The sequence below is a fragment of the Oryx dammah genome, unplaced genomic scaffold (assembly GCF_014754425.2).
Source record: "Oryx dammah isolate SB20612 unplaced genomic scaffold, SCBI_Odam_1.1 HiC_scaffold_1, whole genome shotgun sequence".
Lineage (NCBI taxonomy): Eukaryota > Metazoa > Chordata > Mammalia > Artiodactyla > Bovidae > Oryx > Oryx dammah.
The window spans coordinates 108872919-108942158 of NW_024070185.1; the positions used below are offsets into that span (position 1 = coordinate 108872919).

At 43.9% G+C, this 69240-nt stretch overlaps 1 protein-coding gene and 1 long non-coding RNA gene across 2 annotated transcripts in view; one reads left to right on the forward strand and one right to left on the reverse strand.

Annotated features, from left to right (window-relative positions):
- STOM (stomatin) overlaps positions 1-6770 on the reverse strand; it is a 31933-nt gene extending 25163 nt beyond the window's left edge. The window contains exon 1 of the mRNA XM_040241293.1: positions 6605-6770. Coding sequence (XP_040097227.1) covers positions 6605-6665 — 61 coding nt within the window. The 5' untranslated portion in view covers positions 6666-6770. The remainder of the gene's footprint in view (positions 1-6604) is intronic.
- A 7176-nt stretch (positions 6771-13946) lies between these two features.
- Positions 13947-38275, forward strand: LOC120864319. The gene is made up of 3 exons (XR_005721167.1): positions 13947-14042; positions 15046-15080; positions 37758-38275. It is a non-coding gene; the product is annotated as an uncharacterized LOC120864319 (long non-coding RNA).
- The last annotated feature ends 30965 nt before the right edge of the window (positions 38276-69240 follow it).

Sequence of the window (69240 nt, forward strand, 5' to 3'; positions counted from 1 at the left end):
AACCATGGCCAAAGACTAACTTCCCTCCCTGTTATAAACCTGCACATCCTAGACTCAAACAGCTAGTACTGATGAAGCGTTACGCGACCCAAACTATAAAACTTAAAATGTGTTTACCGTGAGAAGGAGATAGACTAGTCCTTTTAAGGAACATTTTCAATTAAAAAAAAAAAAAAGAAATAAAGGGAATGCTGTGCTTAGCTCAAAAAGAAATACAGAAATTAAGTAAGTGTAAGTATTTTATTTCCCAAGCATCTTGAGGATTTTCTGCAGCTTTCCTTCATTTGAATATTTCTGGCCATAAAAGAGGAGAAAGAATAGGTGCGAGTATCATCAGTAACTTCAAATTTGAACACCTGCGTCTTTAAAAGGACTCCCTCTGCTAGTCGATAGCACTTCACCATCTCTAAATACCATTTGTCGTATCTCTAACTACCTTACTCAAAGTCTGTCTTCTCCGGACTTGTGGCCTTGTTAAAACAGTGCAGCACCGCGGCTTCAGAGTTGGCTCCGCTACTTATTAGCTGTGTGTTCTCTGCAAGTGTCTAACTCTGTGCTTTCGTCTAATCATCTAAAGAGAGGGCTAAAAAGAGCACCTCCTCAGAGGGTCAGTGTGAAGAGTAAGTGAGCTGTCACGCAGGATACCTAGTATACAGCAAGTGCTCAAGCATTTATTAATTAAATAGCTGTTGAATGAGTTGAGTGATTCTACTGTTTTGGGGTTTGTTTTTTTTTTTCAGCTGTGCCATGCAGCTTGTGGGATCTTAGTTTCCTGACCAGGAACTGAACCTGGGCCCTTGAACACTTAAGAGCAAGGAGTCCTAATGACTGGACCTCCAGGGAATTCCCAGATTCTGCTGTTCTGCGGGGAAGAGAAGAAAAGGCTGACTATTACAGAAGATAAATGGAAGTTACATGTCCATATATAGGATCCCAGAATACAGTTCATCAATTTTTGGTGGTGAGCAGGTAATAGGAAAGGTAGTTAGAAGTAGAAATACAATGTTGTTTTACTCATGAAACTTAGATGTTATAAACCAGTGTTATTTAAAAAACAACCACCACCACCACACACACACACAATTCAGAATCATCCTCTGTCCCAAAGCGGTAGTCACACTGCTTTCTCCAAATGTTTTCTTTCGTCTTTTTAAAATCAGCCCTTTACACCCACGAGGTTAGAGAATTCAGGGAAAGTATGGACTGAATATGACCCATGTCTGGAAAGACTGATGTTCTTTATTAAATTTAGACTGACCCTGAAACATATTAAATAGAACAAAACCCTTATACTTCTTCACTTTTTTCCCCCTAGCACTTTCACTTGTATGTCTTAAGCGTTAGTTTCTCAGTTGTGTTCGACTCTGTGACCCCATGGACTGCAGCCCGCCACGTTTCTCTGTCCATGGGATTCTCCAGGCAAGAATCCTGGAGTGGATAGCCATTCTCTTTTCCAGGAGATCTTCCCGGCCCAGGGATCGATCCCGAGTCTCCTGCATTGCAGGCAGATTCTTTACTGTCTGAGCCACGAGGGAAGAAGCCCTAGACATCTTAAGTGAACGTGAAAAGTGAAAGTCGCTCAGACTCTGCGATCCCATGGACTATACAGCCCATGGAATGCTCTAGGCCAGAATACTGGAGTGGGTAGCCTTTACCTTCCCCAGGGGGTCTTCTCAACCCAGGTCTCCCGCATTGCAGGCAGATTCTTTACCAGCTGAGCCACAAGGGAAGCCCTTTAAAGTACCTATAATTGAGTTTTCTCGTAAAAGTCTTTGGAGGGCAACATCATTTTAATTAAAAAAATAGAAACGTAAGGGAACTAGCTCTTAAGGTTCCCAATTCTTCAGCTGAGATTGAGTAGCTAAGCAGTGGCTAAAAGCTTGGAGTTTTGCTGTTAAGAGTTCCATTCTACTGCTAAATTTTATTAGTAAAGTGAGGGAAAGTGAAGTCACTCAGTCGTGTCTGACTCTTTGTGACACCATGGACTGTAGCCTACCAGGCTCCTCCGTCCATGGGATTTTCCAGGCAAGAGTACTGGAGTGGGTTGCCATTGCCTTCTCCAGGGGACCTTCCCGATCCAGGGGTTGAACCCGCACTGTAGGCAGATGCTTTACCATCTGAGCCACCAGGGAAGTGAAATGAAGGAAGAGAACAGTTATTATCTCAAATGAGAATATATGTAGAGTGCCTGACACTTAGGAAAGTGAAAAGTTTTAAACGAGTCTGGTGACTCAGACAGTTAAGTGTCTGCCCGCAATGTGGGAGACCTGGGTTCAATCCCTGAGTCAGGAAGATCCCCTGGAGAAGGAAATGGCAACCCACTCCAGTACTCTTGCCTGGAAAATTCCATGGGTGGAGGAGCCTGGTAGGCTACAGTCCATGGGGTTGCAAAGAGTCAGACACGACTGAGCAACTTCACTTCACTAAACGAGGGAAGAGAATAGTTATTATCTCATATGCAAAAATATGTAGAGTGCCTGACACTTAGGAAGTGTTCAGTAAATAGTAGCCATTATTATGATCAGAACTGTAAGGTAATTATTGACAGTACATAGGAATAAACTTTATATTAAGTGAACTACCTTCTGGGACCTGCACACCACAGAGAAACATCAAGACTAACAACCTGCTTGGGGATTCTGTCCCTGGAGGAGAAACAGACCACATTTGGGGAGATAAGTCAGAGTCCTAAACATTCTTGGACTTTCACATTTTTTGTCCGTAAATTTTAATTTCCTGCATAATTACTAAGCTGTTGTTAATGTTTTTATTGTGTTGTCCCCAATAAATAATATCTTAATAATTGACATTTTAAAGTTTCAAAAGTACATTCACAAAAATGTTCTCATTTGATACTCAAAACTTTGGAAGCTAGATAGTACGGTAAGATGATGCTCAATATCTAGATAAGGAATTGACTCTGGAGATTGAGAGACTTCCCCAGGTGACCCAGGTGGTAAGTGATGCTACTGAGGTCTCAATTCAGATCTTTGAATTTTAGATTCCACCCTCATTTTGCTATCTATACAATCTTACCATCCATGCATATTTACAACTAGGCAAGGCTAGTATCTAATTTACATTGTCTGATATTTTAGGACAGACTTGTTATTGCCAGTAACTTCAAGGCTAATCTATTGAAATGTCAGGGCAAATGTTTGGGGCTCAGGTGTCTTTACAAGTCTCAGAGTATAGACAAAGGTCCAAAAATAATGGAAGAATTGATGTGTGTTAACAGAGATCTGATGCACACTTCCTTCTTTCTACTGTGACCTCTAACTGCTCTTTCCACACTTTCATAAACAAAGGAGATTCCTTATTAAGTACAATATATTACTTTGACAATTATAATCCCTTTATCGATAACATAAACCCAGATAGTCTATCTGTAACGAGGACATGTATGAGGAACAAGTCCACACCCTAAAATCAATCATTTGAGTTGTAACAAACTTAATAAAACAAACTGTAAACAGAAAAATGTCTCCATTAATGTAAACTTTATCTCACTCCTTCCTTTTTCTTTCAACAAATATTTTTGCAGACCTACTAGGCACTTGATTCTGAACTTACTACCGTGATCAAGGACACAATCCTCTGCTTTCAGAAGCTCTCCTGGTCTAACAAAGGTGATTATAATTTATATTTATAGTACTGTGTAATAAACATTATGATGGAGGCCGGCACAAATTGTCAGGCAGAAACAGAGAAGAGGGGCTCACTTTTTCTGGTTATAATAGTTTTCAGGAAAGTTATTTCTGACATCTTACAAAACAGACTTTGAATCCAATCTTTATCATATTTATCAACATTAAAAAAATTTTTTTCTTCAAAGTTGACCAGGTGATCAATGACTTTGTCTTTTACAGTGTGCAAGTTATACCATGAGGTGTGTCCAATAACCTATTTAATTATAAAAAGTGACAGAAATGCCAACTTCTGCAGACTTGTCATCGCTTGAGTTAATCTATGACCACTGATGGATTTAACTCAGATTAATCATTAAATAAGTTACAAAGTATTCCCCATCTGATCGACTGTAACAACTGAAATAAACAAAGCAGTCCCCTGATTCTGCTTATTTTCAGGCATTCTCCCAAAGGGATTTATTCTGTTGACATGACTCTTAATTATAATCACGCGTGTCTTTGTAACCCACCTGCATTATCTCATTACAGAGTGAACGCACTGGCTTTAAAGAAAGACTAGTCTTGCCTGAGGGTATGGTCATATTTACGTTCCTAAGACTAATTATCAGCAAAATCATAACAGGACAGTTTGGGCTTTTATATTCCACTGCTCCTCTTGGAAGCAGCCCTCTGGAGTTGTCTTATCCAGGAGTTCTTGACTGAAGCTAGGTTCCTTTGCGGTCTCTCAGCTTCTGCTTGACAAGTTCCTCCTTTTGGGTTTGCATTCCAGAGAGCCCGAGGGCTTCCCTGATGGCTCAGACAGTAAACAATCTGCCTGAAATGCAGGAAACCTGGGTTCAACCTCTGGTTCTGGAAGCTCAATTCCCGGGTTGGGAAGATCTCCAGTATTCTTGCCTGGAGAGTTCCATGGACAGAGAAGCCTAGTAGGCTACAGCCCCATAGGGTTGCAAAGAGTACCACACGAACTGCGACTAACACCTCCACTTTCTAGAAACGGCTCTAGGATGGGGGAAATGATTTGCAAAGTCAGTTCAAGGCTGAACCTAGTTCACAGGTGTGGGTGATTTTTTCCACTCTGAGCTTCAGTTTCCTGGCTGTAAAGGGATAGAGAATGAGATTCTCCTTGTGGAGCTGTTAGAGGATTGCACTGGATAATGCTTTTAAAGTATTTGGGCTGTGTTTGGCATATGGCAAGCACTTGGTAAATTCTATTTAATAAATTCTCATATTGGCTTTCCTATCAGTGTCACATCTCTAAGTCTTACATTTTTTAAAAAAAGGTGACAGAGCCCAGGCAAAATTTTGTTTAGATGTATGATTTTCAGAGGAATAGGTGCACAGTTTTCATTAGATTCTTTAAAAGACTTCTGTCTAAAAAGTAGTGAAGTGCAGAATCAAGAAAAAGAACTTAAAGAGTGAATGCTGTTCTGTGAGCACGAAAAACAACTCACATTAAGTCCAAAGATCATGTTTATTCCCAAAGAACTTCCACAGATTTCCTACCAGAGTGTCACCAAACTTAAGGTACAGAAAAGTGACAATTTAAGATTTCTGTAATTCTTTTGATGTTCCTGGAATGGAACTAAAGACAAAGATTGCTGGAAAAGGAAATGGGGACATGTTGGATCGGTGGACAAGGCTGTCATCACAAATAATCAGAACTGCTGAGGCCAGTGCAGCGGTCCTCAACCTCTTTAGCACCAAGGACCAGTTTCCTGGAAGACAATGATTCCACGCATGGAGGCGGGGGTAGCGGTGGACAGGATGACTCATGTGCATTACCTTGACTGTACACTTTATTTCTAGTATTATTACATCAGCTCCACCTCAGATCATCAGGCATTAAATCCCAGAGTCTGGGGACTCCCGCAGTACAGTGTTCTTTGTGGGGGGCTGGAAAAGCCCATCCAGCCCCCTAACTTTTTCACTATGTCATTCTGTCTGAAATTCTGTCCTTAGAAAGAATTCCTTTGGATCACTAAGAACCCCTGGGAGGGAACCAGTACTCCTGAGAGGTTTACAGCCCTCTCTTTATGAACCACCCCCATCTCCCCCAAGGAGTTAGCCAGTAACGGTTCGGGGAGATAGCCCTCTCAAGGGTGCTAGTCCCTTCATAGGGGAACGAATTGAGCCACACAATTTCTGTCTTCAAGCCTGGGAAGGCCCTGGTAGGGTGGGGAACTCACAATTCCTAGGGAGGGCCAAAAGCCAGGATGCTGATGTTCCTAGAACAAAGGAAAGTGGAGGGGCCAGAGCGAGGCGGAAAGTGAAGCTGGAAAGAGATACAGGAAGGATGCCAGAAAGAGCCTTCTTCCGCAACTGTGTAGGGAACCTGTGGCGAAACCGCACCGGTCTGTTGCGGGGTTTAGTAGGACAAACTGGCCAGGGTGGGGAGCAGGAGGAGTTCTTTCTAGCTCGGGAGGACCCGGGCTTACTCTGAGGGTGGGCGAGGGCGGGGTGGCGGAGCTGTCCTCGGATGGGGCTGGAAGGGAGCGGGGCGAAGACGCCAACTTCCCCCGCGCCCCGGGCGTGGCGGGCAGGTTTGGGCCCCGATTCCACCAGCCGCTGCCGCCAGTCACTCGTGCACGCCACGAGATAACGAGCGGAAAGCGCTGGCACAGGGCCTGGCATCTGGCAGCCGCTGGATAACGCGAGTCCCTGCTCTGGCTGTGGGCACCGCAGACACGCCCTCGATGCCGCGTCCCGGCCGTGCAGGGCACTGGGCGTGCATTCTGCACCCTAACTAACATCCCTAAAACTTTCCCCCCCAGCCTGGGAAGTAGGGTTCATCATTCTCCGCGTACAACGGGCAGAGACGTCGGTTGTGAGCCACAGTCACTCGGCTATGGAACCTCGGAGACATTCCTGGGGCCTTTGGGCTGGGGCTCTTCCCGAAAGGAGGTGAAGGGGGCGGCGGGGGACCCCACGGGCCTCGCCAGGGGCACGGGGCTCACCCTTGAAGGAATCGGGAAGCCGCCGAGCTTGGGTGTCCACTGCTGGCCGCTTGTCAGACATGCTGCCCGAACCAGAGCCGCTACGCTCGCGTCGAAGTCGCCGGAGCCTGAGGTGGAGCTGCGAAGAATGCCCGGAGGCGACCCAGGAGCCCCGAGACGCAGGCAGCAGTCCCGCCCCTTCTCCGCGGCCCAGCCAATCGCCGCCCAGGACCGAGGAGGACACGCCCCCCCCAGCCACCGCCCCTCCCGCGGGGCCTCTTCTCCCGCCCTCCCAGCTATCCAAGGGCTGAGGGGCGTGGCCGGAGGGGCGAGGCGCCCCTGGGGCCGGGGTCCGGGCGGGGGTCCGGGCCGGGGGCAGCGCCGGAAGCGGGGGCGTCGCCGGAAAGGAAGGGCGGAGGCCCCCGGGGTGGGAGCGGCGGCTGAGAAGGTACGGGAAGGGGCTGAGAGGATGGCCTGAGGGAGGATGCCTTCCTGCTGGGCGAACGAACTGGAAGAAGATGGTGCCCTCCTTGGGCGGGTAGGGTCCAGGTGAAGGGAGGCGGCCGAGGGGCCCGCGTCCAGGGTGAGGGCGCCAAAGTCCGCCCTAGACCGGGAGCCCCCGCGGTGCGAGGGGAAGAGAGCGGTGCGGCCAGCCTCGAGCCCAAAGCAGTGAACTCGAATGAGGGGCCCCTTATTGAAATAAAGTCGGGCAGGGCACTCGTTGCTGGGGAGCCAGCGCGCCGGGGGGAGACGCGGGGCCCGCCCTCCTGCAGTTGATAGAGGTGACCGGCGAGTGAACAAAGCAAGCGCGTGGCCGCGGGCGCCCGCAGTGAAGGGCTCGGGGAGCTCCGGCAGCCCCGGGAGGAGCCCCTCTAGATGCCGGGCCAAGGGAAAGCCTGGCTAAGGAGGCGGCGTTGACTGAGAGGTGAGAAGCAGCCACCCTTGGGAAGGACAGGCGCGGAGGGAGGTCGGTGAGGGAATCCCAGGCAGAGAGAAAAGCACTAGCGAGAGCATTCCCCACCTCCCGCTTTCTGCTGGGTGGTGGCTGAAACCTCACGGTGGAAAACCAGGCTGTGTTTTATCCTCGATGACTTGTCCGGATGCAAGCAATTCAAAGTATGGCGAGGTGCACGAGCAGATGCTCTTTAAGAAAAACATTTCATCTGGAAATACAGATTCTCCGCAAGTTGTAAAGACAGTAGCTAGAGCTTATGTGTCCACTCTATTTAGTTCCCTCTCATAGTTGAATCTTATGTGTAGTATCAAAGCTAGGAAATTGACGGTGGCTCGCGAAGTATGTATCCTTCTGTGCCGTTTTACCTCATGCCTAGTTTTGTATAACTACCGTTACAGTTACCGAACAGCAGGGCTGTTCCATCGGCCTGGCCTTAGAATATCCAACACTGTGGTGTTCGGGCAGTTGATACGGTAGACTTTTTAGTTTTAGCTCTGGAGCCCTGTGGTTGTCAGGGTAGACAGTGGAGCACACACAATTGTAAGGGTGTTGGGTGGCAGATCATGGTTGCTTTGGGGTGCAGGCACTAGCGTATGGTACAAGCCTAAGGCGGAACTCTCAAGTTTATCTCCAGTCACATCAGGAAAGAACTGTTTATATTCGTGGAAGTGGAGTACTGCTTGTGAAGTGGCTTGGTTTATAAGCCTTCTGGAGAAGATAAGGAGGGGAGTATGGCAATTTAAGGCTCCTTTCCCTCTAAATCATCCTTGAGAAAGTCCACAGCTTCATATTTTCCATTCCACAACAAATAAGCCCCAGAGGCATGAACTTCCTGTTTATGCCGTGGTTCCCAGGAATAAGGAGTGAAGGCACAAGCAGCTAATTAAAACCTTTAATAAAGGAGGGCTTGATTACAAATTGGAAATGGTGGGAAAGTAGCTTTCATTTTTGCTGGAAAGGAAAATATTTCAGAATGAATTTCACGTTTGTACTACTACTCCTGCTGCCTTGATTCAAATTTCAAGGCAATCCCAGCAGCCTCACTTCTGGAGGCTTAGAAAAGCGGCTTCTCCCTTTGGGACGAAGACTTTGGTAAACACTTGTTGGCCCTGGCTTCAGATTGCATCAGTATGGGAGCTAATTCCAGGCCCCAAACTGAGAACAAGCTTTGACTTGATTTTTAAATTACTTTCAAAGTAGATGGGAATTTCCAGATTTAAGAGTTTAAAATGCTGAGTTTTATTTGTCCATGAAGCTATTGTATTCTGGCTTTCTCATGCATATTCTATATAAATTTATTGATTAAACATACTTTGGGACATTCTGGTGGTCCGGTGGTTAGCAATCCATCTGTCAATGCAGGGGATGAGGGTTTGATCCCTAATCTGGAAAGATTCCACATGGCATGGAGCAACTGAACCCGTGGGCCACAACTGCTGAAGTCACGTTCTAGAGCCCAAACACTTCAGTGAAGAGTAGCTCGCACTTACTGCAGCTAGAGAAAGCCTGGGTGCAGCAACAAAGACCCAGTGCAGTCAAAAATTAATAAATAAAATGTAAAACATACTTTGAAAATAAATACTGTTGTGTTGGGAGCCAGCGTGAGGAACTCTGCCCATGGCAAAGGTCATGAGGAAGGAAGCTTGGCATGCAAAGGCGTGATCAAGCCTCAGGAAACCCCGTTCCCGAGCATCTACCTCCAAAACCAGAGTACTTTATGGGGAGCTCTCCCCCATAACCATTTCTCTCAGAGGAGTTAACTTACAGCTCCAGTTAATAAAAATTCCTGGGCATGACAAGAGTGTTTCAACTTAAGAACTCTGAAGTTTCTCTGGCCTGCCTGATCAGGCTCGTCTGGCCGCATGTGATTGTTTACAGCCTCCCAACTGTGAGAGGCACGGGATGTTTTAAAACTTTCTAAATACAGACTCTTTGAGAAGTTAGAAGATCATTAGTATAGTATAGTGGGTTGATTAGAAATTATATTGGTGAAGGGTTTTTTCATTTGTGTGCCAATAATTACTGCTAATTCCCTGCCCTGGGTGTGACAAGGATGTCTCAGGTCAAACCTCTCTGCTGACAGACTAGCTTGTGTGACAACCTCTCAACCATAAACAGCACAGAGAGTTTGGAGTATTAGCATAGGGCTTTTTTCATTGATGAGTCAATGATTACCATCAGGCCTCCATATCCTTAGGCACCTGAGAATATATTAATCAATGTATTTGGAATATAGAAAAGGAAATATAGTGGTTTTTGATGTTAGCAATACTAGACTTTTGAGTTAATGAATCTTCTCTTTTGTTATAAATCACTGTACTTTGTTATAAATCACTATGCTATGTAAAAATGTAACTATCACTATCTTAGGACAAAATAGATCTTAAGGGGAACATTGGTGAACGGTTTACATTTGTTGAGCCAATATTTGCTGCTAAATCTCCATATTCCTGCCCTTATAATGAATATAACTAACATATAGGAGAAATAAGTATTGACCTTTAAGATTAATCATGTTAAACCTTAGGTTAAGTAAATTCCTTTCTTGATTGTAACTCACTACACCCTCACCCTATAGGAATGCAACTTTATTTGGAGGGTGGCGCCTGATTTAAGAAAAAAAATCACCCCTGGAAAAATAAGTTTTCTGGTCAACTGACCTGCCGGGGTCCAGCCCCGGTGGATCCAGGAAATTCGAAGGTGGGGACGGTGTCAGCGTCTTCGGAAAAATACATATTTAATTACAGATATAGAGAGAGATTAGAAACGGATAGTGTAGTAGGAGAATTAGTGGAGAAAAGAGGCTGAATTCAGATGGGAATTCAGCCAGAGAACCAGGAGCAAGAAAGAAGCGACATGTGGAATCAGTCTTTCTGGAAACTGATCCGATTTCTTTATTTTTGGGTTTGCTTATATACCTTTTGTTACACATAGGGATGAATACAGAGTCACGCGGGGGTCATTAGCCCTGACCTTTATCAAAATCAGGTGCTTCACATAAATGTATAAAAAAAAAGGTCTTAGGGATATTACATCATCTTCTGGCCATGAGTGAGACCTGCTGACATTCTATGATCTTCTCTTTCTGATAACCAAAAACCTTATTTCTTCCAAGGGTGTTTTTTCTTAAACCAGGCACCACCCTCCAGATAAAAAGTTGCATTCCTATAGGGTGAGGGTGTAGTGAGTTACAATCAAGAAAGGAATTTATTTTACCCAAGGTTAACAGGATTAATCTTAAAGGTTAATACTTATTTCTCCTATATGCTTAAAGGTTAATACTTATTTCTCCTATATGTTAGTTATATTCATTATACGGGCAGGGAATATGGAGATTTAGCAGCAAACATCAGCCCAACAAGTGAAAATCCTTTCACCAATGTTCCCCTTAAGATCTATTTAGTCTTAAGATAGTGATAAAGTTACATTTTTACATAACAAGGACACAGTGATTTATTACAAAAGAGAAAATCCATTAACTCAAAAAGTCTAGTATTGCTAACATCAAAAACTACTATATTTCCTTTTCTATATTCCAATATGTTGATTAATATATTCCCAGGTGCCTAAGGATATGGAGGCCTGATGGCAATCATTGACTCAACAATGAGAAAAGCCCTATGCTAATTAAGACTCTCAAAATACTCCAGACTCTGTGCTGTTTATGGTTGAGAGGTAGTAAACAATCATATGGCAGGAGTATGGATAATCCTGTCACACGAGCTAGTCTGTCAGCAGAGAGGTTTGACCTGAGACATCCTTGTCCCACCCAGAGCCGGGAATTAGCAGCAATTATTGACACAACAAATGAAAAACCTTTCACCAATATAATTCCTAACCAACCCACTATACTAATAATTTCTAACTCCCCAAAAGAATTTGCCTTTAGTAAGTCTAAAACATCTCGTGCCTCTCAGATTGGGAGGCTGTAAACAATCACATGTGGCCGGGCGAACCTATACAGGTGGGCTAGATAACCTTCAGAGGAGTTCGTAAGCTGAAACACTCTTGTCACGCCCAGGAAAGAGAAATGGTTATGGGGGAGAGCATAAAACAGACTCTGGTTTGGGGGTTAGATGCTTGGGAACAGGGGGTTTCCTGAGGCTTGATCACGTCTTTGCGTATGCCAAGCCTCCTTCCTCGTGACCTTTGCCATGGGCGGAGTTCCTCACGCTGGCCCCCAACACTGACCGGTATCAGAAAGGGCCATAAAATGTCAACAGACCTCATAGCCAGAAGATGATGAAACTCATAAGACCTTTGTATAATTTTATATGAAGCACCTGATTGTGACACGGGTCAGGTCTGCTGACCCCCACATGACTCTGTATTCATCCCTATGTATAACAAAAAGGTATATAAACAAACCTGAAAAATAAAGACATTGGATCAGTTTCTGGAGAGACTGACTCCCCCGTGTTGTTTCTTTCTCGCTCCCCGCTTTCCTGGCTGAATTCCCATCTGAAATGTGGGGACTCACCAAGCCTGCTAACTCTGCCTGGGCTTCTGAGATCTGACCGGCGAGGCCTACAGCACCTCCTCTCCTTCGGGAGAATGGAAAGACACCTGTGGCCTACGTAGGTGGTGATTGGTATTCCATGTAAACCTCTTTTCGCCACTAATTCTCCTACTACACTATCCGTTTCTAATCTCTCTCTGTATCTGTAATCAAATAAGTTTTTTCCAGGACGCGGACTCCGTCCCCACCTTCGAATTACCCTGGATCCACCGGGGCTGGACCCCGGCACTGTTGTATCATCCTCTCTTTGAGGGAATTTCAGTAATGATTTTCCCTAGTGGTTCAGATGGTAAAGAATCCACCTGCAATTCGGGAGACCTGAGTTCTGTCCCTGGGTTGGGACGATCCTCTGGAGAAGGGCTTTGCAACCCATTCCAGTATTCTTGCCTGGAGAATCCACATGGACAGAGGAGCCTGGCAGGCTACCGTCCATGGGGTCGCAGAGTTGGACACAACTAAGTGACTTTAACTTCAGTAATGATTAGAAGTTAAAATGTTTTTTTGAGAACTTTATGCTTTAAAAACTGAGACTTATTATATAAAATTACAAATTGAAGAGAGAAAGAATTATTTATAGTATTATTGCCTCTAACAGAACTATTATCATTTTGGTGAATTTTTCCTCTAGCTGTTATTTAAAGGATATGCTGTGCTGTGCTTAGTTGCTGTGTTTTCTGACTCTGCAAATTCACGGACTGTAGCCCGCCAGGCACCTCTGTCTATGGGGACTCTCAAGGCAAGAATACTGGAGTGGGTTGCCGTTTGCATAGAATTTAAAATCAGAGTATTCATTCCATATTTCTTTTGTTTTATTTTGCTGTTATTTTCCTAGCATCTTCAGGGTACCAAATTAAGTATTGATTGATGGTAATAGTGATGACATTAAGACGTGGATATGTGTTTAAGACAGACATGCACCGTGACTTTGTAACTGAATATATAAGAAGGCAATTTAATTAGTGTTTTTTCTGTGTCCACCTAAAAAGCACCCAAAGAACGGCAGAGAAAAGTCCTTATTTATTTTTCCTTTAAATTATGATTCCAGGCTGTTCACAATGCCTGTGGTGAAATCAACTAACCAAATGCTTATGTGAGAACAGCATTACCAGCAAGCTGTATCTGTTTGTGTAATTTTCCCCAGGAGTGGTCTAACAAGGTTGATCTGTTTCTCTCTGTAGACTAATCCACATTTATTATATTACAGTAGTATTTTTGTCTTCTTGACTCCTCTGTTCTTCAGGAAATTACTCCCGGAACTAAATCATAACAGGGGTTTCACCAGAGGACTCACTGTATATGGGCTGTGGCCACAGACCAGTTACACCACAGTACTTGGCGAGAGCACTGGCTGTTCATGTTCTCGGATCCTGTGAAAATAGAAAGCATCATTGGTACTTAGTAGAGTCGTCTACGGCAAGAATTTTATTAATCTGCTTTATTAGTTCACAAAGCGGATATTTATCAAACACCTATTATGTGCCAGGCACTGTTCTAGGTGCTTGGAATATAACAATGAACAAAAAAGACAAAACTTCTTGCCTGCATGGAGCTGACTTTCTAGGATTCCTCTCCACATGTATTAGTTTGCTCTGTGCGTGTACTCAGTCGGATCCTACTGTTTGCAGCCCCCTTGACTACACCCTGGCAGGTTCCCCTCTCCCTGGGATTCTCCAGGCAAGAATCCTGGAGTGGGTTGCCATTTCCTCCTCCAGGGGATCTTCCCGATCCAGGGACTGAACCCAAGTCCCTTGCGTCTCCTGCATTAGCAGGCAGACTCCTTACCACTAGTGCCACCGGGGAAGCTTGTATTAGTTTGCTGGGGTTTACATAGTAAAGTGCAATGGACTGGATGGCTGAAACATCAGAATTGTATTTTTCTTACAGTTCTGGAAGTGAGAAGTCCAAGATCAAGGTTCAGCAGAGTTGGTTTCTTCTGAGGAGCCTGAAGGAAGCGTCTGTCCCAGGTATCTCTTCTTGACTTGTAAGTCAGTTTCTTTTTCTTGTATTTTCGTGTTGCTTCTCTCTGTATACTTCTGTGTCCAAACCCCCTCTTTCCTATAAGGACACCAGTCATACTGGATTAGAGCCTAGCCTAATGACCTCATTTTAACTTAATTACCTCTTTAAAGACCCTACCTCCAAATACAGTCACATTCTAAGGTGCTGGGGGTTAGAATTTCAACATACGACTTTTGGGGGAACCCAGTTCAGCTTCTAATACTGTATATGACTATGGTGTATCCAAATATTTCTCTTGTTTTCTCATATCCATATCTCTGAGGTATTTAAAACCATTTATGTTCAAATGTACCAGGCAACACACTTATGAGTGATTTTTTTCTAGACATGATTTATTTTTATTAAATACTAAATGGAAAGTCCTTGGTTAGGAGGGATTACTCTGCTAGGAATGTTGCTCCATCTAGTGACTGCTATATTCAACTACTTTTGTCAAAGTTATAAAAATGAAAAATGAAGAATTATGTTGGAGAAAGGGTTCTCTTTTCAGTAGGTTATTATTCACAGGGCACTATGGAGTCATGGTAAAAAAAATATTTCTTTCCACCGCTGTATGTGGAAGGAAAGAGAGGTGTATATATGACACTATTTTTAGTTAGTAACTCTAGCAATATTAGTATCATCATTTACGATCACTACTAATTACTATTTATTTTCTTATCCCCCGAGGAAACCAAGACTGGGTTTACTCCCTTGGCTGAGATCTCACAAATTATAAGTAGTGTTTCCCTCAAGTCTGTATGACTCCAGAGTTTAAGCTCTTAATCGTTCAGAATAAATAAGCGAAACAGAAGGACTCAAACATTTCATAATACAGCCTTGATAAATGACAAATCTAAGCATGCATCCAAATGGGTACTCGTGTGTCTTCAGTCTTGATACATGCTTAATCTTTATCTTGGAAGGCTGCTTTACTGCTCAGTGTTTGCACTGTCGTTGATATGTTGTGTCAAAATGTGTCTGTTTTAGGTAATGAATTTATAAAGGACACAATCTACAACCAGGTCAGTATCATATAGCTTATTGTATACCTTGAATTACATGGGACATTTAAAATAACTATTTAAAAGCTTGGAATTTTTGGTAGTTTTAAAGAATAGTTTTTGTTTCTCTATTATACAAGTTGAATGGGGCAGCTAAACTGCCTGGAGACATCAAGAACAGCTTCTGCAGAAAGCTGAGTGTAGTAAGACAAATACAAGTTAGAAAAGGATGCCTTTGGAATACAGAGGATGCCTCTGTAAATGCATGTGGGTATGTCAGGGCTTGATATTTTAGGGGGAAATGTATGTAATCAGATATGCAGGGATTGAAAATGATAAGAAATGACAATGGACTAAAAAGCATATGCCAAACTTAGAAGATAATTATGAAGCTGTAACTTATGAATGATCTTGACAAGAGGGATGGAATGAACCCCTCTTATCAAGATCATGTAACAGAGAATCTGAATAGGCCTTCATCTATTAAAGAAATTAAATAAGTAATAACCTTCTGAAACAGACAGTACTGGGCCCAGATGTGGTCCCTGGTGGTTTCTACCAAACATTTAAGAAAGAAATTATACCAGTTCTCTACAATCTCTTCTATAAAATAGAAACAGAAGGAGTACTTCCTAACTCATTCTATGAGACCAGCATTACTCTGATACCAAAATCAGACAAACACATTACATAAAAGAGAACTATAGACCAATGTTGCTCACGAAGATAGGTACAAAAGTTCTCAACAAAATGTAAGCAAATGTAATCCAACAACATATAAAAAGAATTATATGAAGTTACATATGAAATGGTTCAGCATTTGAAAATCAGTCAGTATAATCTATTACATCAACAGGATAAGAAAAGTCACATGATCCTATCAACAGATGCAGAAAAAGCATTTGACAGAATCCAATACTCATAAGAACTGAGTAAATAGAAAGGAATAGAGAAAGCTTCCTCAACTTGATAAAGAACATGTACAGAAAAGTTACAGTGAACGTCATACTTAGCAGTGAGACAGTAGGAGCTTTCCCACTAAGATCAGGAGCAAGGCAACTCCTTTCCAACATCATACTGAAGTCCTGAAAGTGAAAGTGATAGTCGCTCAGTTGTGTCCGACTCTGCAACTCCTTGGACTGTAGCCCGCCAGGCTCCTCTGTCCGTGGGATTCTCCAGGCAAGAGCACTGGAGTGGGTTGCCATGCCCTTCTCCAGGGGATCTTCCCGACCCAGGCGTCAAATGCAGGTCTCCCTCATTGCAGGCAGATTCTTCACCACTTGAGCCACCCAGGAAGCTCCCAGCTAATGAAAAAGAGGAAGTAAAAAGTAAACAGATTTGGAAGGGAGAAAATAAAACTGTCTTTGCAGAAGACACGATTGTCTGTGTAGAAAGTATATACTCTTACAACATTACATAAGGAAGCAAAAGAAACGAGGAAGTTAAAGGGCCCAGAACAAATAGCTCCACATTTAATAATGGTGTTTTCTTATGTAGTCAACAATTAATATGTGAACATAAGGTTATTGAATGATCCCAGCTTATCATTTGTGGCTAGCTGAGCATAAAATATCTTCTCACTAATCTTGAAATCTTTTTCCTTGGACTTTAAAGCATAATGGCTTGGGATTTACCTGGTGGTCCCGTGGCTAAGATTCCATGCTCCCAATGCAAGGGGCCTAAGTCTAATTCCTGCTCAGGGAACTGGATCCCACATGCTACAACTAGGACTTGGCACAACCAAAGAAAATAAATATTTAAAAATAATAATAATGGTTTGAAGTTACTGGATATATCATTGGAAATTTTATGGGTGCTATATGTACAATGCATCTTTATTTAAAAAAACCTTTATTTAAGGAAGTTAGCAATAATCATTTCCATATCAGCCATTAAGGAATGCAAGCATAGTAATGTAGGATTTGATTCTTGTGCCTATGCTACCTATCTTTTTACAGAACAGTATTTCCATAGGTCACAACAAGTATTCACTAATGTTACCTTTTTCTTGCATACTGATTAATCTCCATTTATAGAATAGGCACAAATGAGTGACATTTTAGATACTGAAAAATACTAGCTGCTGCTGCTGCTGCTAAGTCGCTTCAGTCGTGTCTGACTCTGTGCGGCTCCATAGACGGCAGCCCACCAGGCTCCCCCATCTCTGGGAGTCTCCAGGCAAGAAGACTGGAGTGGGTTGCCATTTCCTTCTCCAATGCAGGAAAGTGAAAAGTGAAAGTGAAGTCGCTCAGTCGTGTCTGACTCTGCTGCTGCTGCTAAGTCGCTTCAGTCGTGTCCGACTCTGTGCGACCCCAGAGACGGCAACCTACCAGGCTCCCCCATCCCTGGGATTCTCCAGGCAAGAACACTGAAGTGGGTTGCCATTTCCTTCTCCAATGCAGGAAAGTGAAAAGTGAAAGTGAAGTCGCTCAGTCGTGTCTGACTCTACCATGTCTTAAATGCTTACTGTATGCCAGGAATGATAATATCTCCTGTAACCCTCATAACACCTTGCCTGGTAGTTTTTCAACCCCATCCTAAATTGAGGAAGCTGAGATGGAAAATAATTTGGTCAGAGTTGCTTTGGGAGACAGCATAGAGGAGTCGTGAAAACCACGGGCGCTGTGGCCCCCCTGCCTGGGTTAGAATCCTCGTCCCACCATCTCATAGCTCTCTGACCTTGGGCAAGTTATTTAACACCCTTAAGCTTCTTTTTCCTCATCTTCAAAATGGAAGAGTAAGTGAGATAACCCATGTAAAGTGCTCAGCACAATGCCTGGCACATAGTAAGCAACTTCACATGTGTTAGTGGTTGCTAAAAGTAATTGTATATTATATAGACTTTATATACTAATTTTTATTATTACAATAAGCAAGCAACACCACAGATTTAAACTTAGGTCACTCTGATGCTAAAGCTCCCCCATTTCCCTCTAATCAGCACCATCTCTGTAAGTTTTTAGTCACTGTTGAAGACAGAACCAATTCTCTTTAAATTGCTTAGACTCTGTGAAAGAAGGTGTGCCAGTCTATCGGTTAGGACAGAGTAGATTCTGTTGCATTAACGAGGATTGGAAGAGACCCTGATGCTGGGAAAGACTGAAGGCAAGGGGAGAAGGTGATGACAGAGGACGAGATGGCTGGGTGGCATCACTGTCTCAGTTTTGAGCAAGCTCTGCGAGGTGGACAGGGAGGGACAGGGGAGCCTGGCATGCTGCAGTCTGTGGGGTCTCAGAGTCAGACGTGACTGAGGGACTGAACAACAGCAGCCATGAACAGCTTTCGTATTTCCATGGTTTTTCACAAAAGCCTGTATTTCTTACTCCTGGGATGACAGAGGCTTTTTCATCACGGTCAGCCAGGGATCTCAGCGGATGGAAGCTCCATCTTGACGTGTGCTTCCACCATCACAAGGGAAGGGAAAGGGGGTGCAGTGACTTGTGCACTGTCTCTTGAAGCTTCTGCTGAAAGGGACACGGGCACTGCTGTCTGTGTTTCTGGACAGAAGCCAGTAACTTAGCTGGGTCCAACTTTAGAGAAGCAGGGAAAAGTGTGGTTCTCTGGGTTTAGGAAAGAGAGAATTAGGTAGACAGCAGTGAGCAGCATTAAATGACTAATGATACCAATAACTTGAATTTTTTTTTTAGTTTCCTAAGTTGATATTTATATTTTCAATTTCTAAATCTGCCCCCACCCTTTCTTATGTATATAGGTCTTCCTTGACTTGTGATGGAGTTATGTTGCAATGAACCTAAGTTGAAATCATAAGTTGAAAATATTATAAGTCAAAAATGTATTTAGTGCACCTAACCCACAGAACATTAGAGCACAGCCTCGCCTACCTTAAGCGTGCTCAGAACACTTACATTAGCCTACTGTTGGGCTAAGTCATGCCACGCAAAGCCTATTTTATAATAAAGTGTTGACTCTTTCATGCAGTTTACTGACTTCTGTATTGACAGTGAAAAACAGTACAGTTGTGTGGGTACAGAATGATTGTATCTGTTGTTTCCCCTTGTGATTGTGTGGCTTACTAGGAACTGTGGCCGCCCAACATCAAGAGAGAATGCCATTGTTAGCCTAGTTCAGTTCAGTTGTGATTGTGTGGCTTACTAAGAACTGTGGCTGCCCAGCATCAAGAGAGAATGCCATTGCTAGCCTAGGAAAAGGTCAAAATTCACAATTCAAAGTACAGTTTCTTCTGAAGGCGTATCTCTTTCACACCATTCTAAAGTCAAAGTCCTAAGTCGAACCATTGTAAGTCAGGGATCATTTGTATGTTCTTCAGGAAAAAAGCCTAAATATGGTTTCAGAGAAACACTTATCTTTCAGAGAGATTATATCAGAATTGTCTGGAGACTTTTTCAAGATCATGTGCCCAGACCCTAGCCAAGAAATGGAAATTTCTTAAGGTCAAGCTCTACGTGTGTATCTTTTGTAAAAGCTCCCCAGATGGTTCTAGTTTTCTCTCTGTTGTGACTATGCAATTGTAAACTCATTTGTTTTCAAGGATTACGCATAAGACAGATGGGAAGAAACAGCTGAAAGGGTCAGAAAGAGGAAGGTATCTCTGCAGAAATTACAACCTGGGTGTAACAGAGTTCTTGGCTCAAGCTGAAGCCTTGCTTACCTCACAAGTCAGTGTATCTGACTTGTGGCATGCCTAGGTGACTTCAGGGTTCCATTTATAAAAGGGATCACCAATCCTCATGAGAAAAACCTCATTTTAAGTTTAGGAGTGGCTGTGCAGCACAGGAGCAGCCAAGAGGAGCTACCCCACGTCCAAGGTCAGGGGCGGTGGCCGAGAGAAGCTACCTAACGTCCAAGGCCAGGGGCGACAGCCAAGAGGAGCTACCCCACGTCCAAGATAAGGAGCAGCGGCTGCACTTCACTGGAGCAGCTGTGAAGAGCTACCCCAAGTCCAAGGTAAGAGAAACCCAAGTAAGACAGTAGGCACTGAGAGAGGGCATCAGAGGGCAGACAGACTGAAACCACATTCACAGAAAACTAGCCAATCTAATCACACTAGGACCACAGCCTTGTCTAACTCAATGAAACTAAGCCATGCCATGTGGGGCCACCCAAGACAGATGGGTCATGGTGGAGAGGTCTGACAGAATGTGGTCCACTGGAGAAGGGAATGGCAAGCCACTTCAGTATTCTTGCCTTGAGAACCCCATGAACAGTATGAAAAGGCAAAGAGATAGGACACTGAAAGATGAACTCCCCAGGTCGGTAGGTGCCCAGTATGCTACTGGAGATCAGTGGAGAAATAACTCCAGAAAGAATGAAGGGATGAAGCCAAAGCAAAAACAATACCCAGTTGTAGATGTGACTGGTGATAGAAGCAAGGTCCGATGCTATAAAGAGCAATATTGCATCGGAAACTGGAATGTTAGGTCCATGAATCAGGCAAACTGGAAGTGGTCAAACAGGAGATGGCAAGAGTGAACGTCTACATTATAGGCAGCAATCTAAGATGGACTGGAATGGGTGAATTTAACTTAGATGACCATTATATCTACTACTGTGGGCAGGAATCCCTCAGAAGAAATGGAGTAGCCATCATAGTCAACAAGAGTCCAAAATGCAGTACTTGGATGCAATCTCAAAAACAACAGAATGATCTCTGTTCGTCTCCAAGGCAAACCATTCAGTATCACGGTAATCCAAGCCTATGCCTCAACCAGTAACGCTGAAGAAGCTGAAGTTGAATGGTTCTATGAAGACCAACAAGACCTTCTAGAACTAACACCCAAAAAGACATTCATTTCATTATAGGGGACTGGAATGCAAAAGTAGGAAGTCAAGAAACACCTAGAGTAACAGGCAAATCTGGCCTTGGAGTACAGAATAAAGCAGGGCAAAGGCTAATAAGAGTTTTGCTAGGAGAACCCAATGGTCATAGCAAACACCCTCTTCCAACAACACAAAAGAAGACTCTACACATGGACATCACCAGATGGTCAACACCTAAATCAGATTGATTATATTCCTAGCAGCCAAAGATGGAGAAGCTCTATACAGTCAACAAAAACAAGACCGGGAGCTGACTGTGGCTCAGATCAAGAACTCCTTATTGCCAAATTCAGACTTAAATTGAAGAAAGAGGGGAAAACCACTAGGCCATTCAGATATGACCTAAAGCAGATCCCTTATGATTATACAGTGGAAGTGAGAAATAGATTTAAGGGACTAGATCTGATAGACAGAGTGCCCGATGAACTATGGACCGAGGTTTGTCACATTGTACAGGAGACAGGAATCAAGACCATCCCCAAGAAAAAGAAATACTAAAAAGCAAAATAGCTGTCTGAGGAGGCCTTACAAATACCTGTGAAAAGAAGAGAAGCCAAAAGCAAAGGAAAAAAGGAAAGATATACCCATTGGAATGCAGAATTCCAAAGAATAGCAAGGAGAGATAAGAAAGCCTTCCTCAGGGATCAATGCAAAGAAACAGAGGAAAACAATAGAATGGGAAAGACTAGAGAGCTCTTCAAGAAAATTAGAGATACCAAGGGAACATTTCATGCAAAGATGGACTCAATCAAGGACAGAAATGGTATGGACCTAACAGAAGCAGAAGATATTAAGAAACGGTGGCAAGAATACACAGAAGAACTGTACAAAAAAGATCTTCACGACACAGATAATCACGGTGGTGTGATCACTCATGTAGAGCCAGACCTCCTGGAAATGCAAAGTCAAGTGGGCCTTAGGAAGCATCAGTACGAACAAAGCTAGTGGAGGTGATGGAATTCCAGTTGAGCTATTTCAAATACTGAAAGCTGATGCTGTGAAAGTGCTGCACTCAATATGCCAGCAAATTTGGAAAACTCAGCAGTGGCCACAGGACTGGAAAAGGTCAGTTTTCATTCCAATCCCAAAGAAAGGCAATGCCAAAGAATGCTCAAACTACTGCACAATTGCACTCATCTCACACGCTAGTAAAGTAATGCTCAAAATTCTCCAAGCCAGGCTTCAGCAATACGTGAACCATAAACTTCCAGATGTTCAAGCTGGTTTTAGAAAAGGCAGAGGAACCAGAGATCAAATTACCAACATCTAATGGATCATTGAAATAGCAAGAAAGTTCCAGAAAAGCATCTATTTTTGCTTTATTGACTATGCCAAAGCCTTTGACTGTGTGGATCACAATAAACTGTGGAAAATTCTGAAAGAGATGGAAATACCAGACAATCTGACCTGCCTCTTGAGAAATCTGTATGCAGGTCAGGAAGCAACAGTCAGAACCGGACATGGAATAACAGACTGGTTCAAAATAGGAAAAGGAGTATGTCAAGGCTGTATATTGTCACCCTGCTTATTTAACTTATATGCAGAGTACATCATGAGAAATGCTTGGCTGGAAGAAGCACAAGCTGGAATCAAGATTGCCTGGAGAAATATTGATAACCTCAGATATGCAGATGACACCACCGTTATGGCAGAAGGTGAAGAAGAACTAAAGAGCCTCTTGATAAAAGTGAAAGAGGAGAGTGAAAAAATTGGCTTAAAGCTGAACACTCAGAAAATGAATATCATGGCATCCGGTCCCATCACTTCATGGCAAATAGATGGAGGAACAGCACAAACAGTGTCAGACTTTATTTTTCTGGGCTCCAAACTCACTGCAGATGGTGACTGCAGCCATGAAATTAAAAGACGCTTATCCTTGGAAGGAATGTTATGACCATCCTAGATAGTATATTCAAAAGCAGAGACATTATTTTGTCAACAAAGGTCTGTCTAGTCAAGGCTATGGTTTTTCCAGTGGTCATGTATGGATGTGCGAGTTGGACTGTGAAGAAAGCTGAGCGCCGAAGAATTGATGCTTTTGAACTGTGGTGTTGGAGAAGACTCTTGAGAGTCCCTTGGACTGCAAGGAGATCCAACCAGTCCATCCTAAAGGAGATCAGTCCTGGGATTTCTTTAGAAGGAATGATGCCGAAGCTCAAACTCCAGTACTTTGCCCAACTGATGCAAAGAGCTGACTCATTTGAAAAGACCCTGATGCTGGGAAAGATTGAGGGCAGGAGGAGAAGGGGACGACAGAGTATGAGATGGTTGGATGGCATCACCGACTCAATGGACATGAGTTTGGGTGAACTCTGGGATTTGGTGATGGACTGGAAGCCCGACGTGCTGCACTTCATGGAGTCGCAAAGAGTTGTACACGACTGAGCGACTGAACTGAACTAAACTAAGTTTAGAGGCTTCTCCCTGCCCCAACTTTTTATTGAAGAAAAATTTAATCATAGAGAAGATTACAAGTATTTCAGTTCATTTGAATACAGTCACTCAGTTGTGTCTGACTTCACAACCCCATGGATGCCAGCACACCAGGCTTCCCTGTCTATCACCAACTCCTGCAGCCTGCTCAAACTCATGTCCATTGAGTCAGTGATGCCATCTAACATTCGCATCCTCTGTTCTCCCCTTTTACTCTCGCCTTCAATCTTTCCCAGCATCAGGGTCTTTTCAAATGAGTCAGTTCTTCGCATCAGGTGGCCCAGGTATTGGAGTTTCAGCTTCAACCTCAGTCCTTCCAATGAACACCCAGGACTGATCTCCTTTAGGATGGACTGCTTGGATCTCCTTGCAGTCCAAGGGACCCTCAAGAGTCTTCTTCAACACCACACTTCAAAAGCATCAATTCTTCGGTGCTCAGCTTTCTTTATAGTCCAACTCTCACATGCCATACATGACCACAGGAAAAACCATAGCCTTGACTAGATGGACCTTTGTTGGCAAAGTAATGTCTCTGCTGTTTAATATGATGTTTAGGTTGGTCATAGCTTTTCTTCCAAGGAGCAAGCATCTTTTAATTTCATGGCTGCAGTTACCATCAGCAGTGGAGCACCCCCCCCCCAAAATAAAGTCTGTCACTGTTTCCATTGTTTCGCAGTCTATTTGCCATGAAGTGATAGGACCAGATGCCATGATCTTAGTTTTATGAATGGTGAGTTTTAAGCCAACTTTTTCACTTTCATCAAGAGGCTCTTTACTTCTTCACTTTCTGCCGTAAGTGTGGTGTCATCTGCATATCTGAGGTTATTGATATTTCTCCCGGCAGTCTTGATTCCAGGTTGTGCTTCTTCCAGCCTGGCATTTCACGTGATGTACTCTGCATATAGTTAAATAAGCATGGTGACAATATACAGCCTCGACATACTCCATTCCCAATTTGGAACCAGTCTCCTGTTCCCTGTCCAGTTCTAACCATTTGGAAATAACTTTCTGACATACTTTTGCTTTCATTGTTATTCCTTACACACACTGCTCAGACTATCTTTTTTTAATGTAAAAGTTACCATGTTTTTATAGAGTGGCAATGCAGTGATTAGTAAAAGTGTTTGGTTGTGTCAGTGATTTATTTTTCCCCTTCAGTGAAATTACTCAGTTTTGTACTCAGTTAGCAGTCATTGAATCCTTCTTAGCTCTATGTCAGATACTTTATTCAGGTGATGAAATCATCAAAAGTCTTTTTTTGAGACCTTCTAGACCTTCCAAAGGGGTAGAAAGTTAATTGTTCCCTCAGCAGTACTACCGGGAGCATTGGGCATGCACCAGTCTGTGACTGCAAGGAAAGTGAGCGGCACCGTGGTGGCATTTAGTGGACTTCATGTTCAGAAGACGCCTCTTCTCAGGATCCGTCATGGAATCCCTAATTTAGAAGCAGGTGAACCACAGCACTAACCAGAGAGCAAGTGAAGCACAGAAATAGGAGCAGAAGATGCTCCCGAAGTCTTGAGGCGACCTTAGGCAAGTCGCTGGTGTGTCCCCGGCACCCTCTCGCTTCTCTTATCTGCCCTCCTGCGCTTCGCGGGGCTTGGTGCTCATTTCCACGGTGCTCCAGCCCATCTGTGCTTGTCTTCTTCTGTCAAAACTCTCTTCATCTTCTGGAGAGTCTCTGATGTTAGAAAAAAAAAAGTGACTCCATTGTATTGATTTGTCCTAATGAATACACGGGTTTCCCTGGTGGCTCAGATGGTGAGGGATCTGCCTGCAGGGCAAGGGCCTAGGCTCGATCCCTGGGTTGGAAGAGCCCTTGGAGAAGGGAAAGGCTACCCACTCCAGTGTTTTTGCCAGGAGAACTCCATGGACAGAAGAACCAGGTGGGCTGCAGTTCATGGTATCACAAACAGTCAGACACGACTGAGCGACTCTGAGAGAAAGAGAGAATGAATATATGGATTATTAGTAGCCAGCCTCTTAATGTGTTCAGATATAATTGATACTTTAAAGAGGAATGCCTATTCAAATGAACTTAAATTTGAAAGAATTTCTTTCATTATTAGAATGTAAAAAAAAAAATTTCAGGCTGTTTTAAGAGGGCACTCTTAGGGGGTAGAGGTGAAAGCAGTTTGGTTATCTTTTGGAGACCAGTTCTGTGGGTACTTAGAAGCGTAAGCTGTTAGGCCTTTTCAGGTTTACTTCCCTGTGTGAAGAGCCTCTTATTTCTTAAGCTCTCAGTTCTTTCACAGTTTCTTTTGACGATGGTAGTAGGGATGTTGACTTTATCATAGGAGTTGTTTGAAAGGTCTTACTTGTATCTTGGTTACTAGGTATCTTTGTTATTAGATCTCTGCCTCCAGAGACTTAGTTGAGGAGGGAAAACAGATGAAGAAAAATATGTAATAAGTACTATAATAAAGTTTCTTAGAGGAATTGACATTTGACTTAATTCAGCAAATATTAACTAGGTGCTTGCTGTGTGCCCAGCACAGCCTGGGTGCTGAGGATATGGTGATAAATAGGACAGGCTTAGTCCCTGCCTCCATGGAGCTTACTGTCTAGTGTTTCCGGACATGGGCTGCAGGCAACGTGTTGTCAGGGAAATGTTTACTACATAGAGGTCAGGCAGAATGCAGACTTGCTTTCATATTCTATCATGGTAAAGTGGCATTTCATATGAAATGGAAAAGTAGCTGATCAAGTTATCTTGTATGATTATATGGGAATATGTACTCACTGAGCAGGAAGTTCTGGGGAATCAGATAGCTGTTGCCATAGGTCAGTTTAAAGAGGAACAGGCATGGTTGAACCATGATGGCTGCCTTTAATGGCATGGGGTAATTTGAAGCAAGCAGGTGACACATTCAGATTGCAGAAGTATTGCTTTAATGGAGTACAGCTGAGAGCCTTTATGGGATAGTGTTGTAAAAAAAATCTCTTACAGCTTATAGTCATAGGGCTGAGATAAGTGAAAGCCATATTCAGAGATTGATTCTGTGATTTGGTAAATTATGTTAGTACATGAATTCACATACTTTGCAAGCATTTTATATGAATGTCAGGTTAAGCTAGATTAGTGAATAGTGGGGTCTTAACAAATGGAATAGCAGCATATGAAAACATCAAGGCTTAGAGAACCCCGAACTCCTAGATTTATCCAAAATAGAATTCTCTGGTGTGGTGCTGCTAACATTTTGGAATGGGTTATTTTGTTGTGGGGGCTGCCCTGGGCATTGTGAGATGCTTAGCAGCATCCCTGCCTCCAGCTCTGTCCCTGGCCAGTAGCACCCCATCCCTGAGACACAGCAATCAAAAATGTCTCCAGATATTGCCAAACGGCCACCCCCACCCCAGGTGAGGCAAGGGAGGAAATTGCCTCTGGTTTGAGAAGCATTGGATAAATGTTACCTGTTGTGTAAACCTCGCTTGATGAAACCATGACTCAGAGAGAAAACCGAGAAGTCGTCTCATGTTCCATCTCCCATCATCATTTATCTAGTAATTCACACTTAACACTTTGTTAAAATCATATTAAACACTTTATAAAAGTAAAACAAATTGCAGTTCTAGAGTAAGTATCCATTTGTCAGGGTAAAATGCATAGCTCACTTCACACTTGTTACATCTGAACATAAATACACACATGGAATTAGTAATATGAATTTTTAATTACTAATTATTACTAATGCGCTGCCGTGCATCCTGGCGTTGAGTAGTATGCTAATTAGTGAATATCACACTGGATACCGCAACTAGAATTTGAAGTGAAATTAAACAGATGGACACGCAGCACGCTGAGACTTTAATATACAAGTATCTACTTCGTCCATGCTCAGAGAGGATTTGCCCAGCTGTTTAATGTGCATTTTCTCTTACCAAAGTGCTTGTGCCGTCCCTGTTCCTTCCATAGCGAAGTCTGTCTGATTGCAGAAGCACAGCCCACACGCCTACACTGGCCTCAGGGACAGTCGCCTTTTATTTAGAGGGGAACGGAGGACAAGAACAAGAGATGCAGAAAAACATCTCCCTGGAGCCCAAATTAACTCAGTGTCACACCGGGGACCTGTTCCAGGTCACAGACTGCCCTGTGCCGGCACTGAGTGCTGGGCCCTGACTGATAGCGATGTCCATGTGTTCTTTTACGAATTTATTCTCTCTCTCACACGTAGGGGGCTCTCTAACCAGTGGGGCCCAGGTGGCCAGTTCGAAGGCTGGTTGTTGGGTCTTAGCATTCAGTGTGCACTGCTTAGGTCACGCCCTTTGTTCCCTGTAGGGCACCTCCTCCACAGCTGTTCAGTGATTTTTGCGCTTACCAGTTTAGTCTTTGCAGAAAGAGTTCATGCCACGAGGGAGGGGAACTAGGGCTCTCGCGCCTTTCTTTTTATATTTTAAACCTTTCTATTTGTGAATACTTTTATTTTTTTAATAATTGTATTGATTTCTTTTGGCTGTGCTGGGTCTTTGTTGCTCCGCAGGCTTGTCTCTGGTTGCAGGAGTTGGGGGCTGCTCTCCAGTTGTGGTGGGTGGGTTCTCACTGTGCTGGCTTTTCTTGTGTGGAGCACGGACTCCAGGGAGCACGAGCCTCAGCAGTTGCAGCTCCCAGGATCTGGAGCACAGGCTCAGGAGCTGTGGTGCTGAGTTACTCCTCGGCACATCCTGGACCAGGGATCGAACCTGTGTCTCCTGCACTGGCAGGCAGGTTCTTTACCACTGAGCCACCAGGGAAGCTGTTGAAATTATAAAACAAACTTGCAAAGATAGTACAGGTTTCCTGTACACTCTTCCCCAGGCTTCCCTGAAAGGTAACATCTTCCATAATCAAGCTGCATTTACCGGAACTAAGACATTAACATGAGTACAATACTGTTAACAAAACCACAGACTTTATTTGGCTTTCCCCAGTTTATTTTTGCTGATGCCCTTTCTCTGTTTCAGAATGTTACAGTGCATTCAATAATCATGATCCTTTAGTCTCCAAGCTGTGATAGTTTTTTCTTGGCCTTTCCTTGTCTTTAGGGCCCTTGGCAGTTTTGACGAGTTCAGTTCAGTTGCTCAGTCATATCCAACTATTTGCAACCCTATGGACTGTAGCACGCCAGGCCTCCCTGTCCATCACCAAATTCCGGAGTTTACCCAAACTCATGTCCATTGAGTCAGTGATGCTATACAACCGTCTCATCCTCTGTTGTCCCCTTCTCCTCCTGCCCTCAATCTTTCCCAGCATCAGGGTCTTTTCAGATGAGTCAGCTCTTCACATCAGGTGGCCAAAGTATTGGAGTTTCAGCTTCAACATCAGTCCTTTCAGTGAACACCCAGGACTGATCTCCTTTAGGATGGACTGCTTGGATCTCCTTGAAGTCCAAGGGACCCTCAAGAGTCTTCTCCAACACCACAGTTCAAAAGCATGAATTCTTTGGTGCTCAGCTTTCTTTATATTCCAACTCTCACATCCATACATGACCATTGGAAAAACCATAGCCTTGACTAGACGGACCTTTGTTGGCAAAGTAACGCCTCTGCTTTTTAACATGCCATCTAAGTTGGTCATAACTTTCCTTCCAAGGAGCAAGCGTCTTTTAATTTCATAGCTGCAATCACCATCTGTACTGATTTTAGGGCCCCCCAAAATAAAGTCAATCACTGTTTCCACTGCTCCCCCATCTATTTACCATGAAGTGGTGGGACCAGATGCCATGATCTTAGTTTTCTGAATGTTGAGCTTTAAGCCAATTTTTTCTCTCTCCTCTTTCACCAAGAGGCTCTATAGTTCTTCACTTTCTGCCATAAGGGTGGTGTCATCTGCATATCTGAGGTGATTGATATTTCTCCCAGAAATCTTGATTCCAGCTTGTGCTTCTTCCAGCCCAGTGTTTCTCATGATGTACTCTGCATAGAAGTTAAATAAGCAGGGGGACAATATACAGCCTTGACGTACTCCTTTTCCTATTTGGAACCGGTCTGTTCTATATCCAGTTCTAACTGTTGCTTCCTGACCTGCATACAGATTTCTCAAGAGGCAGGACAGGTGGTCTGGTATTCCCATCTCTTTAAGAATTTTCCACAGTTTACTGTGATCCACACAGTCCGAGGCTTTGGCACAGTCAATAAAGCAGAAATAGATGTTTTTCTGGAACTCTCTTGCTTTTTTGATGATCCAGCAGATGTTTGCAATTTGATCTCTGGTTCCTCTGCCTTTTCTAAAACCAGCTTGAACATCTGAAAGTTCACAGTTCACGTACAGTTGAAGCCTGGCTTGGAGACTTTTGAGCATTACTTTACTAGTGTGTGAGATGAGTGCAATTGTGCGGTAATTTGAGCATTCTTTGGCATTGCCTTTCTTTGGGATTGGAATGAAAACTGACCTTTTCCAGTCCTGTGGCCACTGCTGAGTTTTCCAATATTGCTGGCATGTTGACTGCAACATTTTCACAGCATCATCTTTTAGAATTTGAAATAACTCAACTGGAATTCCATCTCCTCCACTAGCTTTGTTCGTAGTGATGCTTCCTAAGGCCCACTTGACTTCACATTCCAAGATGTCTGGCTCTACATTAGTGATCACACCATCGTGATTATCTGGGTCATGAAGATCTTTTTTGTACAGTTCTTCTGTGTATTCTTGCCACCTCTTCTTAATATCTTCTGCTTCTGTTAGGTCCAGACCATTTCTGTCCTTTATCGAGCCCATCTTTGCATGAAAAGTTCCCTTGGTAGCTCTAATTTTCTTGAAGAGCTCTCTAGTCTTTCCCATTCTATTGTTTTCCTCTATTTCTTTGCATTGATCCCTGAGGAAGGCTTTCTTATCTCTCCTTGCTATTCTTTGGAACTCTGCATTCAGATGCTTGTGTCTTGCCTTTTCTCCTTTGCTTTTGGCTTCTCTTCTTTTCACAGCTATTTGTAAGGCCTCCCCGGACAGCCATTTTGCTTTTTTGCATTTCTTTTTCTTGAGGATGGTCTTGATCCCTGTCTCCTGTACAATGTCACGTACCTCCATCCATAATTCATCAGGCACTCTATCAGATCTAGTCCCTTAAATCTGTTTCTCACTTCCACTGTATAATCATAAGGGATTTGATTTAGGTCATACTTGAATGGTCTAGTGCTTCCCCACTTTCTTCAATTTCAGTCTGAATTTGGCAATAAGGAGTTCTTGATCTGAGCCACAGTCAGCTCCTTGTCCTGTTTTTGCTGACTGTATAGAGCTTCTCCATCTTTGGCTGCAAAGAATATAATCAATCTGATTTTGGTGTTGACCATCTGGTGATGTCTGTGTACAGAGTCTTCTCTTGTGTTGTTGGAAGAGGGTTTTTGCTATGACCAGTGGGTTCTCTTGGCAAAACTCTATTAGTCTTTGCCCTGCTTCATTCCGCATTCCAAGGCCAAATTCGCCTGTTACTCCAGGTGTTTCTTGACTTCCTACTTTTGCATTCCAGTCCCCTATAATGAAAAGACATCTTTTGGGGGGTGTTAGTTCTAGAAGGTCTTGTAGGTCTTTATAGAACCGTTCAACTTCAGCTTCTTCAGCGTTACTGGTTGGGGCATAGGCTTGGATTACCGTGATATTGAATGGTTTGCTTTGGAAACGAAGAGAGATCATTCTGTCATTTTTGAGATTGCATCCAAGTACTGCATTTCGGACTCTTTTGTTGACCATGATGGCTACTCCATTTCTTCTGAGGGATTCCTGCCTGCAGTAGTAGATATAATGGTCATCTGAGTTAAATTCACCCATTCCAGTCCAGTTTAGTTTGCTGATTCCTAGAATGTTGACGTTCACCCTTGTCATCTCCTGTTTGACCACTTCCAATTTGCCTTGATTCATGGACCTGACATTCCAGCTTCCTATGCAATATTGCTCTTTACAGCATCGGACCTTGCTTCTATCACCAATCACATCCACAGCTGAGTGTTGTTTTTGCTTTGGCTCCATCCCTTCATTCTTTCTGGAGTTATTTCTCCCCTGATCTCCAGAAGCGTGTTGGGCACCTACTGACCTGGGGAGTTCCTCTCTCAGTGTCCTGTCTCTTTGCCATTTCATACTGTTCGTGGGGTTGTCCAGGCAGGGATACTGAAGGGGTTTGCTGTTCCCTTCAGTGGACGACACTCTGTCGGACCTCTCCAGCATGACCCGTCTGTCTTAGGTGGCCCCACACAACTGGCTTAGTTTCACTGAGTTAGACAAGGCTGTGGTCCGTGTGATCAGATTGGCTAGTTTTCTGTGATTGTGGTTTCCATCTGTCTGCTCTCTGATGCTCTCTCTCACTGCCTACCATCTTACTTGGGTTCTCTACCTTGGACGTGGGGTATCTCTTCATGGCTGCTCCAGTGAAGTGCATCCACTGCTCCTGACCTTGGATGTTGGGTATCTCCTCTTGGCCACCACTCCTGACCTTGGACATGGGTATCTCCTCTCAGCCACTGCTCCTGACCTTGGATGTAGGGTATCTCTTCATGGCTGCCACTCCTGACCTTGGACATGGGGTATCTCCTCTTGGCCACCGCTCCTGACCTTGGACGTGGGGTATTTCCTCTCAGCTGTTCCTGCGCTGTGCAGCTGCTGCCAGAATACTAGAGTGGGTAGCCTATCCTTTCTCCAGGGGATCTTCCTGACCCAGGAGTTGAACTGGGGTCTCCTGCACTGCAGGCGGATTCTTTACCAACTGAGCCATCAGGGAAGCTGATTTTGAAGAGTGCAGGTCAGGTTTTGTAAGCTGTTCCTCTATTTATGTTTGCCTGGTGTTTGGATCTATCATGATTACACTGAGGGTATGGGTTTGGGGGAGGAATGCCACAGAGAGGAACTGCTCTTTTCACTGTATCATATCAGAATGGACAGCATGGCTTACAACTTAGCCTTGGAGTGCTCACTGGCTAAGGTGGTGTGTCTTGTTTCTCTAGTTACTTGTGTCTCTCCATACTGTATAGTTTTTTAATATCTATTTGGCTGCACCAAGTCTTTTTTTGCAGCATGCAAACTCATAACTGGCATGTAGGGTCTAGTTCCCTGACCAGGGATTGAACTTGGGCCCCCTGCATTGAGAGCCTGGAGTCTTAACCATTGGACCACTGGTAAGTCCTTCTGTATCCTAGTCTTTAGAAGAAAGTTGCTAAGCCCAGACCACACTCTAGGGATAGGGAATGTACTTAAAAAACAAAGCATTCTAGCAATCCTTATCTAATATCCTTTCTTACCCCCACCTCCAACTGTCCATTCAGTTCCTGAGCCTTTGGAAGATTCTGTGATACACGACAGTTTCATTCTTGGCTTTCCCTACTATATTCTAAGTCACTTTCCTGCATTCTAGCCTTAATGTTTTATTGCTATTGTCTCCTCTTCTTTTCTCTTTGGATTTATAGGAGTATGAGTTTTTTAAAAATCCCTTTAAAGTAGTTTTAGTGAAGTTTCAGAGGAAGTGAAATTGAAAATTATTGTATTCAGTCTGGCATCTTTATCTGGAAGCCTCAGAGGAAACATTTTTTAATCATCAAAATTGACATGTAATCTGCATTAAACATTGCGATCAGTCAAGAAACTTGGTTCACAGCTAGAGAAGCAAGGCTTCTAGTGTTGGTTGGTATGCTTGGCCCTGATCATCAAGGGTAAATTAGGGTTACGGTTATAAAGCTAGCAGAGTCTGGATACTTCCTCTTACATGCCTAGTTAATCAGTTTAACAAAAAATAAAATAGGCTTAGATACATCAGGAATCAAAATTGGGGTCAGCTGACCAGGCAGAGAACTTTGACTGACTGCTAGCCAAAGGCAACCAAAGCTTGAATTTATAGGGGAAGGAAGTGTGGATCATGACTTTTAAATCATAACTAGGCTCAAACACATCTTTGTTAATCAATACAGTAACCATTGCAATCAACACATTTTTGCCAACAAGAAATAAGCTTGTTTATTCCTATAGCGTAATTTGCTGTATGATTCAGAGAGTTCAAACCAGGGTTCTGTAACAACCTAGAAGAGTGGGATGGGGAGGGAGGTGGGAGTGAGGCTTAAGAGAGAGGGCACATAGAAATACTTATGGCTGATTCATGTTGATGTTTGGCAGAAACCAACACAATACTGTAAGGCCATTATCTTTCCATTAAAAATGAATTTTAAAAAAGGTAGATTATGGATCATTATAGGCATTAATATAGTCATGGTAATTAAATATAAACTCCCTGGGTTGGGAAGATCTCCTGGAGAAGGCAGTGGCAGCCCACTCCAGTACTCTTGCCTGGAAAATCACATGGATGGAGGAGTGTGGTAGGCTACAGTCCATGGGGTCGCGAAGAGTCAGACACGACTGATTGACTTCACTTTAACTTCATGATAAAAAAAAAAGTCTGTGTTTCAGGATTTGACAGACTCTTGGAAAACATATCCTGCCTCCTGCTAGTTACAGAAGTATTTTCCCTGGGAAGTCACTGATATGCTTGAAGAAATGGTAGTCGGTTGGCGAGAGGCCTGGTGACTATGGCGGATGAGGCAGAACTTCGTAACCCAATTCATCCAATGTTTGAAGCACTGGTTGTGTGACGTGTGGCTGGGCACTGGGCGTTGTCATGGAGAAGAACCGGGCCCTTTCTGGTGACCAGGGCCACCAACTGCAGCCACTGCAGTTTGCAGTGATCTCATCAATTTGCTGCGCAGACGTCTCAGCAAATGGTCTCGCTGGGGCTGAGAAAGCTGTAGTGGGTCACACTGGCAGACCATGAAACAGTAACCATGACCTTTTTTTGGTGCAAGTTTGGCTTCGGGAAGTGCTTTGGAACTTCTTCTTGGTTCAGCCACTGAGCTGGTCATCGCTGGTTGTCTTTTCACCACGCATCCAGTTCCAGTTGAGAAATGGTTCATTGTTGTGTAGAATAAGCGAAGATGATACTTCAAAATGACCATTTTTTGATTTGCAGTCAGCTCATGAGGCACCCACTTACCGAGCTTTTTCACCTTTCCAGTTCGCTTCAAATGAATGCCTAATGACTGTGGAATGGTTGACACTGAGTTCTTCGGACACTTCTCATGTAGTTGTAAGAGGATCCGCTTTGATGATGGCTTTCAAGTGATTGTTGTTAACTTCCGGTGGCTGGCCACTCTACTACTCATCTTCAAGGCTCTCGTCTCCTTTGCAAAATTTCTTGAGCCACCAATGCACTGGATGTGCATTAGTAGTTCCTGGGCCTAATGTGTTGTTGATGTTGTGACTTGTCTCTGCTGCTTTGTGACCCGTTTTGAACTCAAATAAGAAAATCGCTGGAATTTGCTTTTTCTCTAACATCGTTTCTGTCTATAGTCTAAAATAAACAGCAAGTAATGTCTTTAACAAAAAAAAAAAATAATAATAAAGTGAGAAGTGAGCATTAAAATGATGTATAGCATAACCACATTTATTTAAGAATATATTCCAGTATCAAATGGCAAATTCAGTGCAAAACTGCAGTTATTTTTGTACCAAACTAATATCCACTCTGGCTTCTTGACCATTTGTGTAAATGGAGACTTGCTCTCTATGTATTTGCTCTCTTTCTCTCTCCCTCGTCTTGCATTTTTCCTCCTCTTCCTCTTCTTCTTCATCTTTTTAAAAGACTTTTAAAGAGCAGCTTTGAGTTTATAATAACATTGGGAGGAAGATACAGAGATTTCCTGTACATAGGCATACCTTGTTTAATTGTGCTTTGCTCTTTAGTGCTTGCAGATACTGTGTCTTTTTACAAATAGAAGGTCTATGGCAGCCCTGTATCAAGCAAGTCTGTCAATGCCATTTTTTTCGAACAGCATTTGTTCACCTCTTGTTCCCATGTCAGTTTCAGTAATTATTGCAATATTTCAAAGTTTTTCATTATTATTATATTTGTTATGGTGATCTGTGATCATTGACCCTTGATGTTAATATTATAGTTGTTTGGGGGAGCCATGAACCACACCCGTGTAAGATAATTGATAAATGTGTGTATTCTGACTATTCCACCAATTGGCTTTTCCCCTGTCTCTCTCCCTCTCCTTAGGCCTCCCTATTCCCTGAGACACAGCAGTTTTGAAATTAGGCTAATTAATAACTTCACAGTGGTCTCTAAGTGCTCAAGTGGAAGGAAGAGTTGCATATCTCTCACTTTAAATAAAAAACTAGACATGATTAAGCTTAGCGAGGAAGGCACATGAAAGCCAAGACGGGCCAAAAGCCAGGCCTCTTGCACCAGTCAGCCAAGTTGTGAATGCAAAGGAAGTGTTCTTGAAGGAAATGAAAAGTGCTATTCCAGTGAACACACAGATGATAAGCAAGCAAACAACCTTGCTGTTGATGTGGAGAAAGTTTTAGTGATCTGAGATTAGGCCACTAGATTAGATAGAAGATTAAATCGCCATAACATTCCAGTGAGCCAAAGCCTAATCCAGAGCAAGGCTCTACATTTTCAATTCGATGAAAGCTACAGTAAGAAAGCTACGGAAGAAAAGCCTGAAGCTAGCAGAGGCTGCCTCATGGGGTTTAAGGAAGGAAGCCATCCCTTCAGCATAAAAGTACAAGGTGAAGAAGTGTATATGTTCTGATATAGAACCTACAGCAAGTTTTCCCAAAAATCTTAGCTAAGATAATTAACAAAGGTGGCAACGCTAAACAACAGATTTTCAATGTCAGCAAAATGGCCTTCTATTGGAAGAAGATGCCATCTGGGACATTCATAACTAGAGAGGAAAAAATAAATGCCTGGCTTCAAAGCTTCAAAGGACAGACTCACTGTCATATTAGGAGCTAACACAGCTGGTGACTTAAAGTTGAAGCCGGTCTCATTTTCCACTTCAGAAATCATGGGGCCCCTAGGAATTCTGCTAAATTTATTCTGCCTGTGCTCTATAAATGAAACAACAGATCCCAGATGACAGCGCATCTGCTTACAACATGCTTTGCTGAATATCCCAAGCCCACGATTGAGACCCAGTGCTCAGAAAAAAAGGACTTCTTTAAAAACATTACTGTTCACCGATAGTGCCCTTGGTCCCCCGAGAGCTCTACTGGAAAAATGCACAGTGAGCTTAATGTTGTTTTCCTGCTGGCTAACACAACATCTACTCTGCAGCCCATGGATCAAGAGTAATTTCAACTTTCAAGTCCTATTATTTAAGAAATACATCTCATAAGGCCATAGCTGCCATAGATAGATATTCCTCTGACGGATCTGGAAAAGTACATTGAAAACCTTCTTGAAAGGATTCACCATTCTAGCTGCCATTAAAAACATTCGTGATTCATGGGTATAGGTCAAAATATCAACACAAGCAGGAGTTTGGAAGGAGTTGATTCCAGTTCTCATGGGTGATTTTGAGGGATTCAAGACTTAAATTGAGGAAGCAACTTCAGATGTGGTGGAAACAGTAAGAGAACTAGAATTCGAAGTGTAGCCTGAAGACGTGACTGAATTGCTGCAATCTCATGATGAAAGAGTAATGGATGAGGAGGTGCTTCTTATGGATGAGCAAAGAAATGGACTTCTTGAAATGGACTCTACTCTGGTAACGATGCTGTAGAAATTGTTGAAAGACAACAAAGGATTTAGAATATTACATAAACTTAATTGATAAAGTTGCAGTAGGGTTTGAGAGAGTTGGTTCCAATTTTGAAAGAAGTTCTGTTGCGGGTAAAATGCTATCAAACAGCATTGCACGCTCCAGAGAAATTGTTTGTGAAAGGAAAAGTCAACTGATGTGGCAACCTTCATTGTTGTCTTTTTAAAATTTATTTTTAATTGGAGGATAATTACAAAATTGTGTCGGGTTCTACCGTACATCAGCCGTAGGTATACGGCTTCCCTCCTGAATCTGCCTTCCACCTCTCTCGCCCATCCCACCCGCCTAGGCTGTCCCAGAGCATCCGGCTCGAGCCCCCCGCGTCACACGGCAGATTGCTGCTGGCTGCCTGTCCCGCACACGCGGACGGGTGTGTTTCGGTGCTGCTCTCTCAGTTCGTCCCGTCCTCTCCTTCCCCACCGTGTTCACAAGTCTGCGTCTCCTTTGCTGCCTTACAAACAGGTTCATCAGTAGGTCTTCCTGGATTCCATATATGTGTGTGTATATAGGTTATACCACCCGGGCCTCCCGCATTGCAGGCAGACGCGTTACCCTCTGAGCCACCGGGGCTATATATGTTAATATACGATATTTGTGTCTTAGTCTAAGAAATTTTCACCCCAACCTTCAGTAACTGCCACCCTGATCAGTCAACAGCCACCAACACTGAGGCAAGACCCTCCCCCAACAAAAAGATTATGATTTGCTGAAGGCTCAGATGCTCATTAGCATTTTTTAAGCAATAATGTATTTCTTAGTCAAGGTATGTACGTTGGTTTGTTGTTTTTTTTAAGACATAATGCTGTTCGACACTTAATATAGTATAGGGTAAATATAAGTTTCATATGCACTGAGAAGACAAAAAAATTTCACTTGACTTGCTTCACTGTGATATTTGCTTTATTGCAGTGGTCTGGAGGTGAACCCACGACATCTCTGAGGTATGTCTATATTCCCTGAACCCGTGTATGCGCAGTCTCCACCGTTACCGACATCCCTCATGAGAACAGCACAGTTGTTAGAAAGGATACGTCTACACTGACACGTCATCATCCCCCAAAGCCCACAGTTTACCTCGGGGTTCACTCAGGGTTCACATTCTGTGGGTTTGGACAGATGCATCATAACGCGAGGCTAAGATGGTTGGGTGGCATCACCGACTGGATTGACATGAGTTTGAGCTTGCTCCTGGGGTTGGTGATGGCCAGGGTAGCCTGGTGAGCCGCAGTCCATGGAATCGCGAAGAGCCGGACACAACTGAGCAACTGAACTGACTGATGACTGTAAAGTCATTCGGAGTATTTTCACTGCCTTAAAAATCCTGCAGGCTCCACTTGTTCAGCCCTCCCTCCAAACCCCAGACAACCACTGGTCTTATCTCCATATGTCTGCTTTCTTCACTGAATAATGTGCACTGATACAGAGAGTTTCTTGGTTCTTTTTTTCCAGCTCTGTGGATGCTGCAATGCTTGCTTAACCAGTTCCCTATAGGAAATAGGGTTTGTTTCTCCTTTTTGGCAACACTGCAATGAATGAATAACCTGCTGCAGACTTCATTTTGTAGGTGGGTAGGTCTATTTGTGATAGGAATACCTAGAAGTGAGAGAATTGCAGAAGACTGACTTAGTATTTCAGTGGACCTGGAATGGGATTAACTGTCATCTACAGAAACAGGAATGACCAGAAAAATAACACTCACTTCTAGCAAGAGTCGAACATGACTGAGCAACTAACGCTTTTCTTTCAATGCTAGTATTTACAACAGAGGAAATGTAATGCAGGGAAGTGCTTATGACATGGGAGAAGAACTGAGAGCCTAACTGAGAAAGTGAAGCAGAGGCGCCGCAGCTTGTAGCCTAGAGAGACAAAAATCAAACACCTGTGTGACTGAATCCCAGCGCTGTGGGCCACTTGTTGGAGACTAGGACCTCTAAGGACCTGCGTGGTGGGGGCTGGGGCCACTAAGGAGGTGCAGACACTGCTGGAGGGGTGCCTGAGTTAGAAGAGAGAGGGAGAGGAATGTCCTGGCCTTGACCTTTCCTCCCTGTCTTCCAGTCTTTCAGAAATCAGCTGATCGTGAGTTTGGGTGTCACAATTAACAGAAGTCAGCCCCCTGTCTTCCAGTCTTTCAGAAATCAGCTGATCGTGAGTTTGGGTGTCACAATTAACAGAGGTCAGCCCCCTGCAGTCCAGAGCAGTGTGGTGGAAGCACAGTGAATGGATTCAGAACCTATATGGCCCAGCCCTTATTTTACTCAGCATTTAAGTTCATTTATCCTTCAGCCCATGTTTAGTACCTTCAAATTCCTGCCTATCATGCAGTGGCAGTCTCCCCTTTTCCCAAAACAGGAAGAGGAACTCCAAGTCCCATTAGTCACCATTTCCTTTTTGACTTCAGGATCTACTGATGAGCCTCACCCCTCTCCAGCAGGTCCAGATGTGACTTTTTGTGGCCTGGTGACCTGTGAACTAAATTGTAAATTAAGTCCCACCAACACTCCATACAAAACTGTAGGAGACGGGGAAGGGGGGAAAGTAGAAATCATGGGTTTATAGGTACAGAACAAAAATATGCTTTAGTACCATCATCCTGATTGCTATAAGGAGTCACAAGGTCATAGCTCATATTTATCACTTCCCTCTTTAACTTTTATTCCATATTTCCTTTCTTTTTAAGCTAGCCCTTCAGGTGGTTAGAGTTATCTACTTGGCTGGATAACTGTATCAGTCAGGATATATTCACCACAACAGAAAACACACCTGGGATTTCAACAGAGAGAATTTAATATAAGGAGTTGGCTAAGTAACTCTGGCCACCTGATGCGAAGACCTGACTCATTGGAAAAGCCCCTGATGCTGGGAAAGATTGAAGGTGGGAGGAGAAGGGGACCACAGAGGATGAGATGCTTGGATGGCATCACTAACTCGAGGGACGTGAGTTTGAACAAGCTCTGGAAGTTGGTGATGGACAGGGAGGCCTGGCGTGCTGTGGTCCGTGGGGTTGCAAAGAATCGGACGTGACTGAACTGAACTGAACTGAACTGAAGTAGTTTTGGAGAACTGAAAAGGCAAAAAAGGGGATACTGAGCTAACCCACAGCTAGGAACTGTGTGATGAAGCTGTCACTCCCGGGACTGTAGGGACAAAAGAAGCTTGAAGGAGAGTACTCTGAGACAGCGCCTGAGGCTGACAGTTGATGACCTTTGATTAGGCATGATGAGGCTGGTTCTTGGAGTATCCTCCAACCCAAAGCTCAGTACTGTAATTGTTAACCACTTGTCAGAGAAGACTACATCCTTCCTCCCTTCTCTGCCTTGCAGAATCAAATCAGAAAGTCAACTGGCAAAGCAGAAATACAGTTTTCATAGTCCCAACCCTAGCATCACAAAGCAGAGTATTAAAGTGTGGGTTTGGATTGAGATGATGGTGTAATAACCGGGACAGCTTGTCACTTTGCCTACTCAATATCTGTGCACAGCTTTCTACATCTATTTCAACTTCCGATACCGTAATAACAAACTTCAACTTTTCTTTAACAAAACACAATTTTCCTTTGTAGAAATAGGCACTCTCACTTTTTGCACAAAAAGAAAAGATCTCAAATGTTATTTTAGTAATCGTTGGGTGATGTCAGTTACTTCTCAACTTTAGTTATTAGAGTCCCTCTTGAATATCCTGTAAGCTAAAGATGAAACTGTAAAGTTAACCACTGCCATTAATTCTTACAGTGCAAAGGAAGAAAAAATTAGTTTGTATATACACAAATATACAAACACAGATTTATAGACATACATTAAGCAAAGAAGAAAATAATATTTAGGGATTAGTCCCCTCTTCTCTGTGGTCATGAGCCTGTAGTTGATACTTGTAACTTCCTTCTTCCCCTACTCATTCCATATTTCCTTTGCTTTGAGCCAGCAGCTATACCAGGTGGTATGATCGAAAGCTTCATTCCTGAAGACTCTGAACCTTCAGTGGTCCCCTCTTGTCTTGGTTGCTGTAGTTTCCCAGTAGCTTTTGCAGTGAGAACGTAGAGGAGAAAGTGAAGATAGGGGACACAGAGGAGGCAGACTCCCCTGACGTGGCAGCTGGTGACGTGGGTGGGAGCTGAGAACAGAAATCCGGATGTGCACTAGAAGTTTTACTCAGGTGTGACCCAGTTCTGGCTTGAGTTTGAATGGAGTGAGATCTGGGCTTTATGTAGGGTTATCAACTGCCCTGCTTTGCTCCAGACTGAAGGATTGCCCAGAACCTGAGAGTTCCTGCGTTACAACAGGGAACGTCCCTGGAAAGCTGGAATGAGTTCATCACCCCAGCCCACTATGAACTGGTGAAGGCTGATTAGTGACAGGAGCTTCTTGGCATGAACGCCAAGTCACCTTCTGGGATAACCAGCCCTTAGGGAATAAACAGTCAAGACGGGTTAGTTGGCCGAGTATGAAAGCATTAAGTGGTACAGAGAAGTGGTGATTCTTCAGGCTCCGTGGCAGCTCTCATTCAGATCCATCCCCAACCCTTGGAATCCATGGGTCCAATGTGAGTTCTAGGGAGAGAAGAGGTTGGGGGTAAAATGTTTGACATCTCCTACTCAACAGAGTGTGACCCAGAGGGGATAGATTCTCACCACAGACCACCCACAGCTCCAGAAATTGAAGGCTCTAGAGCATTAATGACCAGTTGAAGATAGGTTGGAAGGTTATGAGGGGTGGGGAGGAGGAACTTGGTAACACAGACTGGCACGTGGAAGCTCTGAAATACTCAGCAGGGCAGAGTAACATTTATGCAGGTGGGGCATAACTCAGTGAAATCTGTTATTACAGCAAAGCATAACAGGAGCAGGCCAGGAAGTGGGGAGGCCAGAGGAAACTTGGCAACAGTTAGGCTTTTCTTGAAGCAATTCCAGCTGGCAGAAAAGGGTTATGTTACTTTCTTTGTAATATTGTGCCATCTAGTGTTAATTTTTATGTACTCCTTTGTCCTAGTTCAGTTGTTAAGTCGTGTTAGACTCTTTGAGACCCCATGGACTGCAGCATGCCAGGCTTCCCTGTCTAGTTAGAAGGGAAGAAGCTTAAAAAGAAGCTTAAAATTCATCTGCTTAAGAAGCTTAAAAAGAAGATGAATTAAGAGTCTGAGGATTGTTTCCAAAGTCATCAGTCATGTGTTCTTTTGATAATTTGACAAATATTGATTGAATAATTTCGATATGCCAGTTACTTTTGTAGGCATTGAGAGTACAGCTGTGGACAAAAACCCTGAACTCATGGACGCTTACAGTCTTGTGGGGCAATAAATAAGATAAAAAAGTATATAGTATGCTATCTGGCTATAAATTTTGAGGAGAAGAAATAAATTAAGGAAGAAAGAATTAAGTTTAAAATTTTGGAGAAGGGAACTCTATAATTTTATACCAGATGATTAGGGAGGGCTCACTGAGAAGAAGACCTATGAATAAAAACAGGGATAGAGAGAAACCTGCCTCCTGAGAAACCAGTATGTGAATCAAGAAGCAAAAGTTAGAACTGAACATGGATCAACAGACTCATTCTAAATTGGGAGAGGAGTACGACAAGGCTGTATGTTGTCACCCTACTGGTTTAACTTGTATGCAGAGTACATCATGCAAAATACAGGGCTGGATGATTCATAAGCTGGAGTCAAGATTGACAGGAGAAACAACAGCCTCGGATATGGAGATGACACCACCCTAATGGCAGAAAGTGAAGAGGAACTAAAGAGCCTCCTGATAAAGGTGAAAGAAGAGAGTGAAAAATCTGGCTTGAAATTTAACATTAAAACAACTAAGCTGATTCATGTTGATGTTTGACAGAAAAAAAACAAAATTCTGTAAAGCAGGTATCCTTTAATTAAAAAATTAAATAATTAAAAACAACCACTAAGGTCATGGCAGCCAGTCCCATCACTTCATGACAAATAACAGGGTACTCGCTCCTTGGAAGGAAAGCCCTGACAGACCTTGACAGCATATTAAAAAGCAGAGACATCACTTTGCCGACAAAGGTCCACATAGTTGAAGCTATAGTTTTTCCAGTAGTCATGTGTGGATGTGAAAGTTGGTCCATAAAGAAGGCTGAGAGCCGAAGAATTGATACTTTTGAATTGTGGTGCTGGAGAAGACTCTTGAGAGTCACTTGGACAGCAAGGAGATCCAACCAGCCAATTCTAAAGGAAATCAACCCTGAATATTCACTGGAAAGACTGATGCTGAAGCTCCAATACTTTGGCCTCCTTATACAGAGAGCTGACTCATTGGAAAAGGCCCTGATGCTGGGAAAGGTTGAGGGCAGGAGGAGAAGGGGGCAGCAAAGGATGAGATGGTTGGGTGGCATCACCGACTCAATGGACATGGGTTTGAGCAAACTCTAGGCAATAGTGAAGGACATGGAAGCCTGGAGCGCTGCAGTCTGTGGGGTGGAAAGAGCTGGACACGACTGGGTGACTGAACAACAATGAATGAACTTCAGAAAGTGGGTGTAGAAGGAACATATCTCAACATAATAAAAGCCACTTACGGCAACTCACGGCTAACATCATACTCAGTGGTAGAAAGCTGAAAGCATTTCCTCTAAGATCAGGAATAAGACAAGAATGTCCACTCTCACCACTTTTATTCTACATGGTTTTGGAAGTTCTGGACACAGTAATCAGGGAAGAAAAATAAAAGGAATTTAAGTTGAAAAGAAGAAGTAAAACTGCATTGTATGTAGATGACTTAATGCTCTATTATACATAGAAAACTCCCCAAACCCTACCAGAAAACAGCTGGAGCTCATCAATGAACTTGGTAGAGTTGCTAGGTACAAAATTTTAATATACAAAAGTCTTGTGTGTGTGTGTGTGTGTGTGTGTGTGTGTGTGTGTGTACACACTATCAGGAAGAGAAATTAAGAAAACAGTTCCACTTACCATCACATCAAAAATAATAAAGTGAAAAATGAAAGTGATAGTCACTCAGTCATATCCAACTCTTTGTGACCCCATGGACTATAGCCTGCCAGGCTCCTCTTTCCCTGGAATTCTCCAGGAAAGAATACTGGAATGGGTTGCCATTCTCTTCTCCATCAAAAATAATAAAATACCTATGAATAAACCTATCTAAGGAGACAAAAGATCTGTACTCTGAAAACTGTAAGATGCTGATGAAAGAAATTGAAGATGACACAAACAGAAAGATAAAGTGTATACTTGGATTGGAAGACTGAATATTGTTAAAATAACTGTTGTCCCCCAAGGCAATCTACAGATTCAATGCAATCCCTATCAAATTACCAATGGCATTTTTCACAGAATGAGAAAAAAAAATTAACTATATGGAAACACAAAAGACTCCAAATAGCTAGACCAATCTTGAGAAAGAAGAACAGAACTCAGGGGTCACACTCCCTGACTTGAGGCTATACTGAAGAGCTACAGTTATCAATACTGTATGGCAGTGGCATACAGTTTATTGTGATCCACACAGTCAAAGGCTTTGGCATAGTCAATAAAGCAGAAATAGATGTTTTTCTGGAACTCTCTTGCTTTTTCCATGATCCAGCGGATGTTGGCAATTTGATCTCTGGTTCCTCTGCCTTTTCTAAAACCAGCTTGAACATCAGGGAGTTCACGGTTCATGTATTGCTGAAGCCTGGCTTGGAGAATTTTGAGCATTACTTTACTAGCATGTGAGATGAGTGCAGTTGTGTGGTAGTTTGAGCATTCTTTGGCATTGCCTTTCTTTGGGATTGGAATGAAAACGGACCTTTTCCAGTCCTGTGGCCACTGCTGAGTTTTCCAAATTTGCTGGCATATTGAGTGCAGCACTTTCACAGCATCATCTTTCAGGATTTGAAACAGCTCAACTGGAATTCCATCACCTCCACTAGCTTTGTTCGTAGTGATGCTTTCTAAGGCCCACTTGACTTCCCATTCCAGGATGTCTGGCTCTAGGTGAGTGATCACACCATCATGATTATCTTCGTAGTGAAGATCTTTTTTGTACAGTTCTTCCATGTATTTTTGCCACGTTTCTTAATATCTTCTGCTTCTGTTAGTTCCATACCATTTCTGTCGTTTATCGAGCCCATCTTTGCATGAAATGTTCCCTTGGTATCTCCAATTTTCTTGAAGAGATCTCTAGTCTTTCCCATTCTGTTCTTTTCCTCTGTTTCTTTGCATTGATCGCTGAGGAAGGCTTTCTTATCTCTCCTTGCTATTCTTTGGAACTCCGCACTCACATGCTTATATCTTTCCTTTTCTCCTTTGCTTTTTGCTTCTCTTCACAGCTATTTGTAAGGCCTCCCCAGACAGCCACTTTGCTTTTTTGCATTTCTTTTCCCTGGGGATGCTCTTGATCCCTGTCTCCTGCACAGTGTCACGTACCACTGTCCATAGTTCATCAGGCACTCTATCTATCAGATCTAGTCCCTTAAATCTATTTCTCATTGATTTGAGATTGATTTCTCATTTGATTTAGGTCATACCTGAATGGTCTAGTGGTTTTCCCTACTTTCTTCAATTTCAGTCTGAATTTGGCAATAAGGAGTTCATGATCTGAGCCACAGTCAGCTCTCAGTCTTGTTTTTGCTGACTGTATAGAGCTTCTCCATCTTTGGCTGCAAAGAATATAAGCACTCTGTGTGGCTCACAATAAACTGTGGAAAATTCTGAAAGAGATGGGAATACCAGACCACCTGACCAGCCTCTTGAGAAACCTATATGCAGGTCAGGAAGCAACAGTTTAGAACTGGACATGGAACAACAGACTCATTCCAAATAGGAAAAGGAGTACGTCAAGGCTGTATATTGTCCCCCTGCTTATTTAACTTATATGGAGAGGACATCATGAGAAAAGCTGGGCTGGAGGAAGCACAAGCTGGAATCAAGATTGCCTGGAGAAATATCAATAACATCAGATATGCAGATGACACCACTCTTATGGCAGAAAGTAAAGAGGAACTAAAAAGCCTCTTGATGAAAGTGAAAGTGGAGAGTGAAAAAGTTGGCTTAAAGCTGAACATTCAGAAAACGAAGATCATGGCATCCAGTCCCATCACTTCATGGGAAACAGATGGGGAAACAGTGGAAACAGTGTCAGACTTTATTTTTGGGGGCTCCAAAATCACTGCAGATAGTGATTGCAGCCATGAAAGTAAAAGACGCTTACTCCTTGGAAGAAAAGTTATGACCAACCTAGATAGCATATTCAAAAGCAGAGACATTACTTTGCCAACAAAGTTCCGTCTAGTCAGGGCTATGGTTTTTCCAGTAGTCATGTATGGAGTGAGAGTTGGACTGTGAAGAAGGTTGAGCACTGAAGAATTGATGCTTTTGAACTGTGGTGTTGGAGAAGACTCTTGAGAGTCCCTTGGACTGCAAGGAGATCCAAGCAGTCCATCCTAAAGAAGATCAGCCCTGGAATTTCTTTGGAAGGAATGATGCTAAAGCTGAAACTCCAGTACTTTGGCCACCTCATGCAAAGAGTTGACTCATTGGAAAAGACTGATGCTGGGAGGGATTGGGGGCAGGAGGAGAAGGGGACAACCGAGGATGAGATGGCTGGATGGCATCACCGACTCGATGGACGTGGGTCTGAGTGAACTCCGGGAGATGGGGATGGACAGGGAGGCCTGGCGTGCTGCGATTCATGGGGTCGCAAAGAGTCAGACACAACTGAGTGACTGAACTGAACTGAACTGAAGTGGCACAAAAACAGACATACAGATCAATAGAAAAGGTGAGAAAGCTCAAAAATAAACCCACACACTTATGGTCAATTAATCTCTGACAAAGAAGGCAAGACTATACAATGGAAAAAAGACAGTCTCTTCACTAAGTGATGCTGGGAAAACTGGACAGTTGTATATAAAAGAATGAAATTGAACTTCTCTAATACCATATACAAAAATAAAAATGGATTGAAGACCAAAATGTAAGACCAGGTACTATAAAACCCCAAAAGGAAAACATAGGCAGCACACTCTTTCACATAAAGTGTAGCAATATAGTTTTGGATTTATCTCCTAGAGTAATAGAAATAAAAACAAAAATAAACAAATGGGGCCTAATTAAACTTAAAAGTTTTTACACAGTAAAGAAAACCATAAACCACAAAAAAATAACCTAAGGACTGGGAGAAAATATTTGCAAATAATGTTACTGACCAAGGATTAATTTCCAAAATATACAAACAACCCATAGCTTAATATCAAAAAACAACCCAACCAATAAATAGGCAGAAGACCTAAATAGACATTTCTCCAAAGACACACAGATGACCGATAGGCACATCAAAGCATGCTCAATATTCAGTTCAGTTCAGTCTGTCAGTCGTGTCTGACTCTTTGTGACCCCGTGGACTGCAGCACGCCAGGCTTCACCAACTCCCAGAGCTTGCTCAGACTCACATCCATCAACTTGGTAATGCCATTCAATCATCTCATCCTCTGTTGTCCCCTTTGCCTCCTGTCTGCAATCTTTCCCAGCAATAAGGTATTTTCCAATGAGTCAGTTCTTCACATCAGGTGGCCAAAGTATTGGAGTTTCAGCTTCAGCATCAGTCCTTCCAGTGAACATTCAGGACTGATTTCCTTTAGGATGGACTGGTTGGATCTCCTTGCAGTCCAAGGAACTCTCAAGAGTCTTCTTCAACACCACAGTTCAAAAGTGCTGGGGTCCAGCCCCAGTGGATCCAGGGAATTCGAAGATGGGGACGGCGTCGGCGTCTTTGGAAAAATACATATTTAATTACAGATATAGAGAGAGATTAGAAACGGATAGTATAGTAGGAGATAGTGTAGTGGAGAAAAGGAGGCTGAATCCAGATGGGAATTCAGCCAGAGAAATGGGAGCAAGAAAGAAGTGACATGGGGGTATCAGTCTTTCCGGAAACTGATCCAATTTCTTTATTTTTGGGTTTGCTTATATACCTTTTGTTACACATAGGGATGAATACAGAGTCACGTGGTGGTCAGCAGTCCTGCTGACCTTTATCAAAATCAGGTGCTTCACATAAATGTATAAAAAAGGTCTTAGGAATATTACATCATCTTCTGGCCATGAGACCTGCTGACATTTTATGATCCTTTCTTCCTGATAACCAAAAAGCTTATTTTTTCAAGGGTGTTTTTTCTTAAACCAGGCACCACCCTCCAGATAAAGTTGCTTTCCTATAGGGTGAGGGTGTAGTGAGTTACAATTAAGAAAGGAATTTATTTAACCCAAGGTTAACAGGATTAATCTTAAAGGTTAATACTTATTTCTCCTATATGCTTAAAGGTTAATACTTATTTCTCCTATATGTTAGTTATATTCATTATACGGGCAGGGAACATGGAGATTTAGCAGCAAACATCAGCCCAACAAATGAAACTCCTTTCACCAATGTTCCCCTTAAGATCTCTCTAGTCTTAAGATAGTGATAAAGTTACATTTTTACATAACAAAGACACAGTGATTTATAACAAAGTACAGTGATCTATTACAAAAGAGAAAATTCATTAACTCAAAAAGTCTAGTATTGCTAACATCAAAAACTACTCTATTTCCTTTTCTATATTCCAAATACATTGATTAATATATTCCCAGGTGCCTAAGGATATGGAGGCCTGGCAGGCAATCATTGGCTCAAAGAGAAGAAAAAGCCCCATGCTAATTAAGACTCTCAAAATACTCCAAAACTCTCTGTGCTGTTTATGGTTGAGAGGTAGTAAACAATCATGTGCGAAGTGGCAGGAGTATGGATAATCCTGTCACACAAGCCAGTCTGTCAGCAGAGAGGTCTGACCTGAAACACCCTTGTCACACCCAGGGGAGGGAATTAGCAGCAATTATTGGCACAACAAATGAAAAACCCCTCACCAATATAATTCCTGACCAACCCACTATACTAATAATTTCTAACTCCCCAAAAGAATTTGCCTTTAGTAAGTCTAAAATATCTCATGCCTCTCAAGTTGGGAGGCTGTAAACAATCACATGTGGCCGGACGAACCTATACAGGCGGGCTAGATAGCCTTCAGAGGAGTCTGTAAGCTGAAACACTCTTGTCATGCCCAGGAATGTTTATTGCCTTGGAGCTGCACGTTTACTCCTTCTCTGAGAGAAACGGTTATGGGGGAGAGCATAAAACAGACTCTGGTTTTGGGGTAGATGCTTGGGAACAGGGGGTTACCTGAGGCTTGATCACGCCTTTGCGTATGCCAAGCCTCCTTCCTCATGATCTTTGCCATGGGCGGAGTTCCTCACGCTGGCCCCCGGCACAAAAGCATCAATTCTTCGGTGCTCAGCTTTCTTTATGGTCTAACTCTCACATCCATACATGACTGCTGGAAAAACCATAGCTTTGACTAGACGGACCTTTGTTGGCAAAGTAACATCTCTGCTTTTTAATATGCTGTCTAGGTTGGTTATAGCTTTTCTTCCAAGGAGCAAGCATCTTTTAATTTCATGGCTGCAATCACTATCTGCAGTGATTTTGGAGCCCAAGAAAATAAAGTCTGTCACTGTTTCCATTGCTTCCCTATCTATTTGCCATGAAGTGATGGGACCGGATGCCATGATCTTAGTTTTCTGCATGTTGAGTTTTAAGCCAAATTTTTCACTCTCCTCTTTCACTTTCATCAAGAGACTCTTTAGTTGCTAACTATTAAGGAAATGCGAACCAAAACTACAATGAGTTATCACCTCACACCAGTCAGAATGGCCATCATTAAAAAAAAAAATCTATATGTAATAAATGCTGGAGAGGATGTGGAAAAAAGGAACCTTCCTATACGCTATTGATGGAAACATAAACTAGTGCACCACTGTGGAGAACAGTATGGCGGTTCCTCAAAAAACCTAAAAATAGAGTTACCATTATCTTGCAATCCCACTCCTGGGCAGATATTGAGAGAAAACTAATTTGAAAAGATACATGCACCTTGATGTTCATAGCAGCCCTATTTACAATAGGCAAGACTTGGGAACATACATTTAGATTCTTGATCCATTTTGAGTTAATTTTTGTAAATGGTATGAGGAAAGGGCCTAGAGTTACTTTTATGAAAGATTTTCCCTCTCTGACTCAATTTCTTTTAAGATATTCTAATTTTCTATTTCTTCTTTTATAATTTAAAAGCCTTAAACGTTAAAGCAAAAATTAACCATGTTAAGCACTAATGCTTTGTTTAAGGTACTAAGTGTAAAGTTTCAAGCCACAGAGACAGCCATCACTTAGTAGAGTTTTTCAGTAGTCATTTTTATTATGAAATACTTCAGAGATAAACGTAAAGATTATTATAATGAACATGTATCAACAACGAAGCTTAAGAAATAAAACATCTCTCATCTAGAGGAAGCATACTGTATTTCGCTTTTGAATTGCATTTCCTTCCTGTCATAAAAGCAACCACAATCACAAATTTGGTGATCATTCTTGCAATTCGTATCCTTATACGTTTGCTTATGTTTATATCCCTCAATCGTGTGTAATGTTACTTTGTGTTTTGTAAAGTAATACATAAGTGATATAGTATGTATCCTTCTACAGATATAAATGCTTTTGCTGAAGTTTTCTGTTTTGTGCTTTGTTTAGAGATAATTTGGAATCGCTTATTGAAGCATTTTTTTTTTCAGTGAAACAAGAATTGGATTTTTAATTTTTAAATTAATTTTTATTGGAGCGTAGATTTACAATGTTTTGTCAGTTTCTGCTGTACAGCAGAGTGAATTGGTTGTACATATACGTATACCTATTATTTTTTAGCTTCTTTTCCTATGTGGATCATTACAGAGTAGTGCGTAGAGTTCCCTGGGTGCACAGGTATCACTTACTTTTAAAATATGTAGCATTGAGTATGTGTCGGCTCCAATCTTCCCATTTGCCCTCCTCCTGAAGCTCTTTTTAAATGATGGCTGCTCTCCAATCCTTGTCAGATAATTCAAATCTTTGGTTTATCTTTATACTGACATCAGTTGATTGCCTTTTCTCATTCAGGTTGTGACTTTTCTGGCTCTTGGTATGATGGGTGAATCTCTGTACCCTGGACGTTTTGAGAATTGAATGACGAGACTCTGGACCCTATTTAAGTCTCTTCTTTCAGCAGCAGGCGCCCTGTTTAGTTTAGTGCATAGGCCCCTGCTCGCTTTCTTCGGCTTTTGTTCCAATGACAACACAGGTGTCAGAGCCTAGAGAGGGCTCTTCTGGTTCTGTGTTCACCTGGCACCACCAGGGATCCTCTTGGATCCTGTTGATGCTGCCTGCAGGGGCCGAGTGCATTTTCCCTGCAGGTCCTGCTGGAGGGAGTGTGGGAGATGTGGGCCATGGGGCAGTTACTGCTTCCCTGAGCCTGTTCAAAAGCATATTCAAAAGCAACAATTACATTACTTTGCCAACAAAGGTCCGTCTAGTCAACGCTATGGTTTTCCAGTGGTCATGTATGGATGTGAAAGTTGGACTGTGAAGAAAGCTGAGCGCTGAAGAATTGATGCTTTTGAACTGTGGTGTTTGGAGAAAACTCTAGAGTCCCTTGGACTGCAAGGAGATCCAACCAGTCAATCGTAAAGGAAATCAGTCCTGAATATTCATTGGAAGGACTGATGCTGAAGCTGAAACTCCAATACTTTGGCCACTGGATGAGAACTGACTCATTGGAAAAGACCTTGATGTTAGGAAGGATTGAAGGTGGGAGGAGAAGGGGACGACAGAGGATGAGATGGTTGGACGGCATCACCCACTCGACAGATATGAGTCTGAGTAAGTTCTGGGAGTTGGTGATGGACAGGGAGGCCTGCAGTCGATGGGGTCGCAAGGGGTGGGACAGGACTGAGTGCCTGAGCTGAACTGAACTGTGCCCTCTAAGGCCCACCTTCCCACTGCCCACGCCAAGAAGGATGGGATTGAACATCCGTAACCTGGCAGCGGGTTGTGGCACCCAGTGTTCTTACAGCATAGGCCGCGCCTCCCTCCCCCACTCTGAACTTACTCAAATACTCCATTGTAAAGATTTGAGTAAGTCCTTGGGAATAAATTCAGAGTCCTCTCCCCCAGATGCAATTCTAATGTTTCCAATCTGTGCCTCATCTCCTAAGCTTTATGAACATCCCTTGCTTCTTGGTCGTTCAAAAGATAGCAGAGTCGAGACAATCTGAAAATTCCTGGAAATAGGAGGTGAAGTGAATGTCTCATGCCCTCCAAAAAATTAAGACTCGAGCAGAAAGTTCAAGTTGCTGCTGAACCTGCCTGTCCCCAGGTCCCTGAAAGCCCGGTGCTCCCCCACCTCGATGCTGACTGACATATTTCCGATGATGACGAGGATGCATATTCAGCAGTGTAAACACCATTGGCATTTCCTAAATCTATATTAATGGAAGCCCCCAGGCATTCGATACACAAAAGAGAAAGCTAGAGCAATGCAGCTTCTGCTACAAATGGCAGCAGCACCCCAAACCTCTAAGGAACTCAGATTTTCATGAACTCTCTTCCTTGACATGAGCTAAACCTTCAAAGTGTATGAGTAAGATTTCCATCGTTTCATATATAACCATCATTCTCACAGATGACCACTCTCAACACCCCTAACACAAATACACCTGGCCTGCCACTCACTGGCGGCTTTGCTTAAACCACCAAGGTGCTAAGTGGGCCGTCATTGCTCTGTCTTTTGTTTTTCGTAAGTTTAACCAAGTGCTATCAGGTCACTGTAATAAACCTGACCCTCACACCTGTGAGCAGTCAAGCGGGTAAAACCAAAGGCCTCAGAGCCAATGGGAGCTCACCCAGGCTGCACAGGTAGCCAGCTGAGGGGCTCCTGTGGCCCTTTAACCTCTCTGTGTGCTCATCTTCTCCCTGGAAATTAGAGATTGTTTGGAGCAGCTTGCAGGGCTAAAGTGAGGGGTAAATGAAACTCGGAACAGCCTTGACACAGGCCCCGCACAGGGGAGGGTTCACTTAATGGGGCAACTACTGCCGTCAATCTGCCGGGAATACACTGGTTCAGGAAACAAGCGATTTTCTCCCTCCTGACGTTAAAGCCAAGGTTATGGGATGCACAGTATGCATGGTGTGGATGGTGTGGGTGGTGTGGACGGTGCGGGTGGTGTGGATGGTGTAGACAGTGCAGGTGGTGTGGATGGTGTGGACAGTGTGGGTGGTATGAATGGTGTGGATGGTGTAGACAGTGTGGATGGTGTGGGTGGTGTGGACGGGGTAGACGGTGCGGGTGGTGTGGACGGTGTAGATGGTGCGGGTGGTGTGGACGGTGTGGACAGTGCGGGTGGTGTGGACGGTGTAGACAGTGTGGGTGGTATGAATGGTGTGGATGGTGTAGACAGTGCGGGTGGTGTGGATGGTGTGGACAGTGCAGGTGGTGTGAATGGTGTAAACTGTGTGCGCAACGTGGACTTGTGGACGAGCACACGTCTTACAGATGAGGTGCGGGGAGGAGAGGGGGCAGGGGCCATGATGACCAGGAACTGTCACACTGGCTTGTTTTCCACAGGTCCTTCTCATTCACATCCTCGGTCTCACACTTTGGGGAAATTTCAAGAAAGGCCTCCCGTTTACAAGATCTTGTTGCTCTCCAAGGAATGCTGAAGTTAGGGTAAAAAGCATGAAAAGGGGGTCGATCACGTAAACCTGAGGCTCCTGCTCATCTTAAGATGGTCATTTTCTAGGTTCTCTGCTGCAGCAGTGAGCCCCACACAGATGATACAGATGTCATTCCGTGTGTGTGCTCAGTTGCTTTGGTCATGTCCGACTCTTTGTGAGCCCATGGACTGTAGCCCACCAGGCTCCTCTGTCCATGGGATTCCTTGGGCAAGAATACTGGAGTGGGTGGCCATGCCCTCCTCCAGAGGATTTTCCTGACCCAGAAATCAAACCCACATTTCCTGCATTGCAGGCAGATTCTTTACCACTGAGCCACCAGGGAAGCCCAACAGTGTTGTATGAAAGTTATATATAAAAGTTCACAGTCTTGAATTAACTAATGTTGCTGTTTCCAGGATGAATTGCAAGATAGCTCTTGTTTGTGTTAGGAAAACAAAACTTATTTAGGAGGATAAAAGAAATACATGCACCGATTCTCAATCTAAATTGCTATGAGGAGAAAATATCCTGAATTGAATAACTCAGGACCCACTCTATTCCCAAGAGAAAGCAGGTTGTTTATGAGAAATAAGCTTGAAATCTCTGCAACTGGAGTTGCCTCCACAGGCTTTTGTCCTGACCAGGTCAAGGGTGGAAAAAAGGGGTGGGTGGGCGCGGAGCTGGTCCTCTGTTGGTGGGTAAACAGTGACATCCAGTGGCCAATTAAATTTACCATATTCCTGCAATTAATTCAACTTTATAGGGGGAAACCCCCCCCCACACACACACACGGAAAAAGCTGGCTTAAAACTCAATATTAAAAAAACAAATATCAGGGTATCCTGTCCAATCAGTTCAAGGCAAATAAAAGGAGAAAATGTGAAAGCAGTGATAGCCTTCCTCTTCTTGGGCTCTAAAGTCACTGCGGATGGTGATTGCAGCCAAGAAAGTAGATGATTGCTTCTTGGAAGGAAAGGCATGACAAACCTAGACAGCGTATTAAAAGCAAAGACATCATATCACAGATAAGTCTGTACAGTCTAGACTATGGTCTTTCCAGTAGTCATGTATGGTTGTGAGAGTTGTACCATAAAGAAGGCAAAGCACCAAAGAACTGTTACTTTCAAAGTGTGGTGCTGGAGAAGACTCCTGAGAGTCCCTTGGAGATCAAACCAGTGAATCCTAAAGGAAATCAACCCTGAATACTCACTGGAAGGACTGATGCTGAAGCTGAAGCTCCAACACTTTGGCCACCTGATGTGACCAGGTGACTCATTGGAAAAAAACCCTGATGCTGGGAAAGATTGAAGGCAGAAGGAGAAGAGGGCAACAGAGGATAAGATGGTTGGATGGCATCACAGATTCAATGGACATGAACCTGGACAAACTCCAAGAGATGGTGAAGAACAGGGAGGCCTGACGTGCTGCAGTCCGTGGAGTTGCAAAGTGTCAGACAGGACTTGGAGACTAAACAATTTTGTTATCTGACAGATGTTTCTAGAATAACTAGAAGATGCAAGATGCTATGAGACATTGCATAACACTCCTCATGCCTACAGAAATTTCCTCCACCAAAACCAACCACTTGTAGGGTAGTTAGGGAGTTTGGGATAGACATGAACACACTGCTATATTTAAAAGGGATAACTAACAAGGTATAGCACAGGGAAATCCGCTCGATGTTATGGAGCAGCCTGGATGGGAGTGGGGTTTGGGGGAGAATGGATACATGTGTATGTACAACTGAACCCCTTCACTATTCACCTGAAACCATCACAGGATTGGTAACTGGCTATACTACAATACAAAATAAAAACGTTGAAAAAATTAAAAAACCCAACCCCTTGTCAACTCCAAACTGGCACGTGCCATGGGTGGTTGCCACCTACTTCTGTGAAAATTAAATCATGAGCTGCTGCAGGGCTGATCTTCAGTGCTCCCGAAGGAGTTCGGGGGAGAGCAGAATAAGGCTCTCTGTGCTCTGGGGAGAACTGGCAGGACAGTTCTTCAGATAGTTAGATATTCTCAGGAGCTACTTTTATGAGCCCACTTCTTGTATCTCCTCATATCTAGACAAGCTCTAAAACCCATGATGACAACTGTTTCTCATGACTAGCAGAAGCTTCAGGAGATCAGCAGAAACTTTCTACAGAAAGTCCGTGCGCTTGATTGCACGGACTCCCCCTTCACCAAACTCACATATATACGGACCTTTTCCACTGCCTCTTTTGGAGCTATCTGAGGTGCTGTCTAGTCAAGGCTATGGTTTTTCCTGTGGTCATGTATGGATGTGAAAGTTGGACTGTGAAGAAAGCTGAGCGCCAAAGAATTGATGCTTTTGAACTGTGGTGTTGGAGAAGACTCTTGAGAGTCCCTTGGACTGCAAGGAGATCCAACCAGTCCATTCTAAAGGAGAGCAGTCCTGGGTGTTCATTGGAAGGACTGATGCTGAAGCTGAAACTCCAGTACTTTGGCTACCTTATGTGAAGAGTCGACTCATTGTAAAAGACTCTGATGCTGGGAGGGGTTAGAGGCAGGAGGAGAAGGGGACAACAGAGGATGAGATGGCTGGATGGCATCACCGACTCGATGGATGTGAGTTTGAGTGAACTCCAGGAGTTGGTGATCGACAGGGAGGCCTGGTGTGCTGCAGTTCGTGGGGTCGCAGGGAGTCAGACATGACTGAGCAACTGAACTGAACTGAACTGAACTGAGGTGCTATCTCCCAGGCTGCAGTCCTCATTTTGCCCCAAATAAAACTTAACTCGCAACTCTCACGTTGTACACTTTTTAAAGTAGACAACCTAAAGCAGAAACAGGAAATCTAGAGTCCTGAATCTTCTTCAAATGCTCAAGGTCACCTAGCCAGAGAGGTCACTGAACCGCACAGAAACACTTTGTCTGGGTTCACCACCCACCCTGGTACACGTCAACTTAAATAATAGCTGTGTGCTATTATTAGTCTCAGGACATGGAAAAGTGGGCTTCAGTTCAGTTCAGTCGCTCAGTCGTGTCCGACTCTTTGCGACCCCATGAATCGCAGCACGCCAGGCCTCCCTGTCCATCACCATCTCCCGGAGTTCACTCAGACTCACGTCCATCGAGTCTGTGATGCCATCCAGCCATCTTATCCTCTGTCGTCCCCTTCTCCTCCTGCCCCCAGCCCCTCCCAGCATCAGAGTCTTTTCCAATGAGTCAACTCTTCGCATGAGGTGGCCTTAGTTCTCCTGATTTCCCCAACCAGTCTTTCCGTAACTCGGTCAAGCTGCATTAGCTTCCACTTCCGGGATGAGTAAACCATCACTTTCACAACTGCATTAGAGCTGATTCGGGGGAGTAAAATAAACCCCAGAATCGCGGTTCCACCATGGGCGTGCAGTTGGCAGCCTTAGGCAAGATGCTGACCTTGGTGAGGCTGAGGCTCTTCTTTATTAAACGGGGTGATTCCCTTAGCTTCACACGCTGTGAGGACTGGATGAAGTTGTCTGTCTTCTCCTGGAGTCACAGCGCACCCCCGGGGACCTGAGCATGGCCGCCTGGCTTTGAGCGTCCCTTGAGGTCATCACTCAAGGCACGACGCTGCTCGCCCGCTCCGTGCCCAATCTCCTGGCTCAGAGTCAGCCTCCCTGTAAGACGTCCCCCAGCCCGACCCGCTGTGCCTCTCACATCCGCTGCGCCTCCAGCAGAGCCAAGAGGCGGTAAAGGGCACTTCCTGTATCTACCATTACATCCAGAAGCCTGTGTTTCAAACGTATGGATATGAATCACCCGTGACCAAGCCATCGAGTCACAAGATGCTGTGGTTCCTAGACTTTCTTTATGAACGTGGTGTTTGCATGGAACTTCATCATGTCCATTTTAGATCAGGCATGCCTGGTTCAAGACTGTTGTGCCGAAGAACCCACAATTATTCCAAAATTAATTCTCTAATGACTTCACCCAAAACAGGAACCAACTCAAAATAAAATAAACACTGCTCTTTTCTCTGATTTAAGGAACTGGACTGGAGTCTCTATGCAGAGTGAGTGTATGGCATTTGCAACATGGGAGTCTTCTGTCCTCATCACAGCCTGCCCTCAGAATGAGAGAGCGTGTGATCGTTCCATTTGGGAGGTAAGGAAACACGAAAGTGATGCGCACGACATGTCACTGTGATGCGTCCTCACTCTAAATAAAAGCATCATGAAAACCCTACCGTAGAAAATGATGATCAGAGTTGAGACCTCCAAATTGTTGAATTTCAACGAACAATTTTCAGTTAACCTTGGATTGAGACTGCAGGAGATGCAGTTAATATTTTTAAATACAGCAATTCTTTATCTGAGAAGCATTAAAGATTCATGTTATATATTATACTTATTCCAGTGAAAAAAATCAGCCTGAGACCTTTAGATATTCAAGAATAAGTTTCAAAGGAAAGTATTTTCCATTAGCCTGTTAGCCAGAAATTAGGTAAATTAGAATACACTCTTCTCTAATAATTTTAGGGAATCTGGGTATTTCTACCTTGTGTCTTTTTTGTGAGTCCTCAAAAAAATGTAGCTAAAAATGGATATTATTGAAACTATGACATTCATATTCTGAGACAAAATGCCCTGTCAAGGGGATCTCTTGGGAAGTTTTTAGTATGAGTCCACGGCAAACACTTAAGTGGACATGGATTACCAAAAACACAGCAGCAGTCACACCTGATGTTGGTGTGACATCTGCAATCCAGGAAGTTCTCCCCCTCCCCACCGCCTGGTCACCTTCAGTTTCCCTGAAACCTACCAGGGAGACAGGGAGGTATTATTAGCTCTGTTTTTCAGATGAGAAAATGTAGGCTGGGGTCGGGGGGTGGGGGGTGGGGGGGAGTCATAAGATTCTCTGTCTTCTGGGATCTGACCAGGATAGTCACTAAGTACTTAAAGCTTTTCAGTCACAGAAAATGGAAAAGAGCCCTAAGATACCCAGGCTGAGTGCTAAGGGGGTCAGACTGGCCAGTCCCGCCCTGAGGGTGGATGGCTCTGCTTTCTGTCGGGCCAGCTTGGTGAGCATCTTTGGGGTTCATAGGGGTGAGGCTTGAGCAGGGAAAGCAGGAATTTGATTCATGTGCTGTAGTCCTGAGCCTGGAGGACAAGAAAGATAGGGAGAAGCAGAGAAGGTGCTGAGAACAGTTCACAGTGGAAGTCGAAACACAGGCGGGCCCCAGAGGTGGTCGTTTGAGTAACAGTGGATGTGTGAGCAGACGGGGAGGAGCCGCTGTCTGAGCAAGGGTACTGTATCGTGCTGCTGATTCTGCAACCCATGGACTGTGGTCCGCCAGGCTCCTCTGTCCATGGAATTTCCTAGGCAAGAATACTGGAGTGGGCTGCCATTTCCTCCCCCAGGGGCTCTTCCCGACACAGGGATGGGAGCTGGGTGTCTTACATCTCCTGCATTGGCAGGCAAATTCTTAGCAAAGATGTTCTGAGCAAAAATGGTATATTTTAGAGGAAGGACATCAGGGGAGGGAGCCTTCTGTCCAGCATGACTGGAAGAAGTTTCAAGGAATAAGAGGGACAGCACATCCCCAGACTCAGACACACCTCCCAGATCAAGGGGAGTGAATGTTCACGAGGCAGAAAAGCTGAGCTGCTTCTTCATTTGGTTCTTGAGGCCGCAGCCATTCCTCCAGTCGATGGAAACCTCACGTGCTCTCATTTTCTCATTTCAGATTTTGGCATTAATTTTGACCCATTCAAGACATTAAAGCATCAGAGAGTTGAAAAATTCTTGGAGGTCTCCTTTCAAATTCCATCCCAAGACTTCTAGTTAGCTTTTCTATATTTAATCAAAAGAACCCAGTGCCTGCTTTCAAAGAAGTTGGCACCCAGTGCCCTACCCACCAGTGGTAAACTGCAGCCCTTCAAAGCACTGGACGGGCTAACCTCCACCAACCAGACAGCACTGAGAAATCTGGGAGCTTCTCAGGGCGAGGACTGAATGCTGAGTGCATGCTCCGTGCCGTCTGTAGCTGCATCCAGCCATGTCATGGGCGCTGGAGTCATTATCTGTGACACGTGAAAAGCGAGACAGAAATCTTTTCTCACTCTGTCCTTACTGTTTTCTAGTCTAATTGACAAAACCCCACAATTCAGTTCAGTTCAGTTCAGTCGCTCAGTTGTGCCCGACTCTTTGCGACTCCATGAACCGCAGCACTCCAGGCCTCCTTGTTCATTACCAACTCCCGGAGTCCACCGAAACCCATGTCCACCGAGTCGGTGATGCCATCCAGCCATCTCATCCTCTGTCATCCCCTTTTCCTCCTGCCCTCAATTTTCCCCAGCATCAGGGTCTTTTCTAATGAGTCAGCTCTTTGCATCAGGTGGCCAAAGTATTGGAGTTTCAGCTTTAGCACCAGTCCTTCCAATGAACACCCAGGACTGATCTCCTTTAGAATGGACTTGTTGGATCTCCTTGCAGTCCAAGGGACTCTCAAGACTCTTCTCCAACACCTCAGTTCAAAAGCATCAATTCTTCAGCACTCAGCTTTCTTCACAGTCCAACTCTCACATCCATACATGACCACTGTAAAAACCATAGCCTTGACTAGGCGGACCTTTGTTGGCAAAGTAATGTCTCTGCTTTTTAATATGCTGTCTAGGTTGGTCATAACTTTCCTTCCAAGGAGTAAGCGTCTTTTAATTTCATGGCTGCAAAATCCCACAGAAGTGTAATAAGAATCCCTCTCTAGCCAATAGGTGAAAATCTATTATCGTGGGAGAACTATCAAAAGGTGTACAAGGAAATGAATGGGAACGGGCTGGAGTAACCTCAGTTTGAGAAGACGGGAATACGCTGCTGGCAAAGAAAAGTCACAGAGAAAACAGGAGACGCAACACGTGGCTGAGGGCATCCATCTGCCCGGTTCAGGAAGGAAACACACGAGTGCTGCACTCCAGGTGTTTAATTATGAATGGGCCCACCTAATTCTCCAAATTTACTACTGTTTCCTGAGCGGCATGGATTTCTGAATTGAAATGCGTCAGTGAGTCATTTCCAGGGCTTTGGCAAAGGACCCTACACAGGCCATCTCACCCAGACCAGCCCAGCTCGGGACAGCATGCCACCCTCCCCATGAAGGGTGAGCCGCCAACGCCAGGGTCACAGCGTCAGTGACTGCGCACAGATCCTCAACGGGGCATTTCAAAACGGTGAATGTCAAAGTGTTTGAAATTATCACCAACGATCGTCCCAAGAATTAGGAAGCGGGTAAAAGAATTCTTCTGTGTTCTCATAATAAAGCCAGGGAGTTAAGAAAGATTTCTTGCCTGACTCTAAAACAGAATTCGGACATGAAAGGGGGAGGTCTTGTGATGTCTTTTCTGAATATTCAGTAATACCATGGCTGTGTAGTTTCATGGAGAAAGCAAAAGGCTTCTGCAAATTTAGTTAACATTTTGTATATACATATACAATGGCACCCCACTCCAGTACTCTTGCCTGGAAAATCCCATGGACGGGGGAGCCTGGTAGGCTGCAGTCCATGGGGTCGCTGAGAGTCGGACACGACTGAGCGACTTCACTTTTACTTTTCCCTTTCATGCATTGGAGAAGGAAATGGCAACCCACTCCAGTGTTCTTGCCTTGAGAATCCCAGGGACGGCGGACCCTGGTGAGCTGCCATCTATGGGGTCACACAGAGTCGGACACGATTGAAGTGACTTAGCAGCAGCAGCATATGGGCAAATATATATATGGAATAGGAAATGGCAACCCATTCCAGTATTCTTGTCTGGAAAATTTCATGGACAGAGGAGCCTGACAGGCTACAGTCCATGGGGTCTCAAAGAGCTGAACACGACTCAGCACCCACATGCATACACATATATACAAGAGGACGATGGCCATTCTGACTGGTGGGAGGCAGTACCTTGAGTAGTCTTCATTTGCATTTCTCTAATAATTAGTGAAGTTGAGCATCTTTTCCTGTGCCTCTTGGCCATATGTATGTCTTCTTTGTAGAATGTCTATGTAAGTCTTCTGCCCTTTTTTTGATTGGGCTGTTTAGTTTTCTGATATTGAGCTGTAGGTCTGGGGTAGAACCGAGGAATGTATCTTCTCCACCTGCGTTCCAAATGACTCTGAAAAGTATAGACCCCACACCACACTTTGCTAATCACTATTGTGCTGACATGTGGGTTTCTTAGGTGTTGGTGGAAACTGTACCAAGTATATATTTGGAAATTTTCACCTTGGAATTATTCAAAAGTGTTGGAAGTAAAGTGAATTTTGTTTCTCCCTTGAAAAAAATCCAATCTAACATCAGCTCTTTCTTGAGCCCTCACTGTGTGCCAGGACATGTGAGGGGCATTTTTAAATGACCTTATTTAATTCTCACGGCAGTGACCCTACGGAGCAGACATTATTACCACCAGTTCACAAATGAGGAAACACTCAGGACAGGCACGTTCAAGGCTGCACACAGTGGTACTGGGAGGGCTCCTTTATTACTCCTCTCTTCAAAAGCCAAAGATCAAATATGTTTCTTTTATTTTCACTAGGTTGCTAAGCTTCATTCTTGTCACAGGATACATTTCCTCTGTGATCGTCCTCTGTCTCAGTGATGAAAAATGGGCAGAGGTATATTTACTTTTAGAACTAACACCCCAAAAATATGTCCTTTTCATTATAGGGGACTGGAATGCAAAAGTAGGAAGTCAAGAAACACCTGGAGTAACAGGCAAATTTGGCCTTGGAATACGGAATGAATTAGCAAAGGCTAATTACAATTTTGCCAAGAGAACTCACTGGTCACAGCAAACACCCTCTTCCAACAACACAAGAGAAGACTACACATGGACATCACCAGATGGTCAACACTGAAATCAGATTGATTATATTCTTTGCAGCCAAAGATGGAAAAGCTCTATACAGTCAACAAAAAACAAGACCAGGAGCTGACTGTGGCTCAGATCATGAGCCCCTTATGGCCAAATTCAGACTTAAATTGAAGAAAGTAGGGAAAACTGCTAGACCATTCAGGTATGACCTAAATCAAATCCCTTATGATTATACAGTGGAAGTGAGAAATAGATTTAAGGGACTAGATCTGATAGAGTGCCTAATGAACTATGGACGGAGGTTTGAGACATTGTACAGGAGACAGGGATCAAGACCATCCCCATGGAAAAGAAATGCAAAAAAGCTAAATGGCTGTCTGGGGAGGCCTTACAAATAGCTGTGAAAAGAAGAGAGGTGAAAAGCAAAGGAGAAAAGGAAAGATATAAGCATCTGAATGCAGAGTTCCGAAGAAGAGCAAGGAGAGATTAAGAAAGCCTTCTTCAGAGATCAATGCAAAGAAATAGAGGAAAACAACAGAATGGGAAAGACTAGAGATCTCTTCAAGAAAATTAGAGATACCAAGGGAACATTTCATGCAAAGATGGGCTCAATAAAGGACAGAAATGGTATGGACCTAACAGAAGCAGAAGATATTAAGAAGAGGTGGCAAGAATACACAGAAGAACTGTACAAAAAAGATCTTATGACCAAGATAATCACGATGGTGTGATCACTCATCTAGAGCCAGACATCCTAGAATGTGAAGTCAAGTGGGCCTTAGAAAGCATCACTATGAACAAAGCTAGTGGAGGTGATGGAATTCCAGTTGAGCTGTTTCAAATCCTGAAAGATGATGCTGTGAAAGTGCTGCACTCAATATGCCAGCAAATTTGGAAAACTCAGCAGTGGCCACAGGACTGGAAAAGGTCCGTTTTCATTCCAATCCCAAAGAAAGGCAATGCCAAAGAATGCTCAAACTACCACACAACTGCACTCATATCACATGCTAGTAAAGTAATGCTCAAAATTCTCCAAGCCAGGCTTCAGCAATACATGAACCGTGAACTTCCAGATGTTCAGGCTGGTTTTAGAAAAGGCAGAGCAACCAGAGATCAAATTGCCAACATCCGCTGGATCATGGAAAAAGCAAGAGAGTTCCAGAAAAACATCTATTTCTGCTTTATTGACTATGCCAAAGCCTATGACTGTGTGGATCACAAGAAACTGTGAAAAATTCTGAAAGAGATGGGAACACCAGACCACCTGACCTGCCTCTTGAGAAATCTGTATGCAGGTCAGGAAGCAACAGTTAGAACTGGACATGGAACAACAGACTGGTTCCAAATAGGAAAAGGAGTACGTCAAGGCTGTATATTGTCCCTCTGCTTATTTAACTTCTATGCAGAGTACATCATGAGAAACGCTGGGCTGGAAGAAGCACAAGCTGGAATCAAGATTTTTGGGAGAAATATCAATCACCTCAGATATGCAGATGACACCACCCTTATGGCAGAAAGTGAAGAGGAACTAGAAAGCCTCTTGATGAAAGTGAAAGAAGAGAGTGAAAAAGTTGGCTTAACGCTCAACATTCAGAAAACAAAGATCATGGCATCCGGTCCCATCACTTCATGGGAAGTAGATGGGGAAACAGTGGAAACAGTGTCAGAGTTTAGCTTTTTGGGCTCCGAAATCACTGCATATGGTGACTGCAGCCATGAAATTAAAAGACGCTTACTCCTTGGAAGAAAAGTTATGACCAACCTAGGTAGCATGTTAAAAAGCAGAGACATTACTTTGCCAACAATGGTCCGTCTAGTCAAGGCTATGGTTTTTCCAGTAGTCATGTATGGATGTGAGAGTTGGACTGTGAAGAAAGCTGAGCACCGAAGAATTGATGCTTTTGAACTGTGGTGTTGGAGAAGACTCTTGAGAGTCCCTTGGACTGCAAGGAGACCCAACCAGTCCATTCTGAAGGAGATCATCCCTGGGATTTCTTTGGAAGGAATGATGCTAAAGCTGAAACTCCAATACTTTGGCCACCTCGTGCAAAGAGTTGACTCATTAGAAAAGACCCTGATGCTGGGGAAAATTGAGGGCAGGAGGAAAATGGGATGACAGAGGATGAGATGGCTGGATGGCATCACGGACTTGATGGACGTGAGTCTGAGTGTCCTCCGGGAGATTGTGATGGACAGGGAGGCCTGGCGTGCTGCGATTCATGGGGTCGCAAAGAGTCGGACATGACCGAGGGACTGAACTGAACTGAACTGAACTGGTATTTACTTCCACCAGCAGAAGAAAAGAGAAAATGCAAAATGCATAGAAAACAGAGGCCTCACAATTTTAAGGGAAAGAAGCTAAGCACAGTGGCTCACCAACTAAATAAAGAACTCCACGGCCAGGTCCCTAGGAAACAGGTTACAATCATCGTTAGGCCATCTATGCCCAGACAGATCGGAATGTAATAAAGGCAGAGGGAGGCCTAGCTGGGAGCAGCGTGGCCTCCTGTCCCCTTGACCCTGCCGGGAACACAAAACAGCAGAGCAGGCGGCGCCCCTCGGGGAGATTCTTTAAAGAACTGAACATACCTGGGAACAGAATGAAGACAGGAATCACACGCTCTCCTAAAATGACGGCAACTGGAAGAGCTCTGTGTGGAGCACCCAAGACGGAGCCGGGACCACCGAAGGGGGAATGGCCAGAGGAACACCAGCACAGCCCACAGACACGGCCCCTGGGTGTCGACGGAACTGCGGTCAGAAAACGTCCGTCATCCTCAACTCAAGACTGGAAAAGCACAGTCACCTGGGTCTTAGAGCTCCAGCTTCAACTGATCCACCTCCAAATGACGTTACTTCCGCGTTCCTCTGCCTTCCGGCTCGCTGGACCAAATCATATCCTATTGTCTCTTTGCAGACTACCTTAATACCTTGAGTGTTTTTTTTTTTATTACTTATTTTTTAATAGAAGGATAATTGTTTTACAGAATTTTGCTGTTTTCTGTCAAACCTCAGCATGAATCAGCCATAGGTATACGCACAGCCCCTCCCTTTTGAAGCTCCCTCCCATCTCCCCCCCCAACCCACCCTCTAGGTTGATACAGAGCCCGTTTGAGTTTCCTGAGACATACAGCAAATTTCTGTTGTCTATCTATCTTGCATATGGTAACGTAAGTTTGCATGTTGCTCTTTCCCTGCCGCGGCCAGCACTGCAAGGTTTTTTCCCCACCCGGGAGTCACGAGAAACAGAGCTCGATCGCTGAGAAAAAAAAGGAGACAGAAAGATGGGGTTGAGAGGATCAGACCAACACAGCTGATGGCTGATGGCTGATGCCTTCGTTTATTGAGGAGAGTTTTTATAAGAAAATATACGTGACTCCTGGCACATATCAGAGGGCTAATATTTACAAGACAATCTTCAAACCCAACATTGTTTAAGGAGTACTTGTCCTTGAAGTGCAGCTGCTGCTAGACCTTCGGGAGCTATGAGGTCATGATAACATTCTTAGGAGAGGCGGGACAGGGCGCTTAAGGAACAGGCCTTAGGGCTTAGCAAACACGCCAAGCAGCTCCCAAGCTTAACCCATTACGGGCAGTCTCCCGCATTTCCCTGCCTCTCACCCTCTCCTCCCCTCTCCCCATGTGCATAAGTCTATTCTCTACGTCCGTTCTGCCATTGCTGCCTTGTAAATAAATTCTTCAGTACCATTTTTCTATATTCCATATATGTGCCTTAGAATACGATAGCTATCTTTCTCTTTCTGACTCACTTCACTCTGTATGATACATTCTAGGTTCATCCACCTCATCAGAACTGACTCAAATGCATTCCTTTTTATGGCTGACTAATATTCCATTGTGTACATGTACCACCACGTCTTTATCCATTCCTCTGTCGATGAACTGCCTTGAGTTCTTAATACATCCTCCTCCCAGGCACTGTAAGATGTGAGCAAGAGACAGGTGGAAAGGGCATCACCTCCCAGGAGAATTCAGCTACAAGCTTCTCAGTTTATGAAACAATCCAGAAACTTACGGTGCTGAGACTTCCACTGCTGTTTGGTAAAATTCATACTACATGAAGAATTAGAGAGATTTAGAGAAAGGGGGAAGCAGAGGAGATGTTTGGATGACATCACCAACTCAATAGACATGAGTCTAAGCAAGCTCCAGGAGATGGTGAAGGACAGGGAAGCCTGGCGTGCGGCAATCCATGGGGTCACAAAGAGTTGGACACGACTGAGCAACTGAACAACAACGACAACAAGGGGTTCAAAACCTCCCAAGGGGCTTCCCAGGTGGCACCAGTGGTAAAGGAACCTGCCTGCCAATGCAGGAGACACAAGAGACGTGGGTTTGATCCCTGGGTCAGGAAGATCCCCTGGAGAAAGAAATGACATCCCACTCCAGTGTTCTTGCCTGGGAAATCCCACTGACAGAGGAGCCTGGCGGGCTGCAGTCCATGGGGTTGCAGAGGGTCGGACACGGCTGAGCAAGCAGGAGCGCAGAAAACCTCCCCTCCTCTTGCCCAGCCCCCTGGATGCTCTGTTGCAGTGCGCCCATCTCCATACGGGACAGGGATGGTGCCGGGGTCCAGCCCCGGTGGATCCAGGGAATTCGAAGGGTGGACAGAGTCGGCGAGGAAAGACTTATTTATTTATTAATATAAGATTAGATTAGGAAGAAATAGTGTAGTAGGAAGATTAAGTGGAGGAAGGGGGCTGAATAGCTTGGATTACGCGGAAGACCAATAAAATTCCAGGCAAGGAATTTGCACCATCTACGTTGGGCCACCGGCGCTCGCTTGAATATCTAAGGGTGCCTCGCCTTAGGCTCCCTTTCGCGCGGGTCTTAACAGCCAGGGCAAGTAAGTAGACTTGGCGAGCCTCCGCGCCCCAGATGGAAATTCAGCCTGAAATTAAAGTAAAGAGGAGGGAAAAAGAGAGAGAGACACGGGGGAAACCAGTCCAGCGACTGGCTCCTGCTCCTATTGTTTAGAAGGCCTTATATACCTTTTAGATTGTACATAGAGATCAATGGGTAATACAAAATTATGCAGTGTTAGCAGCCTAGACTCTTATCAAAACCAGGCTTTTCTCTCTGCATACCTAATTGTATACACAAGTCAGGTGATTTACATGATCTTCTGGCCAAAAGGGGCCAATTAACATTTTACAGCCTTTTTTCTGATAAGGGTTTGTCAACCAGAAGACTTATTTGTGTTGATCTTCCCAAGGTCTGGTGCCACTCTCAGAAATAAAGTTACTAAATAAAGTTACATTCTTACATAGCAAGGACACAAGAGGAGTGCAAAGAGAAGTAATTAACTCAAAAGTCTAGTGTTGCTAACATCAGAACTACTATATATCTTTTTCCATATCCCGTTTACATTGATTAACATCCTCCCAGGTGCCTAAAAGATAAAGAATATGGAGGCCTGGTGGCAATCATTGAGTCAACAGTGAAATCCCGTCACCAATATAATTTTTAACTCTTTAGAAAAGGCTCTGTATCTTTAAGATGCTTTTAAGCTTTGTGCCTCTCGCGGTTGGGGGCTGCAAGCAATTCACAAGCTGTAAGAGGTCCGGGGAACCTGTTAGGTAAGCTAGAGAGCAATCAGAGGGGGTTTAACTGAAACATCCCTTTCAAATGCAGAAGACTAAAGCCCTGAGTTGACTTTTTTCCAGAGAATATCAGAAAAGTGGAAAAGCAGGCAGATTCTTATTTGGGTGGGGGCGGGGGGGAGGCTCAGGAGATTCCAGGGGGAAAACCTGAGGTCTGATTAGCCTTGCCATCAGAGCTCTTGCCGCATGACCTTGTCACAGGTGGAATTCCTCACGCTGGCTCCCGACAGGATGGGATTTGGATACATGATTTTTGTTCATAGAAGCACCGAGTGAGTCAGCATTCGCAAGAAGGAAGATGGTGCATCTGTTCTGAGAAGCAGGTCGTAAACCAGCCCGTAACACCACAGTGCTGGCCCTCAGCTCTGACAAGTGTGAGTGGGGCGATTGTTTCAGCTCAGAGGACTCAGGAAACACCCGCGGCTGGCTCCAGAATGCTAAAACACAAACATCAAATTTATGTAGTGCATTTAAGGGCTTTCATAACAGAGATTATTCACGTGTCAGGGACCATCCATCATCAGAGTGCACATTTACAAAACTGGTAAAATGCACATTAGCTACCTGAGAGCTGGCTGCAGTTGCCCGCTTGAAATTACTGCCGTCTGTCATGTATACATGGAGGATCGGATCTTTTTTTAAAGTGTATTATGCGTCCAGCAGAGCAAAACCATATTCTCTGAGCCCTCCTGGTCAGTTTTATTCGTCCTCGTAAATCAGCACTTAATCGTCACTCAGTTTCAAGACACGTGACAACAGCAGCATGAATGGGATCAAACAGCCTGGACCAGCCTGGACCAGCCTCAGACGTGACCGGAGGTGATGGTTCAGCCCTGCTTCCATTTCTGCTGTGGTTCCCGTGACACCCTCACAACCGGCCAACTGAACCCTCCTCTTCAGACCCCCCTCCAGAGGACACCTCGCTTCCTGGAGGAGCTGGAGCTCTGGGGGCACTCCCCCCTCTCGGCCTGGGAGCACAGAGGCTCAGGGAGGACGTGGAAGAGCTGGTAAAGACCGATGGGTGGTCCTCCCCTCGGAAGGTGATCTCTCAAGAGTCCCCACCTGAGGGTTGTGGTGTGTGTGTGTGAGAGTGCATAGCATGTAACTAGGGGTGTGTGTTTGTGTGTGTGAGCATGTAGGGTACATATGTGCTAATGTCTAGTGGTGTGTGCATACGTGTGTGAGAGGGAGAATGTGTAGCCATGTGAGTGTGTAGGGGTATGTGTGGGTTAGGGGTACACGTGTTAGTGTGTAGTGGTATATGTGTGCATGTGAGTGCGCGTAGCCATGTGAGTGTGTGGGGGTGAGTAGGTGTGTGTGTATGTACGTGTGAGTGTGTGGTAGTGCTTAGCCATGTGAGTGTGTGGGAGTGGGAGGTGTGTGTGAGGAGTGTGTAT